General features: G+C 36.0%; 2 protein-coding genes across 3 annotated transcripts; both read left to right on the top strand.

The window, feature by feature from the left end:
• The first annotated feature begins 17,285 nt into the window (after nt 1-17,285).
• On the top strand, nt 17,286-62,343 carry LOC114263499 (mediator of RNA polymerase II transcription subunit 15a). Its single transcript, XM_028204035.2, has 12 exons — nt 17,286-17,432; nt 18,806-18,948; nt 25,850-25,961; nt 39,552-39,672; nt 39,970-41,106; nt 41,994-42,064; nt 52,225-52,299; nt 52,438-53,763; nt 53,870-54,199; nt 57,705-57,899; nt 57,988-58,076; nt 61,936-62,343. The coding sequence occupies exons 2-12, from the start codon at nt 18,842-18,844 to the stop codon at nt 62,141-62,143; spliced, it is 3,771 nt and encodes a 1,256-aa protein (XP_028059836.2). The 5' UTR covers nt 17,286-17,432; nt 18,806-18,841; the 3' UTR covers nt 62,144-62,343.
• Nucleotides 62,344-62,478: 135 nt separating this feature from the next.
• LOC145820300 (uncharacterized) lies at nt 62,479-66,953 on the top strand. Of its 2 annotated transcripts, XM_082915477.1 has the most exons (4): nt 62,479-62,797; nt 64,234-65,328; nt 65,832-65,927; nt 66,232-66,953. In XM_082915477.1, exons 2-3 carry the CDS (start codon nt 64,809-64,811, stop codon nt 65,921-65,923), a joined length of 612 nt encoding a protein of 203 aa, XP_082771603.1. In that variant the 5' UTR covers nt 62,479-62,797; nt 64,234-64,808; the 3' UTR covers nt 65,924-65,927; nt 66,232-66,953. The 2 variants fall into 2 exon arrangements, with proteins under 2 accessions (XP_082771603.1, XP_082771602.1); XM_082915476.1 differs by having other exon boundaries at nt 65,832-66,953.
• Nucleotides 66,954-72,089: the final 5,136 nt, after the last annotated feature.

Below are 72,089 nucleotides of genomic sequence, written 5' to 3'. Positions count from 1 at the left end.
CCACATTACATGGACTGAAATATGATCTCAAATGATGCCAAATTATGGGAATAAGCCAAGTAAAGCATGCTAGTGACCCACACACCCAAGGCTCTCAAGCCAAAATGCACGGTGGCTATATCAAACATGGAAAATATGACCAAATCAGTGCCAAACAGCCCTTAATCATGGAAAAACATGACCTAAAGCTTCATAAAGCTGAGCCAAAACATGCAAGCATGATGGTCCAAAGGCAATATGCATTTCTAAGCAAAATAGAGGAATACAAGGCAAGTGTATTATGCATGCAAGGGGTCAACAAACCAACATGGGACAGAGGTAAAACATGCTAAATAAACACCAAATAACCTCTGAAATAAAGCCAAACAAAGCTAGGCATGCATGCTACCTTCATAAGCCTTAAACACAAGCTAAAGAGACACAAAGGGAGAGGGGTGTCCCTCCCCTATGCAAGACCTCAAAACCTCTTCTTCACCACTGAAAATCCATTGGATTTCAGTGGTGAGAAGGCCAATACACAAAAGGTTCAAAGCTCAATCAAAGAAGGGACAAAAGGGGCCAAACAAGGCCTAAGAGGGAGAGGTCGACCCCCAACACCAAAATGACCTGAATGAAAGGTCTTAAGCATAAGAAAACAAGACTTTTTTCAGTTATACACAAAGTCTAAAACAGTAAGCAAGATAGGCTAAAGGCTAGTGCAAGATTGGGGAATATAAAGTAAGTAATGTTACCCTTGAAGAACCCTTGAAGAACAGCAAGCTCAGGCCCCTTCTTATGATCAAAATCAGCTCAAAGCTTCAAGAACAAACCCTCAAGGCCTCCCAAGTTGAAGTATGGTGTAATAGTGTGTGTTTTAGTGCAATACTATGAACTAAACACACTTTTAGGCTATAAAACACACACAAAATGAAGAGAGAGAGGGAGATATAGAAAGAGAAAGTGTATATCAGATATATATCTATATCTTGCTCTGGTTTTTTGCTCAACCAAGACAAAGGAAGGGGGAGGCTCCTTATATAGACAATGGAAAAGGTTAAGCTTCCAAGGGAAGCTAACAAAGGGATCAAGGCTTCCTAAAGAAGCCAAGCCAAAGGGGCCAAGGCTTCCTTAGGAAGCTGGGACACGTGTCCAAGCTTCTTGAGGAAGCTAAGGCAAAGGTCCAAGCTTCCTTAAGAAGCTAGACCAAAAAGGTGCAAAAGGGGCAAAACAGCCTCACTTGTGCATGGGGAGAAGGGTCCATGCATTCCAGCTGGCACAGCTGGCTTGCCCCATGCCTGAAAAAGGCAAAAATGTGGCACCGGCCAGAAAATGAGGCCATCGGCCAAACAGATGGTCGGCCGACCACACCAAGTGCCGACCAGCCAATAGTATATTTCACCAATGGCCGGTAGCAATAATACACGGCCGGTGGCCTCAAGCCATGGCCGGTGGGTATCGGGGGTAGCTAACAAGCTACTCTCTACCCTCAGGTACAAAACAAACAATTCCTTGGTGCAAAACTAAGCATAGAACAAGCAAGTTGAGAGATCCTGAGGCAAGGCGCGTAGCCGAGACCTCCGGGAACTCAAAACAAACACGAGCATGGATGATCACCGAGTGTTCCACGGTGACGTCCAAGTCTTGAGGACGGTCAAAAATGGGGTGTCTACACTAATCCAGCAATTGTTTGTAATCAATGGTAAATTGCAAAGGAGAGCTTAGAATTATGATGAGAGTTGAATATTGTCAAATTCATATATGAAGTAAATGGGAAAGTGATTCTCTGTAGATATTTCAATGTAAAAAAAAATCACATAATGCAAGTAATATGAATAAAACACTGGACAAAAACGAGCAGGCAAAGCTACAATATATACTATAAGTTACCTACAGATGCTATGATGAAACCTATCTTGTCAATCCATGAAATTGTTATATGTTGCTCCATAAAAAATTATACCTTTTAAAACAGCATGAACACCATGAAGGCCAATCAAAGATGTTTGCACAACAAGACTAATAATGATGATAATAACAACAAATAGCAGTAAGTATTAATTAATAAATAAATGGAGCAATAAGCAATGTTCATAAATCATCTTTTACCAAATAAAAACCTTAAAAAGAGGAAACATAAAGAGTGAGAGAAAATACATAAATTTTCTTAGCTAACTATTTGTAGAACAAACAATAAAACTATTTAAATAAAATACAGTTACAGATCAAAACCATTGAAGCTGACTACTTGAGAGAGCTAAAACAAATAAAAGAGCTATAGATTCGATACCTAAGAAAAACAAAAGCATAGATCGAAATCAAAATCATCCAAAACAAGCTTGAGTTAGACCAATAAAAGAGAAGAGCAACTAAATCAACAATGGAAATCGAAATCCTAAGCAACCGTTTTAGAATGTAAATCAAAACAGATCTAGATTGCTATTGTGCAGTCATAAAAATCTCTGAATCTCGAGTGAACACGGCGAGTACAAATTGAAAAGCCCTTTCAAAAAGATCCACTGCATTTTTTAAGCGCCGTGAAAAACGAAACCCTAGATAAATGAAAATCAAGGGAGATTGAACAATCTTGAAGAAAATTGGTCAAATCAAGGGAGAACAAACAATATCGAAGAGAGATCGAATAATCTCGAAAAAAAAATTAGTCAAATCGAGTGCACAAACAAGATTTCAAAATAAAAAAAAAAATAATGAAAAAACATTGAGATAAAAGATCTAAGGTTTTGATCTACGATAGACTTGAAATCTTCATCATCAGTTGCTTCATCAATGTCTACAAAAAGAGCTTCATTTGTGCCATTTTAGAGAGAGAATAATGTTGGAGAAGGAGAAAGTGAGGGAAGAGGGTGATGAGTCTGTGACTGTGATGTTTGAAAAAAAAGTGATATTCAATTAGGTTTGAATGGCAGAGTTTTTTTTTTTTTTAATACTTATTAATTAATTGGTCGGGTTAAGCATCAGTGAAGGCACACGCCTTGGAAAATGAGAAATGAAGACGTTTTCAAAAAACGTCTTTTTCTAAGCGTCGTGACAATCAATTTTTCTTGTAGTGAATTCATCATTCAAATTCATGAGTTCAGAAAGCTTACCACATAGGTAGTCTTTAAAAAATAACATACATGAAAATATATTTATTAAGATATTACTCGCAGTGTTTAGTTGGCTGATTCGTTCTTAGAGTTGACCCTACACAATTCATAACACGTACAGAAATTGGGTCATAATACAATTTTAATTCGTTTATCTTTCTTAGGCTTCTTTCTAAGTCTTTAGTTCATTTATAATGCTCAATGTATGCCTAAAAATGTTCAAAAATGAAACATAACGGAAATCGGAACATAATACAACTTTTCAAAGTTTCTTGAAACAGGGTACTTCGCTCAAGCGCAACCTTGGTCGCTCGAGCAAACCCCTCAGTCTGCAAAAGTACTGGATGCTCTCATTTTACACTCGAGCCAACTTCTTCGTCACTCGAGCCAAGACTGAAAGTAAAGGGTGGTCGCTCGAGTGGTTTTTTGATCGCTCAAGCTAACCCTCAATGTCTGCAAAAGTACTGGAATCTTGAAATGTACGCTCGAGCTACACTTCTATCGCTCAAGCGAACTGCACGAATTCTAAAATTTTTAGAATTTTGTTTGAAGTTCAAATTTACAATTCAAAGGCTCAAACCTTGCATGATTGGTATAAAATCATCGAAAAACATTGTATAACATGAAAACATTCTCACTTTGAAACTAATTACTCAAATCTTCGTGAATTTGACAAAATGAAACTCTCAATTTTCATGCATGTGTGAATCTAACTTGAATTCTAGTTCTATAATTTTCAAAACATGAAATTGAGTTTCATAACTGCATGATTCATGAATGCATGTGTCGAATAACTCCCAATTCAACATGATTATCATGGTTTATACTCAATGATAAAAAATTATAGCAAATTATACTTGCATGCATATATTGATTCTAATCTCAACATATTCAACTCAATTCTTACATTTGTTAACATGTACTTCTTGAATTCATAGAGGTATGAACTTAAACTCATGAATCAAGGTCCAATCTCTCACCTTTGAACTTTAATGAGCCTAGGTATAGCAGATTCTTGTGTTTAGCTTCGAAATTCTTCAACCACCAAGTCAATTCTTTAAGAATTTGATTGCTTTCTTCTCTAAATTGAACTCTCTCTCTCTCTCTCTCTCTCTATATATATATATATATATATATATGTGTGTGTGTGTGTGTGTATAGGCTTCTCTAAGATTTGTGCAAGGTTAAGAGCTCAAACTACTTGATCCAAAGCACTAACTCTACCATTGTATAGTGGATGATTAGTTTAAGCTAATTAATTAGGAATTAGTCTAACTAATCAAGGCCTATTTATTGAATTTAATCTAATTAATTTGATCTGAAACAAATTTTAATTAAATTTCAATGCAGGCTCTAAAAATTATGCTAATCATAATGATATAGTCAATTTTGATTTCCGTCGCCTCTACGACCCTCAACTTTTCAAAGTTTCCTAAAACAGGGTACTTCACTCGAGCGCAACCTTAGTTGCTCAAGTGAAACCTTCAGTCTACAAAAGTACTGGATGCTTTCATTTTACGCTTCAGCCAAATTCTTGGTTGGTCGAGCCAAGACTAAAAGTAAAGGGTGGTTGCTTAAGCAATTTTTGGATCGCTTGAGCCAACCCCTAATGTCTGCAAAAATACTGGGAGCTTGAAATGTACGCTCGAGCGACACTTTCATCGCTCGAGCGAAAAAGACGAATCTTGGAATTTTCTGAATTCTGTTTGAAGTTAAAATTTACAATTCAAAGGCTCAAACCTTGCATGATTGGTATAAAAATCATGGAAAAACATTGTATAACATGAAAACATTCTCACTTTGAAACCAATTACTCAAAACTTCATGAATTTGACAAAATGAAACTCTCAATTTTCATGCATGTGTGAATCTAACTTGAATTCTTGTTCTATAATTTTCAAAACATAAAATTGAGCTTCATAACCTCATGATTCATGAATGCATGTGTTGAACAACTCCCAATTCAACATGATTATCATGGTTTATACTCAATGCTGAAAAATCATAGCAAATTATACATGCATGCATATATTGATTCTAATCTCAACATATTCAACGCATTTCTTACATTTGTTAGCATGTACTTCTTGAATTCACATAGTTATGAACTTAAACTCATGAATCAAGGTTCAATCTCTCACCTCTGGACTTTAATGAACCTAGGTATAACAGATTCTTGTGTTTAGCTTTGAAGTTCTTCAGCCACCAAGTCAATTCTTTAAGAATTTGATCGATTTCTTCTCTAAATTGAACTATTTCTTTCTTTCTCTCTCTCTCTCTCTCTATATATATATATATATAGGCTTCTCTCAGATTTGTGCAAGGTTAAGAGCTCAAACTTCTTTATCCAAAGCACTAACTCTACCATTATATAGTGGATAATTAGTTTAAGCTAATTAATTAGGAATTAGTCTAATTAATCAAGGCCCATTTATTGAATTTAATCTAATTAATTTGATTCGAAACAAATTTTAATTAAATTTCAATGTAGGCTCTAAAAATTATGCTAATCATAATGATATTGTCAATTTCGATATCCGTCGCCTCTACGACCCTCAACGTTTCAAAGTTTCCTAAAACAGGGTACTTCACTCGAGCGCAACCTTAGTTGCTCAAGCGAAACCCTCAATCTGCAAAAGTACTGGATGCTTTCATTTTACGCTCCAGCCAAATTCTTGGTTGGTCGAGCCAAGACTAAAAGTAAAGGGTGGTTGCTTGAGCAGTTTTTCGATCGCTTGAGCCAACCCCTAATGTCTACAAAAATACTGGGAGCTTGAAATGTACACTCGAGCGACACTTTCATCGCTCGAGCGAAAAAGACGAATCTTGGAATTTTCTGAATTCTGTTTGAAGTTAAAATTTACAATTCAAAGGCTCAAACCTTGCATGATTGGTATAAAAATCATGGAAAAATATTGTATAACATGAAAACATTCTCACTTTGAAACCAATTACTCAAAACTTCATGAATTTGACAAAATGAAACTCTCAATTTTCATGCATGTGTGAATCTAACTTGAATTCTTGTTCTATAATTTTCAAAACATAAAATTGAGCTTCATAACCTCATGATTCATGAATACATGTGTTGAACAACTCCCAATTCAACATGATTATCATGGTTTACACTCAATGATGAAAAATCATAGCAAATTATATATGCATGCATATATTGATTCTAATCTCAACATATTCAACTCAATTCTTACATTTGTTAACATGTACTTCTTGAATTCACATAGTTATGAACTTAAACTCATGAATCAAGGTTCAATCTCTCACCTTTGAACTTTAATGAGCCTAGGTATAGCAGATTCTCGTTCTTCAACAACCAAGTCAATTCTTTAAGAATTTGATTCCTTTCTTCTCTAACTTGAACTCTCTCTCTCTCTCTCTCTCTATATATATATATATATGTATAGGCTTCTCTAAGATTTGTGCAAGGTTAAGAGCTCAAACTTCTTGAGCCAAAGCACTAACTCTACCATTATATAGTGGATGATTAGTTTAATCTAATTAATTTGATCCAAAACAAATTTTAATTAAATTTCACTGTATGCTCTAAAAATTATGCTAATCACAATGATACAGTCAATTTCGATTCATGTCGCCTCTACGACCCTCAATTGCAGATTATAACATAATATTGTACAGATATCTCTACAATGGATAAATATGAATTCAAAGACACACATAACCACATAATTAGCATCCAAATCCACATTAAGCACATAATCACAAGTGTATTTAAAGATTAACGACATCATACAGAATGGGGTTGTCATATTGAGACTCTTACCTTGGAAGGACTAGTGCTTATTTACTGCCCTTTATCAGTTGTGGTTTTTAAAATTTAAAATGCATTGTGCATCATCTCTTGGAAAGGAAGAAGCAAATGTTTTGGCATAGCATTACACATGCATACCCATGTTCATATCGAATAATTATTATCATGACCCTCTACCATGACCCGAACCTGCCCCTGTGGATTAAGGTTATAACCGACCAGTAATCAAGGGATTACCTACAGCCTCAAACCGAATAAAATATACTCCATCATAGTTAAGGGGCCAAACGGAAGAAACTTTGTCCATAGAGTTGTGCTTACATGGCACATCATAACATTTCACATATATTCGTTAATAACTCACACCAAAAGGAAATTAACCCAAAGTTCTATACATGCAGGATTATTCAATTCTAAGTCAGTCAAACCCAAAGTTCTATACATACAAAAGTGGTCTAACGTTTTCGCTAATGTAGCAAAATTATAACAAAAGAACAAAAGAGGCGAAGACAAGTCTCGTGTGTGAGACATTTGGGCTGACTCTTCAAAACCTTGACCGTTTCTCACATATTTCACCGAGGCTGGTTTTGGACATCTCTTGGCTCACCTACATACACATGAATGAGTGTGAGCGAAAGCCCAGTGAATAATATCAAATAAAGAAAATACATGAATGAAGTTCGAAATAGGTATACATATATCAAACGGCCTTGGGCCCATCTTTAGTTTTATCTAATACATTAGACGGCTTTAAGCCCGAGCATATCAGACGGCCTCTGGCCCATTTCATTCATGTCAAATGGCCTCTAGCTCAATCATTCGCGTCCGACGACCTTTGGCTCAATCAATCATATCTGACGGCCTTTGGCCCAATCAATCGTATCAAACGGCCTTTGGTCTAACCATTCATATCTGACGGCCTTTGGCCCAATCAATCACATCAAACGGCCTTTGGCCCGACCATATGGCGTAACAAATATTTGTCCACAATTCAAATTAACAAGCTTATAAGACTTATATAGAAATAAGCAATAGGACAAATAACATACTTCAAAATATCTTTACTAAATATTACTCACAGTGTTCTACTGGTGGATCCGTCCTTGTGCTCGACCCTAAACAATACACAACACATATGGGTCACAAACGATTCAATCCATTCTTAACTCATACATTCCGCTTAGGTCTCTTTATTATCTTCTTAGTCCGTTTACAATGCCCAATGTATGCCTAAGAGTGTTTAGGAGTGAAAGAGAATGGAAACAGAACATAAAATCATCTCTAAAAAATTTCTGAAACAGGGCTCCCCACTCGAGCGTGGCTTCTGCCGCTCGAGCAGACCCCTTTGGTCTGCAAAAGTACTGGTTGCCTCACTTTTACGCTTGAGCGTGACTTCAGGCGCTTGAGCTGAAAGTCAAACTACGTGGCTTGGCGCTCGAGCGTGAATCTCCTCGTTCGAGCGAACATCAAAGTCTGCAAAAGTTTTGAGAACTAACATTTCACGCTTGAGCGGCCCTTTCCCCGCTCGAGCAGACACGCCAAATTCTGGAATTTCCAGAATTGTTCTTAAAGCTCAAACTCAATGTCCAAGGGTTCAAAACTCAAGTTTTTGGACATAAAAACATATAAAACACATTACATACTATGAGAACATAACCAATATGAAGTCAATTGTTCAAAATCATGATCTCATTCCCAAATTAATCAACATTTCTCTTGTATGATCAAAACCCATGCATTCAAACCTCATACAAGTTTCATATCTCCATTAATCAAGCATGCATGTTAATTTTTTCTCTAATTCCATTTCAAATGGCTCAAGTGATGCTTACACACATGAAACTCATCAAAACCATGCTTGCATATATGATCCAACACTCAATTTTTCATAATTAACAAGCTACATGTTAGATTATACAATTCATGGTAATTCTATGCATGCATGTGCATTTTAACTTCGTATTCAACTCAACTCACACTTTTGATTATAATCTAACATCAAATTCTCAAAATTACAACCTCAACTTATGAGCCAATGCTCAAACACTCACCTTGGAGTTCCAAGCTCCCAATTTCTAGCTAATTCTTGGAGTTAAGCTTCAAAATTCACAAACTTTGGGCCAAGATACACAATTCTCCCTCTTTCTCTCTCTAGAATCGGCCCTCTCTCTCTCTAGAGTGTGATTTCAAACAAGGAAGAGAAATGAGCTAAAAAACAAGGCTCATAAATGTAAATAAGCCACTTATATATGTTGGCCTAATCAAATTGATTAAGGCTAAGTAATTAAGCCTAATTTAATCGTTCTGAATCTAATTATTTTAATCCGAATCAGTTTTCAATTAAATTTCACCATAGGCTCTAAAAATTATGCCAATCACAATGGCGTACTCAATTTCAGTTTCTGTGGCCGATAAGGCCTTCAATTTTCAGTTCATAATAGTAAGTTGAACCGATTTTCCTACGGTGAACAGATAGAAGTTCAAAATCACATATAATCATGTAAATGACATCCAAAATCATATTAAAACACATAATCACAATCATAATTAAGATTAATTAGCATAATATGGAACAGGGTTATCACAATTATATACTCTGTTAAATGTATTCCTACTAGGCAATTTTACTCATTCCTACCATAACAAAATTTCAAGACTTGATAGTGTGCCTATGCCCAATCAAGGAAATGGTGGATATTGTTTTGAATCGAGCATGAAAGCACATATAGTGTTGTTAAATGTGAAAGCTCCAAGCTAATATGTTTTGGGACTGAATGTCCATCTTTTGTGTAATCAAGGGACTTGCCTTGAAATTTGTACGCCATTATGGTACTTTACTTTCTTATCTCTCTAACTTCTTGAACTGTATTTGTAATTGAACGTATACTCTCATAACAATTATGTACAAAATTTTGAAATAGTTTAATGGGAAAGAGATATCTTTGATATCATAGATAGTTATTCTTGAAGAGTTTTATTGATTATTTTACATTGATTAAGAATTGTATATTGTATCATGGAATTAAATTATCAGGGTGTTGTAGAGAAGGGAGAGAAAAGATAAAAAGAGAGAGTCTAGATTTATATATATATTAATAAATAGTAAGGGAAATGAGGGAAGGGCCAACAAAAGAGCTGAAAAGCACGAAAATTGAGGCTATTCACGTCCCTAGCCGAACGTGCGGCGCCCCTTGCGGGAACCCCCATCACACGTGCGGTTTACTACAGGCCCCAAACCTCAATTGCTCTCCCTTACCGCACTGTGGCCCAACTCCCCGCACGTGCTGTCCTCATTCTATATGTGTGGTTGTAGCCCCCGTATGTGAGGAACCATGCCCAAAAATCCATTTCCTCTGCTACATTAATTTGAACGTGCATGCCTTCTTTGTTGCATGTGCAAGAACAACTACTAAGCAAAATTTTTCCTTAAGGTGTTTCCAAACTCCCTAGTTTCGTTCTTACATCCGAGACTCGAAATTTTTGTTGGCCAAAGATTAAAAGAGACGAGACAGAGTACAAATCGTAATTGTTATGACAAAACATTATATACAAAACTTCAAAACTAAAATAAATAGTCTGAAATAGTATAATGAAGTCAGGTGTAAGGTCCGAGACATCACAGTAACACCCTAATTTTTCATAAAACCTAATTGAATAAATCAAACCCATAATCATTATTTATTCTCAAATCGAATTGAATTAACATGTGGAAGCCAATAACATTATCAAGAATCAACAACAATCATAAGAAAAATAACTGTCTTTTCCTTTTTTGTTTCATTTCATTATAGTTTGAGATTTACAAAAGAGATTACGTAAGATTACAGATTCACAAATTTCAAGGAATGAATCTATATCATGTGATACAAATGTTACATAAATATCCAAATTTAAATTCCTTAAAGGCTTACAAGCTACTTGGTTTGGAACCCTAGTTATGATTTCTCGGGTCTTAAAACGAGTTGTAACCACTTGTACGAATACTTGTTACACCTTTGGGTCCTCATTTCGCTAAATTTGTTTGGGATTGGTTTAGTTGATGTTTAAAATACACTGGTTTCAATAAAATTCATTTTGAGTGATAGAATATAAATTTAAAACCTAGAATTTGCACCTAATAGGAGACCTTCCCAAGAGCCACAACACATGCAACCATAGTGGCGGCACGAGCGTCCACCCCTCGAGCAGCAGTGAGCTCCACTCAAGCGGCTAATGCATAGATGCCTTCTGCTTGAGCTTCGTACGAGCGGTGGATTACGGCCGTACAAGCGGCCAGATTCCTCAACCTCGAATTTTGGAATCTTTTCTCTATCAGCTAACTTACTCCTCTTTTTGAACCATATCTCATAGCTCTCTCTCTAGAACACTTTTTTTCCTCTCTTTTCTCCCAACTTTCTCTACAAAACTCTCATCATTTTCTCTTCTTTCTTAAATCTATCAAGATCTGCGAAATTTTACTACTAGTTCTGAAGGCCAAAGTGAAGAGCCCAGCAAGGAGAGATACTTGGAAATAATATTTTTATTATTATTTCTTCATTTGAAATAAAGATTGTTTTCCGGTGACGTTGGTTGTTGGGGTTTTTGCTCTGCTCGCCTTCTTTGCTTAAGGTAGCGATTTCTTAGTGATTTGCATATTATTTATCTTTGTTATGCGTTAATTTCGGTAGCTTGAGACTTTGAAAAAACTAGGGTATGATTTTATATGTATAATGCATAAAATTTGGGATAAACTCTCTAGCTTTGTATAAAAATTCAAACTTACACTTGTATGCCATAAAACCTAGAAAATGTTGAAATGAAATTGGTGGATGGAAATTGATGAGAATCTGGAGAGATTATTTAATAATGGATGCATTTGGAATTGTTAAGATGATTGGAAAATATGCCTATTTTGGATTTTGTTGAGATCATTGATATGCTCTATTATGCCTATTTTTTAATATCACAATAGAGATAATTGTTTTAGCTATCGAAGGAGGATATCATTACTATGTGATAGAAATTCATGTGATCTAGGCAAAATGAAAACAATTATAACTCATGCATCTCATTAAACATTACATGACATTAAAATCATACAATTATATTGTTAAGAACATTTTGGAAATGTGTTGAGAAAGGGGTAAATATCATGGTGAATCTAATTAGAGGGTGTAGATGATGTGAATTAAGTTGGCTATTGGTCCATGGTGAAAGTCCTAAGACTTGTGTGATGTAGGTTCCAAGTTCCTTCCGGTTAGAAGCTGTTAAAGTGGTTAGGTGGTTCTCAATGAGACTACTAGTAGACACATACCTAGGGACTACCAGAGTCGTATTTACCGCCCCGTGTTCTTTGATTTGAAAATGATTGAAATCATGGTTTTCAAACTATTGCATTGCATAAGTGTTTCAAACGTGAAAATTATACTTTGGCATGGTATTTATGCATTCATCACACAGTATCAATAAACATCATGCATGTTATTAAGTTACTCTTTACTAGGTGTTAATGCTCATCCCTATGTGGTTAAATTTTAGGTGTTGATAGCATGTCTTCGCCAACGTGATGGCCTAGAAGGATTTTTGGAGCTTAAAGAATCTTATTTTTTATGAATGAATGAATGTCCCTTTTGTTAAATATATTCGTAACATCCTTTAGTGAGACCCTACCTTAAAGAATATAATACTATGGCCCTTTGATTATTCGATTTATAGATATCTCTGATGTTTGATCCAAGTGGTCCCTTCGTTAGACCTGAATGGTCCCATTGTATTGATCTAGATGGTCCCTTTGAATAGACCCAAGTGGTACCTTCGATTTTTGCCTGAAAGGCTTCTTTATTTTGCTCAATTGGATGTTACCATGTATCACGCTTCAATAATGAATTTCGTTTATAAGCAAAAGTTTTGTTATGAATTCGATACATGATTCGTTTTGAGAATACAAGTTATGTTTTGTAATGTGATTGGACTTCATTCATTAACCACTTTATATTGATATTACTCATTGGGTTTTAACTCACCCCTTTCCCCTATATGTATATAGGTGATCATTTGAATGATCAACCTTAAAGTATACCTTGGGGGTCCACCATTTTGAGTAGCCAACCGTGGAGTGCCTCTGTGTCGAGGCTTTTTGTTTTGGAGTTTGTTTTGGACCAAGCTTTTCTCATATTTTGTTTTGTCAAGTCATTATGTTTGGACCTGTGTTCGTATAAGGTTTGAACTTATAGTAAATATTGTAAGATATGATGCTATGCTTTATGGGTGCTTGTGGTTTATCATAAAAGTACAACATAATGGACTTGTTTAATTTCTGATTTGCTTTCGCTTCAGGCCTTTAATTAATAAATATTTTGTATTTTACATTATTGGTCGATTATGTCCCTAATCTCTAGGGGCTAGTGGGGTCATGACAATTTCGTCAATTAAAGTTAACTTCATTGTGATTTTATGTCAAAGATCATATTTTTAGAAGTAATTTACATACACATGTAGTAGGGGAACGGTTTATCCGAACCGCTCAAACCGCCCAATCTGCATATAAATGGGCGGTTTCGCAAACATAATGCGGGCGGATGCGATTTGAAATATGACAAATTTGCGGGTTGTGGGCGGGTCGCAGTTTAAACCCACAACTTGCAAAAACCGCCCGCACTTTAATAATAATAATAATTATTATTTTTTATATACCAACTTTGTAACTTTTACAGAAGCACCGTTATATTCTCTATGACACTAGGATCCTTATTTTTAAGTATTTCTCAACTTTCTTAATGCCGTAGAATTATCAAGTCCTAAACTTGGTTTCTTATATGATTTTCATTGGTGATTTATCCACTTTTTCCTAATAAAATTTTCCTTCTGGTGGTCGATGAAACTTCTAGTTTGATTATTGATTACTGAACTGGCAATTCTAATTGAGTACAACCTTTAATGCATTGATATACATTTTTTTCATAGCAAAAATGTTAGTGTAGGGTCTCTTTGTTTTGGGTACTTTCATTTAATGCATTGATATTCAATTTTTATTTGTAAACTCATTAGAAAATTGTTATCACAAATATATAAAATGAATTTGATGCCTAAATTCGATGGGAAAAAAAATCAAAAATTAATTTTTAAAGAAAAAAATGTAAACGGCAAACCGCTCACAACCACCCGCACATTTGCAAACCCCATCTGCACAAACCGCAAACCGCACTGCGGGCGGTTGCAGGTTGACTTTTTCTAAACCGCATAAATGCGGGCGCGTTAAAACCGAACCGCAAACCGTACAAAACCGAACCGCAAACACCCCTAACATGTAGCATTCAATTTGATATTGATTGATTAAAATAATGGAACTCAGTAATTTTTTTTTAAAAAGTTTTTAGAAAAATAAATTGACAAATGTCAAATAATAAATAGTATAGAGCATTATATTAAAGAATAATGATTCATCGAAAATGATTGTATATATTTAAGGCACCTATTAATGATTCTTGAATAATTTTTAAATAAAATTTTTGAATTTATAGTATTACTGATAACGCACCTTCATGAGCTCTGCCAGAAAAAGTATGTAAAAATAATTTGGCTAAAATAAAAATTTTGCGGTTATTATGATGTGTCACATTATTAATCAAAACCCTTTTGAGAACATAAATTATTAAGGTTATAGATATTTTGTGCCTAATTCTCTTTGAGGACATTGTTTATGATTTGAATTTGAATTTGTAATTTTTTATATATCAATGTGAATAACTCTTACAATTTTACTGATATAAGCATAAATCCTACCTTTGAGCCACCTCGCCTTCAGCACTTTTTTGTATAATAAAATACTTAAATATTGTCATATAAAAATATTATAATAGATCATAATGAAACACAATTTGAAACTTAATTAAAGATCTAATGCACCACTTTAGAGATAACCAAAAACATATAGCAAAGACCTTTTTGATTAATAACCAAAATAATACACCATGAGTTATAATCAAATTATATTTTGTATATTATAGAATTTTTGGTTAATTTTTTTTTAGAAAAAAAATATTTTGATATAAGTGGAATTCATGATTTTTGATAAATTTGATTAACACAAATGAGGACTTAATTTCAGGTTAAGAGTACACTTTCTTTCTTTTTTTTGAACTTTGAAAGAAATTATTTTTATGAGTCTATTTTACATAGGATCACACATAGTGACAAAATTTTTTATCAGTCATTAGCAAATCTGTTTGTATTTAGCTTTCAATTGTTAAAATTTTCTACACATAAAGTATTAAGACTCAAAATCAATTTTCTATTTAAAAAATAAATTCCCATGCATCACACGGGTCACCTACTAGTATATATATATATATATATATAAAAGTAGTGTTTTTTCTTTTCTTATGTGGCACATTCTAAGAGCTTACTTTTTTTTCTAAAAAAGTTGCATTAGCTTATTTAAATATAAAGTTCTACACAAATCTAAACACAATTTAAATTATACTAATTTTACCTATTTTGTATGGACTCCATTTGATAAATAATTAATTTTCATATATTTCCATCATAAATTGAGATAATTCATAAACCTTCTTTTTTTTTTATTGTTTATTTTCCCGTGCATTATTCTATACCTAATACCAATTATATATTATGGATTTGTCGTTTAAATTTTATAGTGATTTTATATATGCAATTATACTTTATTCCTTACAATATTTTATATAATCACAACTCACAGGAGGAAAAACCTGCACAATAATGATGTTCTCGAAGAATCTCTAAAGTTTAGATTTACTGCTTGAGTTACTTTTTCAATTGTCGAACAGTAAGTTCTTTTATGTTTTGACATCATATTACAGGACGATTAATCACTTCACATATTGAGATGTATCTGTCATTTGAATATTTTCATTATTTTTTCTTTTTAGCTTCGTTTGTTTAGAAAGAAATGGATGATAGGAAGTAAAAATGGTAAAAAGTGAAGTGAAGTGAAATAAAGGGAAAAGAAATGAAAAAAAATTTTCTTGCATACATTTGAATAGATAGAAAATTTTGCGAAAAAATGATGGAAAAAATGTAATTACCGCATAACGGGGAGTTGTAGAGAGAAGTATGGACAAAGAGGGAAACAAAATAAGTATTATCAAGTTTTGTGAAAAAAAATAAATTTCCTTGTGTATTTTGCGAGAAATAGTAAGCCTAACTTATAAACTAATTTGAGTTGTATAAGAAATTTTAGTTTTCATTATTTTCTAAGATTCTCTATCAAAACAAACACATAACAAATTATTGTTTTTCTTTTTCTTTCACTTTTCAATATTCTCTGTCTAACCAGACTGAATAATTGGGTTTAGATATTATTATGTGATTCTTTCTTGGTTACTCATTGTTGAATTTCTTTTATATATAATGATAATCCAATTACAACATATTTATATTTAAATTTTTCAATAAATTTAATATAGTTTCTATTTGTGCATATTTTTATTTTTCCAAATGAATATATATAAAAAAAATTTAAATAGTTAGAATTACTTTTAATTTTATGTTACTAATTCTTCTTCTAATTTAATTATTATTTTTAAAATCAAAATTAGTATTTATTTTACTATTTTATAATTTAATATATATCATACAAAATTATTATACGATAATTACATTTTTATAATACGATATAATTAAAATTATCACAATACACAAATAATTTAACTAAAATTAATATATATAAGTAATTAAGTAACATTTTTATAGAACAATAACATCAATATTATCAAAATAAATAATTAAAATTATACTTTAATTTTAATTTTAAATTAAAATTAAAATTATTCTTTTATAACACACAATGTACCATCAACTTTTTTTCTTAAAAAAAATAACATGTGCATTGTACAGGTCAAGTACTAATTGGAATATAATAATATCTCATAGACTAATTGGGATACAAGTACTTGAAAAATAATTTTCTAATAAATTTTCCAAATAAATATAAGAATAAATTTGCCTAATAAAAAATGCAATTCATCATTGTTTCAAGAGTTTTGTGCTTGCAGTGATTGACAAATAAGTTTTAAAATTGAATTTATGGCGGCGTTTCTTTTTTTACTCTTATTTAAATTATTTAAATATATCATTTATAATATTTAATACGTCAATATATCATTTATAATAAATTAATTAAAGTTTAAACTTGACTTATTTAAAAGTCTAGTCTAAAAATTAATGTCACGTGTTAGATGTCAAGAAAATATAAATTTGTAATTTGAAAAACTAAATTTTAAAAGAATTTTAAATTGAAAATTATTAATTAAAAATTTAAAAGGAAACAAAAAATAATAAATAAGCAGTAAAGTGCGCACGTGTGGCAACAGGAGGTGCGAACGCCAACTTTCTAAGTTTTGAACATGACTCGTGCTGGCGCCTATGTATGTGTACCCGCGCGCACACACAGAGATACATACAGATTGCTTAAATCCCAGGTACCTCTCTCTCACTCTCACTCTCACTCTCACAACGGCAGAGCCCAGTAGAGTCGAACCGTTCGATTCTCTCTCGAATCCCCCTAGGGTTCCTCACACCTTCTCAGATACTCATCACCAATGGTATGTGAATTCTAGTTACTGATTCTCTTGCGTATCCATTTTATCTTTTATATATATATGTGTGTGTGTATGTATGTATGTGGTTTGGGTGAATATTTTTGGTTTAACTTGTTTGTGGAATAAGAAGCCTTGAGATATTATTTTAAAAATAATTTTATGCAGAGAGTTTAGAAAATTTATTAATTTGTTTGGTTTTATATTTTGAAAATAGTTTTGAATTATTTGATATTTTTTTTTGTAAATGAATAGATGCTTGTGAAAGAAAAAAGTGATTGAAATGGGAGATAAAAAGTGATTGAGACGTGTAGTATAGAGAAAAGTGTGTGCGAGAGAAAAAGCGATTGAGAAGGAGAGATGAGAGAGAAAAAGTGATTTATTGATGGGTAATATAGACAAAAGTGATTCAAATTTTTTTTTTTTTTAAAAACATTTTCAACCAAATATGTTTTTGTAATTTTTTTCTCAAAACATGTTTTGAGAGACAAACCAAATATGCCTATCGGAATGCATGGAATTAATTTATTGGGAACTATTAGAGTGAGATCATTCTGGTGTTAGATAATGTCTCAATGGGACCACATAATTAAATGTGGTGTTATCATTTATAAGAAGCCTACAATTTAAGTGATTCAATTTAGTTAATAGGCTTAAGGGTATATGTGTTATGGACCTAATGTGTAGATACTAGTTGTATAATTTCTATTTTTATGAGGGGCAGAAATAGAAGTTAAAACATATTGGTTAAAGTTGGTTTTCATTCCTTTTGAACTTCCACAACCTTTCAGTTTTGAAAACCAATAAATAGAAATTAAAACCAATAATGGTTAAAGTTGGTTTTCATTCCTTTTGAACTTCCACAACCTTTCAGTTTTGAAAACCAATTACAACTTTTAAAAGGTTATGGTCCCTATTCCTTCCCAAGTGGAAAAATAAGAACACTGCCATTTTTCTTTCTAAATCTTCTCAAGGAGAAACATAAGGCACCAAAAGGGAAAGGATTAGAAGGCAATAACATAATCAATAACAAAGAGTTCATTGATAATCACGCTTCCGTTTAACCGTTCATCAATGGATTCAGGTATGTCATTTTGTCTTGATTTCTTGATAATACACTTGGTAAATGATCCAAAGTGTAAGGTTTATGTTCTGAAATTTATGTTGATCCAAAGTGTAAGGTTTATGTTCTGAAATTTATGTTGACATCTGGAGCTTTTTCAAGGGTTTTCTTTTCAATTAGGTTGTTCCCCTCTCTATTGATGATACACTCATTCTTGGGCTGATATTATAAATTTATTTTATTTAATTGTTTGCTAAAAGGTTCTTTAGATTGTATATATGGATTTCAGGAAAAAATTGACTTGTTTTTCTTTTAGGTTGGGAACTAGGTGTAAGGGCTGGCTGAGGATTTGATGGTTAACACCAACTCAATGCTTCCTGAACGTGAACCTAGCGTGGAAGCCAGCAATTGGAGATCACAACTACCCCAAGCAGCTCGGCGGAGGGTTATTAGTAAGATGTAAGTAATTAGTAACATCTAAAGCTTGCGAAAATTGTCTAAAAATATGTTAGTTTATGTAAATGATGTAGGACAAGTGCGGTGAACAATCTCCTAGTAGTGAACCAAAACTAATATGATGTAAACAAATAGTAGGCTTATGGGCTGAGTTTAGTTGATTTTTGAGGCTGAACAGGTGGTAAAAATATAGCGTCTGTTACGGCTTATATGGATTAATTAAAGAGCAAGGGTTTGGGAATGCAAAAAAAGGATTCTGGGGCCTGTTTAGGGGCTGTTCTGGGCTGTGAACAGTACTCTTAAATTTTAGACTTGGTTTGTGATTTTTTGCAACCTAAAATTGATTGGTTGAGTTGAGAAATTATGATGCGTAATGGATGAATGCGGGTCTAGAGGCTACAAGTGCAGAAAAACTAAAAAGAAAGAGAAGAAAAAACGATCTAGGAATCATTCCTAAAACTAGGCATAACACTTAGATTCCCAGAGGCATCACACCTAACGTTGAAGTTGCATCACAAAACTTGCATGAAAGGTTCAAAATCTTTATCAAATTATCTACAACTCAACTCTCTTGAATTGGAAATGTCACATGATTTTATTTTATATAGAGTTCGGAAATCATTCACTTAATAGGATTTTAACTCCCTATTTGGAAACTAAGAGTTTTGACTTTTAAAACGTATCTAGATTTAAATAAGATTCATAAGTAAAACCCAATTATATATTATGGCCCCTATGATGATCCAAGGCTACCCCTCCAGTATATTCAGTAATCAAGCCAATTACCAAAATATCCGTTACTTACAAAACAAAGCACTGGAAAATATGTAAAAACATATCAGTTTGTTTATAAGCTAAATAACAATAAAATAAGACCTTGCTAAGACTAGAAACATGACTATGCATGGTTCATATAGCTCCTACCTTGAAAGCATGCCCACATCCGTTTTTTAGCTGCTTGCTTAAATTTACTTTCTGTTGTTCTTCTTGTGGACTATACATCATTATCTGAACCTTTGATTTAAAGTGTTAAAGTATAAGAATCCACAAGCTTTGCATTTGCATCCATGTCTGGGTATGAAAAACTTTAACTTGATACTCCTTTTCATTTGTCTAAGGTAGCATGAACAAAAAGGAATTTAGTTGGAATGACAAAATTAATTGGCGTAGAAAACACATTCTTGAGTTGAACCAAATCTTGCTGTTAGATCAGTGAGAATCAAGAGTTTGTCAAGGAAAAAACTAAAATGAGTAAACATTTGGGTCTTGGTGAAGTAAGCTACAAAGAAGAGACAAAAGGTTGCTCAATGGTACCTAACTGAAGATGGCACTGGTGAACCAAATGACAGTTAATCTCGATGTGCTTCATGCGCTCATCGTTCACAGAGTTATGACACTCTTATTATCACAATACATAGTAGGAGATGATTGGGAAACACCCAAATTATAATAGAGCTAATAAAGCCAAACAATTTCAACAATGGCATGAGCCATAGCACATACCCATCCTCAACAGTAGAATGAGCAATAACAGGTTGTTTCTTACTTTTCCAAGAGATAAGAAAATCACTAAGAAAATCACAAAAGCTGGTAGTGGACTTGTGATCAGTAGCCTTATCGACATCAACATGACGCCGTGGATAAGTCTTAAGATCAACCTTGTCCAAACGACCACCCATGTATGGCTCTCCATCAATGGTACTCTTAGGCTCCCTATCATGAGGAATCTCAAGCTCCCTTTCATCACAAATAATCTCTTTGAGTACAAAGGAAAAAAGATGACTCATGCCGATACGACATCTCTTCTTCGATACTCTTTCCCTAAAGAGACGACTGTGGGGAAGACTTAGATTCATGAAAGGTGACATCCATACTAACATATAACTTGTAGGTTTCAGGATCATAACATTTGTAGTCCTTTTGAGTAGCAGAGTAACCAATAAAGGCATATATCCTTAGGATCAAGCTTCCTATGAGTTGTGGATGCAAATGTACAAAACAAACACACCCAAAGACCTTTGGGAGAAGAGAAGAAGTGGGAGAAGTCACCAGAAGAAGTTAAGAGGAATTTGGAACTATAGGACACTAGAGGGCATACGATTGTTAAGATAAGCAATGGTAAGAATAGCATTACCCCGAATGGATTTAGGAACATTTATAGTAAACAAAAGAGAGCGAGCAACTTCAAGAAGATAGCCATTCTTGCGTACTGCAACTGTTTTCTAGTCACAGGAGTGCCAACACAACCAGTTTGATAAAGAATGTCATGTTTCTCAAGGTATGCCCAAAAAACTCTATTAATATATTCAATTCCATTATTACTGCGAAATTTTTTGATTTTAGCATCAAAGAGATTAGTCACCATCTTATAAAAGATTTGAAAGCAATAGAAAACCTCACTCTTAGGCCGAAGTAAATAAATCCAAGACACGGGAATAAGAATCAATAAATGTGATATCACCAATACCCAAAAAGAGAAACCATAGAGAAGGCCCCCACACATCAGTATGAATCGGGATAAAAGGAAAAAACACTTCTTTTGTTAATTGAAGGATATCAAGTACGTTTATGCTTAGAAAGTTCAAAAGCATCGCAAACAAAATTAATCCTAGGACAATTTCGAACAAATGAAGGAAAAAGATTTTCTAAAATGCCAAATGAAGAGTGACCCAAATGATGATGCCACTGATGGAGGAGGTTCAATGGGAAGCCAGTAGTAGTCTAAAGAGCCTAAGTAGAGGACAAAGGCAAGAAAGGAGAGACATCATCCAGAAAGTATAGTCCACTATGTGCTCTACCACTACCAATTGTTTTTCCGGTAGCCAGTTATTGAAAAACACAATGAATAGGAAAAAAAGTCACAGAGCAATTCAGAGAAGTAGTAAGGCTACAAACATAGAGCAAGTTAGTGGAAAAAACGGGAACATGAACAAGTGAAAGAGAAATCAATGAGGAGCAATGAACAAAACACTTTTTGGATATACAGGATAGAGATTCATCATCCACTCTAATGTTATCCCTCCTAGAACAAGGAGAAGAAGAATAGAAAAGACTAGAGGAACCTGTCATGTGGTTAGTGACATCACTGGAATCAATAATCTAAGAGGTCGACGAGGATGTACCAAGTGTGGTCAAGCCTAGACATCAAACACTTGAGTGTGTAGCTCTTGCTGATAAAGGGTACTGGTGTCACTAGAAGTATTGGCAGTGATCTCTGATACATGTGCTTGGGGATGAACCGCACCACCATGATCACGCCGCCGAGTAAGACAACCATTTAATTTCCAACAGTGCCTCCTATCGTTCTTTTCCACAATAATCACACTTTAGTAGATTCCGATCAACAAGGGTACCCTTACAGCCAAACCTAGACTGACTAGGTTTGTTGTCTCGTGAATTAGGAGTAACAACCAAAGCATACTAATCTTGACTAGATGTATTCACCATGGCACTATGCCGACTCTCCTCTTGTTGAACAAGAGCGTAAGCCTCTTGTAAAGTGGGAAAAGGAGAACTACCTAAGACTTTAACTCGAATATGATCAAACTCCAAATTAAGACCAACAGAAAGTCATAATCTCACTCCTCTACGAGTTTTTGAAACAAAGTGCATCCTTGGAACAGACATCCTGGAAAGCTCTGGTAATAATCAAGTTCCTGCTACAAGTCACTTAACTCAGCATAGTACTCTTCAAGAGATCGATCCTTCAGATCCAAGAACTAGATTTTCTTCCCTAACTCTTCAAGAGATCGATCCTTCTGTCCAAATCTTATAAGTAGTGTCCAATAATAGAATAGTCCGACTAATTGTAGGTTACATGGAGTTAATCAATTGTTAGTCAACCAAGTCATAACCAAAGCATTCTTAGAATGTCATTGAGTATGCAAGGGTTCATCTTCAGTAAGTTCCGTTAGTACATCGGTAATATAGCTAGTTTAATGATGCACAATGGTCGCCAGACTACAAGAGTGATGCCAAATCTAGTAGTTTTTACCATTAAGCTTAATTAATCGGGACTAATTTGAAGAGAGGGGCTACTATCTCCAAGAGTCACAACACAACTCAACTCACTCTCTTTGCTGCGCTTGGATGCCTGACTGCCTTCAACCATGTTATTAGAGAAATAGCACAAAAAACCACTAGAGAGATATCACATGCCAACAACTCCCGAACGCAGCAATACCAGGAGATATGAAACCAAAAACAAACTTGACAGTAGTAACTCACCTCTAGAAATTAGAGGCAGAGCAAGGCCACACATGAACTAACAATCAGGAAAGACAGAGAGGCAGATGAACCCAGCTAATCGGTACCCAATACAGGTAAAATCACTGGAAACCTTGAATTTTTTTTAAAAAAAAGACATCAAGGCCCTTTACTAATCCAGTCAGCACCCATGGCAGAGAGAACAAACAGAAAGTGTAGCCATAGCTGGCTTGATCAAGAATTTCTAGACCAATTTAGAAAAAAAGAAAAAAAGAAGGGAAAAGAGATCAGATAATGAGTAAAAGAATAACATAAATATATAGGTCAGATGCCCATCTCCAATCGATCATGGTAGAAATATTTATTGTTATTGTTATTTTTATTATTTTATACATATATATTTTTTACTACTGCAATAGAAAAAAACGAAAAAAGAGAAGAATGCGAATGAAAAAGAAAAAGCGAAGAAAGATCTTCAAGTAAGAAGATGAAGCTCCAACACCATGTTAAGTTTACAGAACAGAGGAGAGAGAGAGAAGGTTACACAATATATGGATAGCAAAAAGAGACTACCCAAAATCAGGGTTCTCCTCTTAGACTGATATATTTATATTAGTAGACACAAATTACATAAGTACTGTAAATACCCTTGGACTCAAATAACCATAATACGAAACACTAGGGTTATTCAAAGATCTGATTCACTTGAAAAAATTGACCAGCCCAAACTGACTTGACTAGAAATGGACTTTTTCATGAAATCTGACGCTCGAATGCGGTTCCAAAGCATTAGATTCTTTTGGGAAGCGGTCTGTAGAGGTTCTTTTAAAAAAAATTTGGTAGAAACCGAACAGACTGATGTATAAATAAATACACTAACAAATAAGATGTGCCTTTACATTATTAGTTGTACAAATTGCACAACAATTACTCCTGCCATTATTCAGTTGTAGTACCTAGATTATAATTATCAATACCACGCTTTCTCTCTACCTGGGGAAACGTTGCCTCTTCAATTCAGTCTTATCAAAGACCCTCTTTCTCTCTGTTATCACCATATTATCTCTCTTATTACTTACCCAAGAAATATTCTCTCGTATCACAACTCTCTCTTCTCATCTCAAACTTTGAATAGAGGGGTACAACTCAATGTTTGCCAGCTCTTGTCGGATTACACTACGTCTGCTGTTTTGTCTTCTTATGATGACTTGGTTCAACTTGCAGTTTGCTATATTTTTTGGGTTGGACTGTATTTTTTTTTAATTTTATTTTATTACAGTTCCCTCTGTTGCATCCTTTTACCTTCTTCAATCTTTACCCCCATGATCTTCCTTTTTCGGGTTGCAGTATATATATCTCTTTCTTAGTTGTGGAAAATTTTGAATTTTTCTTTTTCTGTTTGTTTCGGCCGACACCAACCGATGTCGACTGTGAAACTGAATGGTGTCTACGGGCAGTTTCGTTCCATTGATCGGTCAACATTGGTTGCAAAGATGTTGGATCTGATTCTGTTCGAATGGCGAATCAAGGTCAAAACGACCCCATCCGACCCATGCACAACTCTACCTAACACAGACCAATAACATGTGTGAGGAGATTGCTTCATACCATAAAGAGCATGGCACGTACGACAAACATAACCATTTGAATGAGAGCCCCGAAGGAGGACAAATATAAACTTCTTCGTTGAGATAGCCATTAAGAATGGCATTCTTGACATCTAACTAAATAAGTAGCATGGACTATAACAATAACAATCAAGTATGCATAATGGTCATCTCAATTACAAGAGCAAATGTCTCCTTGTAATCAAATCCCAAACTCCCAAGAGAAACCCTTTACAACTAATCTAGTCTTATAACACTTGACAGAACCATCAAAGTGGGTTTTAAATTTGTAAACCACTTACACCCAATAAGATTCTTACCTCTAGGCAATGAAACCGACTCCTAAGTATGACTTTTTTCAAGAGCAGTCAATTCATCTTGCATTTCATGAACTAAATTGGGATCAATACATGCTTCTTTGTAAGACTCCGGCTGGAAATAATCATATATAGAAGAAATAAAGGCACAATAAGAAGTAGAAAAGCTAGTGTTAAAGAAACTATGTTTTCTTGGGGAGGTGATTCTGTATAGGATACTGCTATTTAGTATGATCAGTGTGCATAGAATCATAAAGAGGAGCATTCAGTTGTGAGATACATATTGAGGTGGTGGAACCTTTCTGCAAGAATAGACCAGTGGAAAATAAGTGGTACTTGAAGAACTAGACTTGGGAGATGCCCCAAAGCCTCCTATTCTCTAGAGTTCAATTAAAAACAATTAAATCCACCACCAGTCAATCACTTAGCACATCATAATAAACTTAAAGATGACAACTAAATCAAAATCATATAATTTGAATGGTTACATTACTGGTGTTCATATAGGTAGTTGTGAGTTGTATTTTTAAAGGCTACATGTGATGATTTTTTTGTTTTTGTGTTTTAGGTAGGCTTCTTATCCTTCATTTGTAACTTTTTATCTTTTCGTGCTCAGCTAGAATCTTGCTTCTTTGACAAAAAATGGGAGTCTTATGTGGTATAATTTATTTTTTTGTTTTTTTTATGTCATACTAACCCATCCCCTTTAAATTCCACAAATTACTTTAAATATGTTTTTAATGCCACATAACCATTGATTTATTACATGTGTAGAACGGACATGGTAATCCAATATTTACCAGCTTTTGTGCCAAAAAAAGTACCTAATGTTGAGACTGTTGTTTTAAATTTTGAGGGGAAGATATTCACCGTTGCCTCAAGCCAGGTATATTCATATGATTATATGTGTTTTTTTATGTATTCAGTATCTACTTTTCCCTTGTTTCTTTGTTGATGTTATACTTTGATGATTGAAAATTTGAGGAAGAGAGGTAAAGTCATGATGGAATGATGTCGGTTGTGTAAGAATGCAGGGGAATGCATGAATCTGCTTTTCTTGTGTCTAATAGCCAAGGATTTGGTTAGCTTGGAAATAGAAATGTTTTGAAAACATTTTGAATGAGTTTCCAAAACATAAGAGAACTGATAAGAGAATTTGGGATTGTATGAAAATGTTTGTAAAAAACTAGAGTTATATAATTGTTAATGCATTCCCAATAATTGAATATGTTGAGCTTTATGAATATTAGGACCTTATTAACAAAAAGTTTGAAGATTCAGATAGGGAAGGGGCTCAGTATAGTAAGAAAAACATAATAAAATAAAATAAAATAAGAAGATAAATAATTTTCTTCTTTCATCTTTTTCTCTCTATTTGTCTTCTTCTTCTTTCTAATTTATCAAATTCTCTAATAAATTTAATATTTTGATTTGTTCTTAAGTATTTTCTTTTCACAAAAAGAGACAAATAAAAATAACCAATTCTTTCATCTTTTTATCTCTATTTGTCCTCTTCTCCTTTCTAATTTATCAAATTCTCTAATAAATTTAATATTGTCCTCAAATATTTTCTTTTGACGAAAAGAGAGAAATACAACTAACCATTGTTGGATATTCCTATTAGGTGCTGCTGATACAACTCATTGTTTCATTATCTTCACCAAAACACTGTTTTGGTGGAAACATTAGAATTTTAGTATTCCACTAATGCTTTGTTTCGGTTTCCTAGGAAATGGAAACATTTTGGCCATTTCTATGGAAAGGAAACAGAATTTTATTCCTTGCTAGTTACAAGAGAGGTTTGGGTTATGGTGTTGCCCTCTTTTCTCTTTGTTCTTTCTTTTCTCCTCAAGATTGGCTCTAATTAATCAAGGTTAGCCTCTAATCTTGATTAACTTACTTAATCTTGCTCAAGCCTAATTAATCCTACTTGATTACCATCAATTTTGATTGAGTTTTGGTACATACATTACATAGGAATACTCACCACATTAGACAAAATTTATTAAGCACCTTGATTAGGGATTTGAGCACCTCATGACATCCCAAATTCAGGTGTGTGTAGTTGAGTGAAAGGAATTAATTAACAGACTTTCCCTTGTTTGTTAGGGAGGACGAGAGAAAGGATGAGAAGTAGGGTGGGGAAGCTTTCTACTTGGGCCCACTATTTTTGTACATGCCCAAATATGAGCAGAAGCAGTGAAGGAAATAGTGTAGTGAATTTACAATTTTTTCCCCATCAAAACTTTACATCTATTTATAACACCCCCTCTTATTAGAACATCTTTATTTTATATCTGGTACCTTCTTCTCTACCTTTGTCTCCTTTTCATCCTTCCACTCTTCTTGTTATTATTGTTGTTATGTTTTTAGGGTTAATTACACCTTACCCCTGTGAAATTGACCCTGAAAACACATTATCCTCTCTTAGTTTAGAAATGTATACATAACCCCTTGTTGTCTGGGGTGAAGTGAAAAGTCTAACTCTATTAACAATTTTTCTGAAAATTCGATTGTTGCCCTTACTTTTTTCTCTAATTTTCTTCTCTATGCCATCATAATTTGAGAACTGAACTCTATCTGGTTTTTTTTTTTTTTTTTTTCCATTTTATTTCCTTGTTTTTCTTCTTTTCTTCTTCACGCCCACCCAACCATCCTCACATTCTCTCTCCCCTTTACTAGACCCAAACAGTAGCTTGGCATCTTACTTCCTCAAGCACTCCTCATCCCTCATCTATACATATTGTATATATATAAGCAACATATTAATTTTTATTAGAGGATCATTTCCAAAGCAGCACCTCTGGATTGGCTCCACCAAAACACTATTCCCAGCCAGGTTCTCTCTCTCTCTCTCTCTCTCTCTCTCTCGCTCTCTCTCTCCCTCCCCGTCCTTACATTCACACATGCTGGCTACAATCACCATAGCAAGGAGAAAAGTGTGAGATTATTTTTAATAATTATGTAGTAAATTGGGAGGAGTTAAATGAGCTGGTGAAGGTGAGAGTAGCAGGGTGGATAAAATGCTGAAGTTGATTGTCATTGCTTCTCTCTGAATGATTTTATTAACATTGAGGCAGTGAAGAGTTTAAAATTAACAAAAAGGTGTTTCATTAATTTATATTGTTACCTTGGTAATTTGATGTAAGTATGGCAACATTTGTGACATGAGGATGCTTCAGCTGGGGTGTGCTGAGGTGGAGTTCTTTTTATAATTTTAGTTAGTGTAGAAAGCTATGGAATTAGGGTTAGAGATAGAGAAGGTGAGACAGAGAGGAGAGAATTATACGAATAGGTATTTGGGTTTTTTTTCGTTACCTTGTACCTCATCTATATTTATATTAGAATAGAATATATGACAAGGACAATAGTACCCTCACTAATAACAATTAATAAAAATAAAATAAAATAGCATCTATTCTAACACTCCTCCCTCAAGTTGGAGCATATAGATCAAACATGCCCAGCTTGGTAGGTAGCCGCTGAAAAGATGGCCAAGGTAAAGGTTTGGTGAGAATGTCACCCAACTGATCATCAAATTGAACATATGGAGTCACAAGTTGCTTATGCAGTAACAAATCCCGAATAAAGTGGTAGTTAACTTCAATATGCTTTGTGTGCTCATGGAACACTGGATTATTCGCAAGCAAGATTGCCACTTGATTAACACAACACACGGCCATAGGAGAGGGAACAAAGATATCAAAATCGTGGAGGGAGCGAAACCATAAATCTCAGAGCAATATGAGCCATAGCTCGATATTCAGTATCAGCACTTGAACACACATGTTCTGTACTGCGCCAAGTAACAAATTTATGGCAAACAAACATACAATAGCCAAAAGTAGAACGGTGATTAATACAACTACCAGCCCAATCAGCATCGCTAAAGTTAGTAACAAACAAGGAAGAGGATGGCCAATAGAGAGGACCTTTGCCAAGAATACTCTTCAGATATTGCAGAATACGACACACAGCCTCAAAGTGAAGATGACAAGCATGCATAAATTGACTAACTAGATTGACCGCATAAGTAATGTCGGGGTGAGTAATTGTGAGATATATCAACTTGCTCACAAGGCGACAATAATGACCAACATCAAAAAATAAGTCACCATGCTCACCATCAAGCTTGACAGAGGAGTCCACGTGAGTATCAACGGGCTGAGCATCTAAAAGACCAGTCTCAGAAAGAAGATTACCCAAGTCCTTAGCATGAAATTTGGTGCTCAAATATTGTTCTGATTGTTTTCAGTTAGCATACCACCAGAGTCACTACCATAGATAATAATATCATCCACATAAACAATCAGAACAATGGTACTAGTGGAAGAGTGCCGAACAAAAACAGAGTGATTAGAGGTAGAGCTCTAAAAACCATAGGCAAGAACAATTGCACTAAAACGATCAAACCAAGCTCGAGGTGACTGCTTCAACCCACATAGAGCCTTTTGCAATCGATATACAAAATGTTCACTCCCAAAAACAAAACCAGGTGGCTAATCTATATAGATCTCCTCCTGTAAGTCGCCATGAAGAAAGGCATTCTTGATAACCAATTGATAAGGGCCATGACTAACTAACAGCAACATAAAGCAAGATCCAAACATAATTAAGACGAGCCATAGGAGAAAAGGTCTCGAGATAATCAACACCGTAGGTTTGGGTGTGGCCTCTAGCGACTAAACGAGCATTAAGTTGCTCAACAAAACCATTAAGGAGATACTTAATAGTATAGACCCATTGACAACCAACACTGGGTGTCCTAGGAGGAAGAGTAGTAAGCTCCTAAGTTTGATTTTGATGAAGTATGAATTGCATTCATTTCCTCATCCATAGCATGCTTCCACCCTAACATGGACGAGGCTTGTTGATAAGAAGAAGGAAGAGTAATACAGGACAACCTATAAGAAAATGAATAGAAATACAAAGAAACCTGAGCATATAAGAAAAAAGCGATCAATAGGATGTTGAGTGCAACCACGCGCAAAACAATAGTTAAGTCATCATAACCCGGGGGTGGAAGAGGTGGAGCAAGAACCTCTGACGAAGAAGAACTAGCTTGACCATAAGAAACAATGTGCTGAGAGAAGGACCGTTGATAAACCTGCAACGGAGAAATAGAAATTGGTTCCAGTGAGACTAAAGGAGGAGGTGAAGATGAAGAAGGCACAAGGGGAACCAGAAGAGTAATATTGTGTAAGGGACCATAACACTCCTGTTCATGAGAACAAACAAGATTATAAGATAATTAGGAACCAGAAGATGAAAAGAAGGGAGTGTACACAAAGAAAGTGACATCAACACTAACCAAATAATGACGTGACTCAGGATGATAGCAACGTTAACCTTTCTGAGTGTCAGAATGCCCTAAGAAAAACACACTTCTCGGCCCGAGGGGACAACTTATCAAGCCTTGGATCAAGGAAATGAGCAAAAGCCACAGTTGAAAACACATGGGTAAAGAGGAAAAGGTGACCAGCCATGATAGAGCAATAAAAAGGAGAATGATTTTGTAAAACTACAGAAGGCATACAATTAACCAGAAAACAAGCAGTGAGCACGAAATCACACCAGAAGTGTTTGAGAACCTATATGTTAAACAATAAAGTATGAGCAACATCCAACAATTGGCGATGTTTGTGTTCAACAACACTATTTTGCTAAGTGGTGCATGGACACTTAGTCTGATGAATGATACCACACTCATCATAACATGTTTGGACAATATGTTGCATGTATTCTTGAGCATTATCAGATCGAATAATTTTAATACTATTACCAAACTGAGAAAAAGTTTCATTAAAAATAACCAAGCCATCAGAGAATAATTGTCCACAAAAAATAACAAAATAGAAAAACCATTAACAGTAGAAGTACGAGAAGGACCCCATATGTTCGTGTGGATTACATCGAAGGATGTAGCGTCACGACTAACACTATGACTAGGAAAAGAACTACAGTGATGCTTTCCAAAATAACAAGCTTTATACTTAAGTTTATACACAAGACTCAAACTAGGAACTGCCAACCGAAGCTTGGCCAACGATGGATGACCTAAACGAAAATGCCATTGAAGAGGTGAAACAGTGGCAGTCAAAGCTAAGGAAGACCAAAGAGAAGCGATCAACGTCCAAATAGTATAACCCATCTTTTTTCATGCCTCGAACCAATCATCTTCTTGGTCTTGAGGTCTTGCAAGATACAACAAAAAAGACAAAAGGTTACTGAGCAATGCAAAGCTTTGGTCAATTGACTAATAGAGAGTAAATTGCAAGGAAAATGAGGAACATAAAGACTAGAGGGTAAAGAAAGAACTTGTGTGGGACTGAGTTCCCATCCCGCTGACGGGCTGAGAGGACCCATCAGTAAGAAAGTAAGAACAATGGTATGAGTGACCAGATGTCAATCAGTGAAAAGGGAAGCATTACTAGGCATATGAGAGCTAGTGCTAGAGTCAAGGATTGAGAAGATTGAGTCACACATGCAAGATTACTTGAATTGGCTAAGGTCACAGTGGAGGATGGAGGCAAAGCAACACGAAGAGACTGAACAAGACCAAAAAGTTCACTAAGCTGATTAGTGAGGGCACCATTAGAATTAGATGGAGGTGCAACATGGCTAGTGGAGATGGAAGCTGGCTGAGCCGGTTGAGAAAAGGCACCAGGATTAGTAACTTGATGGACATAATTATGCTTGCAATACTTTTGCCAACAATATTGTTCAGTATGGCCTGTGGCACCACAATAATCACACTTCTGATCACCCTAGGACATGGAGCCATTATGAGGAGCATAACCACCACGGGAGTTGCCTCCATGAGAGGCACTAGTAAAACCACCACGAAAACTAGGATGTTGACCAGTAGTACCAAAACCACCTCGAGAACCACCATGCCCACGACCTCCACTATGGGAAACAAGAGCATAGAAGGTCAAGGATGGAGGCTTAGAGCTAGACACAGGTGAGCTTTGTCCTAGCGAAGAATGTAAGAATTGAGATAGGCATTAGTGGCGGTAGACATAGTTTCACAAGCAAGAATCCGATCCTTAAAACCCTACAAGTTAGAATCCATGTTAGTGAGCAGTGGTGCAATCATAAATTCCTTCCACTGGCGCTTTTGTTGCACCAAGTCAAAAGTAAATGGGCGATGCTGCAATAATTGTTCCTACAAATTCTAAGTGTACTACTTAGACAAGGGATGTCTAGATTGTTTAGTAGCAAAGATGCACTCATGTAACTAATAGACATGAGAAACATTACTCTGATGAGAGAAGGATTCAGCAAGTGAATCCCTAATTTGCTTAGGGGTTTCACAAAACTCAACAGTAGTCGCAACATGAGGATCCAAACTATGCCACAGCCAACCCATCACAATGGAAACCGAAAGACTTATCATCCGTCAGAGGAGGAGATACAGTGAGAAACTTCAGCTTCTTCCCACGTAGAAAAACTTTCATAGCATGTGACCAAGCCAAATAATTTCGTCCATCTACTTTCTTTGTAGTGATCGATTTGGGCAAATCATCATCCTTGAGAATCGGAGATTTTGATTCAGCCATGAATAAAGAACCAACAGGAAATGCTAATCAAACAAGAAAGAAAAAAACACCAATGAACCAATTCCAACAGTCACTTTAGAAGCAGAAAGCACCAACTGAACCCTAGAACGAACCAAATCAACCAACAAAACCTAAGAAAGGATGCTAGGGACTGTAAGTTTTTTGAATGAAACTGTATATTAGATTGAATGAATTAAACAAAGAATACATCACTTATATAGAACTCCTCTTATATAGAACTCTAATTCCTAAACCTAAAAGAATACATACTGATATAGAATTCTAAGCCTAAAAGAATACATACTGATATAATTCCTAAGCCTAAAAGAATACATACTGATATAGAACTCGAAGCCTAAAAGGAAAAAGGAGAAACCTAATATAGACAATATTCTCACACCCCCGCTCAAACCCAAGGTGTTTTAGCAAAAAACATCGACAGTTTGTTAAGAAGAAACCGAAACCAAGCAGTGGTGTTAGTTTTGGTGAAGAAGTCAGCAAGTTGTAGAGTTGAAGAGACAAAAGGAAGCGATATAAAGCTAGATTCCAGATGCTGATGGACGAAGTGACAATCAATCTCAATGTGCTTTGTCCGTTCATGGAAGACAATGTTATGATCAATTGGAATAGCACTTCAGTTGTCACAATAGAGAGAGGTCGGGGAAGACTGAGGGACGCCCAAGTTAGATAAGAGACCACGAAGCCAGACAATTTCAGCAGTAACATGAGCCATAGCACAATACTCAGCTTCGGCAGTAGAACGGCCAACAACAGTTTGTTTCTTGCTTTTTTAAGAATCTGGGAATCGCTAAGAAACATGCAGAAACCAGAAGTGGATTTACAATCATTAACATCACCAGTCCAATCAGCATCAAAATAGGCCATCAAGTCTAAGGAAGAAGTAGAAGAGAATAGCAAGCCCTGAAAGATAGTACTGTGGAGATAGCAAAGGATCCGAATCAAAACAGCCTAATGTGTAGAGCAAGGAGCAGAAACAAACTGACTAACCACATGGACAACATAGGTAAGATGAGGGCGAGTAACTGTCAAATAGACTAAGCAACCTTCAAGCTCATGATATAACGTAGGATCGTCCAGAAAAACACCATCAGTAGTGTAATGGGCTATCAGAAAGCTTAGTGTCAGTAAGACCGGCACGATGGATAACTTCATTGGCATACTTGGCCTGGGACCGAAAGTAACCCTTGGGAGAAGAAGCTACCTCAATACCAAGAAAATATCGCAATGGTCCCAGATCCTTTATTTTGAAAGTGCGGAAGAGATGATACTTGACCTTATAGATAGCAGAAGAGTCAGAGCTAGTGATGATCATGTCATCCACATATAATGATAATGCAACAAAACCAGCAGAGGTGTGGAGGAGAAGCAATATAGAGTCGTGGGAACAAGGATGAAACCCAAGCGCAATAACAGTTGTTTGAAAGCGATCATACTAAGTACGAGGAGATTACTTCAAACCATACAGATCACGCCCAAGACGACAAACTTGACCAAAGGAATGGTGAAGGCCAGACGGAGGATGCATGTAAACCTCCTCAGTGAGATGGCCATTAAGAAAAGCATTCTTAACATCCATTGGATAAAGCGGCCAATGACGAACAGCAGCAACAGAGATCAAAGTACGAACAGTAGTCATCTTGGCAACAGGGGCAAAGGTCTCCTCTAGCAACTAAACAAGCTTTATAACGCTCGAGAGAACCATCAGAATGAGTCGACTTTATAGACCCATTTGCAATCAATCAGATTTTTGCCAGCAGGCAAAGGAACCAGCTCCTAAGTACTAGTCTTTTGTAATGCAGACAACTCATCCCCCATAGCTTGAATCCAATTAGGATCTTCACAGGCCTCCTTGTAAGACTGAGGTTCTGAAAAAGAGTGAATAGCAGACAAAACCGTACAATATGAAGGAGAAACATGTTTTAGCAAAACCAAGTTTGTCTACCTGTTTACGGATGCGAAGGGGATACTTACGGTTAGCCAGATAAGGGGTTGGCAGAAGCAGGAGGATCAGCAGCAAGGGCAAAGACAACTGGTGGAGGGAGAGCCTTGAGACGAGAATAGACTAATAACGGAGGAGGAGAATGACCAGGCGGGGGAGGAGGTGGAAAGGATGGAACAGACTCATGGGGTACAGTGGAGAGGGACTCAGTAGAAGGTGTAGTAGGAGGAGAAGAAGGAACAAGGTCATCATGGGAAACAGTAGAGATGTATTCATCAGCAGGGACTTCAGAAGGAAATGGATCAATATGAACCAAATCTTCTTTAGAAACTGGAGTAGTGAGAGGAGGAAGCTGAAAGTAAGCTAGATGCTCTAGAAAGGCAACATGGCGAGAGACATAAAGGCGGCTAGAAATAGGATTGTAACAGCGATAGCCTTTCTGAGTAAGATTGTATCCCAAAAAGACACACAGGACAGACCGGGCACTAAATTTTGTCCTATCTTTCCGAGAAAGAAGGACAAAACATGCAAACCCAAAAACACGAAGGAGAGATTAATGGGGGAGTTGGGAAAATAGAGTCTTATAAGGAGAACGACCAGAGAGTAAGGGGGTAGGCATACGATTGAGAAGAAAAGCAGTTGTAAGAACAACTTTCCCCTAAAAGGGAGCCGGAACAGAGGTAGAAAGGAGGAGAGATCTAGCTGTCTCAAGAAGATGATAGTGTTTACGCTCAGCACGACCATTTTGGGCGGGTGTGTCAGTATAGGAAGTTTGGTGAGTGGTACCTAATTTGGCCAAATACTCATAGAACTTAGTTTTAAAGTACTCCCCACCTAAGTCAGACTGTAACAATTTAATGGTAGATCCAAACTATGTAGTGATCATAGACTGAAAGTTATGGTATATTTGGTAGAAGTCATATTTATGAGTCGTAAGATAAACCTAAGTATAGTAGGTGCAATCATAAACAAAAGACATATAGCATGTAGAACCCCCTTTAGTAAGAACAGGCGATGGTCCCCAGACATTAGTATGCACAAGAGAAAAAAGAGAAACCGAAATAGACGTATATTAAATGGTAAAGTTGACATTTTGGCAAGTTTATACCCCTGACATTCATCAATTTGACTAGGAGAAACTTTACGCAATAACCCTAACTAAGATAAAGATCCCAAGTGGTCAACAGATAAATGATCGAGGCGAGAATGCCATAAGTAAAACTGATTCGACTGAGAATCTAATTGAAACGAGGATAGTGTAGCTAGAGAGGTGGTTAAGGGGAGATGCAAGCTTTTTACTACATAAAAATCTCCAACTCTACGGTCGGTCCCAATCTGCTTCTTGGACACCCGATCCTGCACACAACAGACAGCAGAGGAAAAGATAACATTAAAACCAGAAGCATCAAGTTAACTAATAGATAATAAATTGACAGATAGCTGGGGGGACATAAAGAACAGAGGGAATAGTAACAATAGATGGCAGAGGGTAAGATAGACCTAATAGACAGAATAGACATACCAGACCCATTAGCGGTATTAATAATAATAGGAACGGATGGGGGAATATAGTTATGAATTAAGGAAAGGTGAGGAGTCATATGATGAGAGGCACCAGAATCAAAAAGCTAGATAGAAGAAGGGATACTTGAGGAGGACCCAAGCAAACTAGAAACATATTTCCCATTTTTTTTGACTGAGAAGAATTTTTTTTTATAACACTAGACCAATAAGGATAGTTGTCACCAGTAAGTTGCATTTAAGAGCCTGAATTTTATCTTCCAACATTGTGATGAACCAGAAGGAAAAAAGAAGGAAACTGATTGGGCAAAGTGTGATAACCAACAAAAATAAATAATCTGAGGGGTCAAAGAATAATAAATAAAAATTGGAGAGCCAATTGACAACATATCATTAACCCAGTGTTTAGTAGAGAGAACCAAACTCAAACAAGTGAGAGAGTGAGAGATAGAGAGAGACAACGAACCAGAGCAGACAGAGTGACAGACAAGGCAGCTAGATGTCGCGATGACCCAACCTTGCGAGTCGAGAGATGGTGACGACCCAACTTCACGAGTCCAACGACAGCCTGATGTCGCAATTTTAAAACCAGAGTGAACCAGAGAGATTGCGACTCAGAGCACCAAGAGAGATCACAAACCAATAGCTAGGGTTTTCGTGAATGGGTCACGACGAGACAAAACAACCAGATGGTTCTCTCAAACCAACCGAAGCAGACGACCCAACCAGATGGATCGAATGAATCAGATGAATCAAACGACTCAATGGTTTACAATGAACAGAAGTGACGAACAGATGGGATGAACCAATAGGTTGAATCACAACGAATCAGTGTGGATAATCTTGAGCAAACCAAAGATCAGAACCGAAGAAGCTTTGATATCATGTAAGTTTTCTGAATGAAACTGTATATTAGATTGAATGAATTAAACAAAGAATACATTGCTTATATAGAACTCTAATTCCTAAGCCTAAAAGAATACATATTGATATAGAACTCTAAGCCTAAAAGGAGAAAGGAGAAACCTAATATAGACAATATTCTCATAGGGACAGGTCACTATCCAAAACACAACTAGGGGAGAAATCGTTGATTACAATCAATTTCAGATAGCTGTTAGCTAATTCGACATTGCCTCTCATGCAAAATCAATCAAAAACAACAAAGGAGCAGCGACAGGCTTCGAAGAGCACCATCCCTAGTCCAGTGGGCGCTCATAGAAGCTATTCTAATGAAAAACTCAATCGGGTAGGTGGTCAAACACCAAATAGAAAAAATAGGTCCAAAAAACTTTAAAATATTAAAAAAATCAAAAAATTCCCATCAAACTATTTCAAAATTTTTTAGAAAAATCAACATAGTCATCCGAAGTTGGAAACGAATCAACTGGTGTATTTGTCGCACGTTGACGTTTGTATGGTTGCTGATGTCATGATGATGTCATTGTACACATGATGACATCAGTGCACGTAGTTACCTTGTGATGATATCCAAAGTTGTCCCAGATCTTTTACACTAGAATCGGATTCTTTGATACCAAGTTAGATTGTAGAAAGCTATGGAATTAGGGTTAGAGATAGAGAAGGTGAGATAGAGAGAAGAGAGAATTATAGGAAGAGTATTAGGGTTGTACCTCTGTGGTAGATTTCCTTTTTTTGTTGATTTGGGGGAAACGAAAGAGAAAGAAATCAGATCATTCGAAGAATGTTGAGCTGCCGAAGGGCAACAGACAGCTTTCCTAAAGGAATCGTCCATCAAATAAAGGAAAGGTGCATATTGGTGGGTTCTACCCTAATGGGATAATACCACCGAGTAGGCCTTGACCCTATCGGGCAACTCGCTAGTGCACATTCAACCTTTCTTGCATAGACAAGGTAGCTTTGATAGTTTTATAATGGGAATTAAAGCTTCCAAAAATTGTAGCCGTTGATTTTCCTACATACATCTACAAATGTACTAGGCCCCAAGGGAACACCATGACCTCCCCTTGCTCAATCATCTTAGCGAAAGCTTGGTTTGTTGAATCCACAAAGCCCAAATAAACTCTTCCTTGTTGTTTTCGGGGAGCTGGGTAGAAGGAAGAAAAACCTGCGCCAACATCACTGGTGATGCAGAAAGCTGTTTTTCTTTTTATAGAGAGAGAGTAAAAGGGGCTTCTATGGGTGATTCCGTAATTGCAGGCAGTCCAGACTCGACTTAATGATGGCCGCGCATGAGATCACACTAGACCACTTCGATTATAAGACGGGGGATGCGAATATAGTGGCCCTAAAATACCTTTTGCTCTATCTGAAAAAAAAACTTCCATTTTGGAGCACTTTCTCACTGATTTATTGAGATAAGTGTTATCACAATAGAAAAAGTTGTTCTTGTTGGGAGAGTAGCGTCGGAGACATCTTTATCTAAGGAGGAGGCTTCGTCGTCCGGCTTCTCATAAATGATGTTAGGATCGCCTGGCTCATCCTCAGCATCTGAAAATGAAACAGAGACGGAATGGATTTATATTAGAATAGAATATATGACAAGGACAATAGTACCCTCACTTATAACAATTAATAACAATAAAATAAAATAGCATCTATTCTAACAGTTTTCAACTGTTATAAGGTTGTGTTTGTGAAAGCTGCTTCTTGGATGTTGTTTAATTGCATTATACAGTGGCTGGTTGTCTCATCTCACAAACAGTTGTTGCTTGTTGTTCTTGATATGTGGGGGCTTCAACAGGTGAAGGAGAGATAAGAAAAATAAAGAGTAAGAAAGAAGAGAAGACAAGTGAAGAATAAAAAATGGAGAGGAGAAAAGGTGATTGGTGAGTGAGATTGCTGCTGGTTGCAGCGTGAGGAAGAAGGGGGAGGAGGAAAGAGAAAAGTAAAGAAAAAAATAGAGGGGTAAAATTGTCATTGAACACTCTAAATTTGTCATGCACACTCAATCCTGCTTGTGTATTTCCCAATTTTGATGGAATTTGTTGATTTTGCACTCCAAGGTTTTGTGTACATTTTTAAATGTCATGGGGTAATATGTTTTCAGATTAAGCATACGGGTTAAAGTGTAACTAACCCTTGTTTTTATTGCTGAATAGCCACATCACATGTCACGCTCCAAACTTTTTTTGACTAGCTCTCTATACTTGATGGGAATTTACTGTCTACCTTCTCATGAATTCATGCATTGTTCATGCTTTCCTTTTTATTTGTTTTCCCACAATTTATCATATCACTCACATGTGAGCTATGTTTATTAATGACCTTGTTTTCTGCTTGCGAAGATTGTATGCCATAAAATACAGCATGTGCTCTGTCTTTCTGGTTGTAGATCATTTTCTCATTTGTGCTATGTTAGTACAAAAATCCTTGCTGAGGACCTGTGTGGTAATTTATTTTGAGCTTGAGTTTTCATCAAAAATAATATTTTTCACTTTTTTACTTTAAGGAGGAGTATGTGTCCATGATATGTTCAAAGTTGCTGTCACTAAAGGCAAAAGCCCAGCGGACCCTGGTTAGTTCTTCACCATCAGGACCTGCCTATATCGTTGAAAATTCTGCACATCAAGGTAGTTATTAAAATTGAGAAGGTGCTTTTATGTGTGGCAATAGGAAGTCCGTGCCTACTCCATCATCTCTTCTTATTTTATCACATACATGAATATTTCTTTCTCAATAAACATTTTCATTTTCTCAAATTCGTTCTTGCCTTTTCCTTTATTTAATCTCAATTCTTCTCAATTTCAGAATAATCTCAGTCTGAATTCTGAAAACATTAAAATGTTTAAGTGACCAAAGTTTTTAATTGCAACATGTTAACTAAATGCGTCTTAACTTAATTTTCTGTTGGTTGTTTATGTAAATAGCATCTGACAGGCCTCTGGCCCAGCTGTATGATCAAGGACAATCACTCTCTAATCCATCGGCCAGTCATCCTGAAGCATCTAAGCAGCTGTTATTCCAGGAATTTCAAAATTGTATTGCTTCTATTGTACAAAGTTCTGCCAATTCAACATTGACAGTGACTACTGCCACTAATTCTACTAGGATTCCCATGACCAATGTTAACAAGAATCCAAACTTGGAGACGGCTATTTCACAGAGGCAGGTGCAGGGAAGGCAATGTGTGCTTCCGGTTGTTCCTCAACCAGACCAGCAGCATGTTCAGAATGCTGGGAAATATCCTTACAAGCAGAAATTAGAAGATCAGCTTCTGAAGCAGAGCTGCAATCAGGAAAATATCATTCACTCAGGCACGCAAACTGAGATCCAGCAAGGGGAACAGAAGCACATTATCTCATCACCATCACAGCAATCTGTCATTGTAGCATCTTCTGTTATGCAGCCTTCTGTGATGCAATCAGCCCCATCATGTTGTCTTCAGCAGAATCCAGAGTCTTCTGTTCAACTGCCAATGCAATCTGGGCTACAGCAACATCCGCAGTCAATCTCCAAAAAGCAACAGCTGCAACAGAGTCCTGTTATGCATCAAGGAACGCACAAGCTGCAGCAACCGATATTGCCATTACAGGATCAACAGCAGCAGCAGTTGCCAAATGCTACTAACATGCACGATCAGTTGAATGGCCATCAAAATGCTGTCTCTGACATGCAGCACCAGCAGCAATTATTTGGCCAGAACAACCATTCAAGTGGAAATCTGCAACACTTGAGCAAACAAAGTAATGCTTCTAGTTTGAACGGACAATCTAGCAACTCTAGCATGCACAACGATCAGGAGAACAAACATATGTGGTTACAAGCTGAGATTGAATTGCAGCAGCAAACCCAGCAGACAAAGTCAGCTTTACTACCAACTGAAGGGCAGTCACAACCACCGAAGCAGCAATTGACGTCTCAGATACAGGGACAGCTGGCAACTTCATTACAGCAAGATACACAGCAAACTCTTCAAACATCAGGGTCCTTGCTTCAGCCACATCTGTTTGAGCAGCAAAAACTGTCATCTGAAATCCAAAGCAGCATTCCAGTTGTGTCATCAAGTATGTTTCTTCCAATTTGCTGTATGTTTACATTTACTAAATTATTGGTGCCCTTCTCATATGTCCATCACATAGAAGTGTAGATCTATTTATTTGTCTTAAGTCGTGACTACTAATAGCGTCTGTGCTAGACATTTGTTGTTGCCTTCAATAGTTTGTCAAAGGTAGATGACAAAGGATGGGTCAAACACTTGCCTTTTAGTGGCAAGGAAAACTGAACTAGCATTTTGACATTTTACTCTTATTTATGTCATGCTTGATGTATAGGTGTTCGGTTGTATGTTTTGTACATAGGCTGCACCCCCTTGGGTACTCCTTTGAATATAATACTTGCGCTCCCTTATTAATAAATAAATAAATAGATCATTATCATATTTTACTGTCAGCACCCCAATTCTGTCAAAGATATTGTTTTCTCTAATCTCCATAAGGTTACCCTACTCTTCTAAACCTAACTCTTCTATATCATTATCATATTTTCACAAAGTAAATTTTCCTCTCTTTAATTTCCTTGACCTTTAGCAAGACCCTCATATTCTCACGCTTGATATACTTTAACATATGAATATATTCTCATGCATGATATACTTTAACGTATGAATACTCTTTGTTTTTTTTCGTCATTTTGTTGATTGAGGATTGTGACGCTCCAAGTCTTAGTGTCTGCTAATACTTTTGGGTGTACATTTTATAAAAGGCATTCTTTCTTTTGAGCATGGTTTGGCTTAACACATGATAACCTTATATTTTAGTGGAATGACATGTATAATGCTTGGCTGTGATGTTACCATGCTTTAATAGGTATTGGTTTTTGTGATATTGCTTGTCTTTTTGTATAATTTTGTAGACACATTTATTGACTAATGCATATGTGTACTTGGTTTTAGTGGCTCTAGATTATACATCCCAGACAAGACACATGAGTGGAGATGATTGGAAAGAGGAACTCCACGGAAAGGTATTATCTAGTAATATTATCAACATTTGCTCTCTCTAAATCCTCTCTCTAAACCGTCACTTCCTCTTGGGCCTCACCGCTAGCTGGTTGCCGCCAGTGGCCCTGGTAGTCGGCTGACTCTATCTCAATGTGTTGTGTTATTACCCTTCAATAAGTTAGAATCCTTCTCAGTATTCGCCCTTTTTTCCTCTCTTCTTGGCTAGTTTCCCCAGATCTAGTTATGATAATTTTAGAGAATACCAAGATTAGGGAATGATTGTGATATCATCCTCTTTTTATATTAATGAAGATTAATAATTACAAGGGAGACCTAAGACATAGAATAATTACATTCGAATAACAAACCAACTAATAATATGCTATTTTAACACTCTCTCTCAAGCTGGTGCGAAGATGTCTCTCATGCCCAGCTTGCTGTGAATGTTATGCAATGGCTTACTCCCAACTCCCTTGGTGAGGATGTCAGCGAGTTGTTCACCAGACTGCACAAATGGAGTACATGTTGTGCCATTAGCGAGTTTTTCCTTAATGAAGTGGCGATCAATCTCAATATGCTTTGTCCTGTTATGTTGAAACGGATTGGGAGCAATGTTGATGGCGGCCTTATTATCACAGTATAACCGCACGGAGTCCGTCTGATCAATACGTAGATCACTCAACAATAACTTGATCCATAAGAGCTCACACCCTCCTTGTGCCATAGCTCTAAACTCAGCTTCTGCACTTGACCTGGCAACCACATTCTGTTTCTTACTCCTCTAAGTAACTAGGTTGCCTCCAACAACGGTGCAATACCCTAACGTCGATCTCCTATCAGTTACTAATCCAGCCCAGTCAGCATCTGTATAGGCTTCCACACGAGGATGATCATGCTTTGAAAAATAAAGACTCTTACCAGGAGCAGATTTCAAGTACCTCAAAATTCTTGTAACAGCCTTGAAGTGAATCTGATGAGGAGCATGCACAAACTAGCTAACCACACTGACATCAACAACAATATCAGGACGAGAGTGAGATGGGTAGATGAGCTTACCCACTAATCGCTGATAGCTCCCCCTATCAATAGCTACGCCTCCTTCATCATCCCCCAGTTTCTGATTGGGTTCTAGTGGAATGTCACAGGCTTTGAAACCAAGCATCCCAGTTTCCTTCAACAGGTCAAGCACATACTTCTTCTGTGAGATAAATATCGCATAGTTGGAGCAAGCAACTTAAATTCCCAGAAAATACTTCAAACTCCCAAAGTCTTTGATTTCAAACTCGCTAAATATTTCTTCAACAAAGGAATTTCCTCACTATCATCACCTGCAAGAACTATGTCATTCACATAAACAATGAGCGCTGTAGTCTTACCATGTGATGAACGTTTCACAACCAAGGTGTGATCTGCCTGATTCTGTTTGAAACCATATTTAAGTATAGCTTGACTGACTCTCTCAAACCAAGCCTTGGAGACTGTTTGAGATCATTTAATGACTTCCGAAGCCGGCATACGTTACCCTTTGTCTGATGATCCTCAAAACCAGGAAGAATATCCATATATACCTCTTCTTCTAGGTTACCATGGAGAAAGGCATTCTTTACATCAAACTAATGAAGTGGCCAATCTAGATTAGCTGCTAGAGAGAAGTACTTTGACTGAATTTATCTTAGCCACAAGTGCAAAGGTCTCCTGATAGTCAACGTCATATCTCTAAGTGAACCCTTTTGCCACAAGTCGAGCCTTGTAACGCTCAATAGAACCATCTGCTTTGTGTTTCACAGTATGCACCCATTTGCATCTCACAGGTTGTTTGCCCTTGGGTAACTCAGTCAATTCCCAAGTGCAATTCTTCCTAAGTGCTTTCATTTCCTCAATCATAGCAAGTTTCCACTCAAAGGTAGCAAGAGCATCCTGAAAATGGTTAGGAATGCTAACAGAAGAAATATTTGACACAAAAGCTCTATATGAGGCCAACAAATGAGAGTGGGACACAAAATTTGAGATAGGATGTTGAGTACAAGATCTCACTCTTTCTCTTGGCAATAGGAACATCAAGATCAATAGGAGTATCGAGATCAATGGACTCAAGAGATCCAAAGTTACCTGGACTCTCATCAGAAGCAGGAGATGGCAGTGGGGAGCAGAAATGGTCTCCTATATCCAGTTACCTTTCTGTCTGTCTTTATCCCTAACATAAACTTGCCCTTCCCTATCCTTGATGACATTGGGTTCTGTAGTCTCAGTAAGAGGTGGTGGTGTAAGAACAACTAGTTCCACCATTGGAATCACAGGCATCATTTCACACCAAGGCTCCTCCTGAAGGGAGGACTGTGACACCGGAGAGGACAAAAAATAGGACTAGGACTCAAAGAAGGAGACATCCATGGACACAAACCACTTACGAGGAGGGTGATAACACTTATAGCCCTTTTGAGTAGGAGACTACCAAAGGAAAACACATTTGATGGAGCGAGGGTCCAACTTGCCACGAGTAAGAGAGTGATTGTGGATAAAACAGACACAATCAAATATTTTGGGAGGAATAAAAAACAAGGACTCGGAACCTAGAAGGATTTTAAGGAGAGCTTGTTTTTGCAAGACCTGGGTAGGAAGACGATTAATAAGGTGGGTAACAGTGAGAACATCGTCGCTCTAATAGGACCGAGGCATACTCATAGAAAAACACATGCACCGAGCCATGTCAAGAAGATGACAATTCTTGCGTTCCGCCACGGTGCCACCCCATTTTGTTGAGGGGTATTGGTGCAAGAGGTCTGATGGATAATGCCATGAGCAGAAAAATATTGCTCTAACCCAAAATCTATGTATTCGCCCCCATTATTAGAACGGAAGATTTTGACAGTGGCCCCAAACTGAGTTCAAATCATCTTATGAAAGCGAGAAACACAGAGAAAACCTCACTCGTCTTTCAGGAGATACACCCAAGTAGTACGAGAAAAATCATCAATAAATGTAACAAACCATCGATGAGCTTTTACAGACATAACACGAGATGTACCCTAAACATCGGAATGTATTAATGAAAAATGAGCTAAACTTTTATTAAAATTGGGAGCAAAAGAGGCTCTGTGTTGTTTTTCAAGTTAACAAAACTCACAAAGAAATTCAGACACATTATTATTTGCAAAAACAGATGGAAATAAATGCTTCAGTAAATAAAAAGAAGGATGTTCAAGACGCCGATGCCATAACCATAAATCATCTTTGGTAATAGGACTCGTGGTGGAAGAATGAGTAAGCATGTCCGGTTGAGATCATTTTCTGCACTACCACTGCCAATCGTCCTTCTCGTGACAAGGTCCTGAAAAAGACAATGATCAGGAAAAAAAGTCACGCTACAATTCAAATCCTTTGTAATACGACTCAAGGATAATAGGTTAACAGAAAAATTGAGAACATGGAGAATAGAAAAGAGAGGTATGGTAGGAGGGACATGGACTAAACCTTTCCCAGAAATGGAAGAAACAATACTATTTGCAATCCTAACTTTGCCTTGACCTAAAGAGGGCTTATAGGTAGAGAAAAGGTTAGAGGATCCAGACATATGATCTAAGGCACTAGAATCAATAATCTAGGACAAAGACTTTTGAGAAAGGAAAACACGAGGAGAAGAGACTAAGTTACCTGAGCAGGAAAACGACGAGGAAGATGTATTGAGAGTAGTAGAAGACCGGCGGTCCAACAAGTGAGGCAAAATATCCTTAAGCTCATGAGTAGTCATGCCAGAGAGACCATCAGAAGCCTGGCAAACAGAAGCGGAAGTAGAATCAAGTGTATCAACGGCACTAGATTGATGAGCTCGTGGATGAGAGTCACGCCCTCTAGACTGGCCTGACCAAACTCCTCTAGAACCGGACTGATGACCTTGACCCCTGGATAGAGTCCTATGAAGCTTTCAACACGTCTCGCGAGTATGCTGAGGCTTGCAATAGTAATCACAGAATACAGACTTCTTGGCGGCAGATGGAGAAATGGGAGTTAGGCTGAGGCCATCTCAAGGGGTAGATAGTAAGGCTGAACGGTCAGTAGAGACCGGTGACATCATAGCAGACCGGCGACTCTCCTCATTCTGTACATAGGCGAATGCCTCCTGAAGTGAAGAAAGAGTGTCTATACCCAGAACCCGACTTCGAACATGGTCATACTCCACATTGAGACCGGCCAGAAACTTGAAGACCCTTTCCTGTGCAATGAACTTGTACCCGACTGAATTAGCAGTGCAAACAGGCTTATAGCCCTGCAGGTGATCAAGGCGTTTCCAGTTGTTGGTGAGGAAGGTGAAGTACTGAAGAACAGTTTGCTCCCCCTGAACAGAACTCTCAATAGAGCTGCACAACTCAAATGCCTGTGAGAAATTTCGTTTGCGGGAATAGATGGCAGCCACAGTATTCCAAATATTCCGGGCAGTCCCCATAGACAAGTAACCCTCACCAATTTCTGGTACCATAGAAGGAATAAGCCAACCCATAATCAAAGAGTTGGTAATCTCCCATTGGTCATAACCTAGGTTAGTGGTGCGGGGTGGTTGTATCCTGCCATCAACATGCCCTATCTTCCCTCTGCTCTTCAAAAAAATAGTCAAACTCTGCGACCACGCTAGATAGTTCTGACCATCAAATGGAGAGGTGGTGATTTAAGACTAGGGTTGGGGTTATCAGTCATAGTAGTAGGTAGAATGGAACTCTCACTCCTAGGTGTCTGAGAAGCAGTGGACACACGGGTGGAATCTGCCATGGATATTGTGTTACCAAACCATTAACAAAATTAGTGCCAATCACAAACCCGAAGATGGTGGTGGAAGGAAAGACACAACTACTACTATGAAAGCATAAAGAATTAAGAACTCATGGAGAGATTTTTTTTTTTTTTTTTTTTTAAACTAAAAAACAAGAAACGAAGAAACATAAGACAGAAACTAGTGTTTAAAGAAAAAGAAAGACCAGAGGTTGTCGCATGAAACAGATAGACCAAAGTGAGACGATCAGATAGACGATACTACAAGCTGTTACATGAAGCTAGAAAAGGCATAGGGTTGTTGGTTGGGGTAGAGAGACTGTCCGTGGCAATTGGCCAGGCGAGGCAAGCCTTCAGCAGTGGTCGACTAGGCTAGGAGGCCTATCAGCAAAGACCAACAAGAGACCAGAATGCCTACGGTGAGGATTTCGACCAACCCAGGTGAGTTTCGAACCCTAGACAAACATCAATCCACCGCGAAACAACCTGGGTCCTTCTCGGCTTGAGCCGAAACCCCTCTAGATGGAATCGGCTTGAGCTAGCTGCGTGGGTTGTCTCTGGTTGATGGCTAGTGGCTTAGGTGGGTAACAGGAATTGTATGGGTAGATGGGTTTAGGTTTTAGGATTGGGCTCTGATACCATGATAATTTTAGAGAATGCCAAGATTAGAGAATGATTGTGATATCATCCTCTTTTTATATTAATGAAGATCAATAATTACAAGGGAGGCCTAAGGCATAGAATAATTACAATCGAATATTAACCCAACTAATAATATGCTATTTTAACAGTTATCGGCCTCGGGTGTTTGTGGTGTTCGGCCATGGATAGTGTTCATGTTCAGCTATGGATGGGTGGTGTTTTTGCCTTCGGAGTCTACCAGCTTTAGGTGTTGCCTGGGTCTATGTTAAACGGACTTGGCACTTTGGGGTGAAGTACTCGTGTCAACACGACATGACATGACACGGGTGCGGGTGTGGGGTCTATGTCGGATTTGCCTCTTCTCTCTCGGACACAACTAATTAGAAAGGAAGAAGAAGGTTGAGATACTTACATTGATGTATGGGTTCAAGATCTTGATTTGTGGCTTTGAATCTTCTTCTCTGTCTCGATCTCCTTTTCTTTCTCTATTTTCTTTTCTCTCTCTATCACAATCTCCTTCTTTCCCTTGATATTTCTCTCGATCGTTCTGTGTGTGTGTGAGAGAGAAGAGAGGAGAAGAGAGAGACTGCATCTCATGTTGTTGTGCGTGTGAGAGAGAAGTGAAGAGAAGGTTTGATTGGCTGTTGCTTGTTTGTATCAAACCCTAATGGGCTGGACCAAATAAATAAATAAAAAGTTTGGGCCTATTGGCTAGTTAATATTACAAACCCTAATGGGCTAGACCCAAAAAAATAAATAAAAAGCTTGGGCCTATTGGCTGGTTTGTATCATAATAAACCATGATGGGTTGGATCCAAATAAATAAATAAAATATTTGGGCCTATTTATAAACTCTATTCAACAATAACATGGATCCTATTATAAAAAAAATTGTTGGGTCAACTTTTTTTTAACTCATCTTCATATAATAAATATATTTAAAAAATAACTATTTAATTCATCTTTATATAACAAACATATTTTAAAATATCTATTTAACGTATCTTGGTACTCGTATCCACATTTGGATCCATATCCACGTATCTTCAATTTTTAGTTTTGAAGTACTCAACCCCCAAATACGCACCCACACCCGCACCCGATACCTGCACCTGATACCCACGCCCGATACCCACACCCAAGTCCGTGTAACATAGGTCTGCTGTTAGATGGGTGGTCATTGTAAACATCCATGGCGGGGTCTTTTCGGGTGGTTTTCGGCTATGGATTGACGGGGTTTGGCCATGGGAGGTGTTCAGCCATGGTAGATTTTTGGCCATGGTTGGGTGGTGTTCGTGTTCGACCATGGATGGGTGGTGCTTGGCCATGGGTGTTTCTTGGGGTTTCACTGGGTGCTTCTTGGGTGTTTCGGCCGTGGGAGGTTTCGGCTAGGGTGTTTCTTAGATGTTTTGGCCATGGCCATATGAGGTGATTGGCCATGGGAGCGTTTCTTGGGGCCCTTTTCTGGTGGTGTTCAGCCATGGGAGGTGATCGACGTTCCTCTTCTGGACTTAGCGAAGGAGGAGCTATAGCGGAGGTGGAGCAGCAGGAATAGGAGGTGTGTGTGGAGGTGGGTGACAAGTAATGGTGTGGGGATCTGAAGTTTGTAGGGGATTCAAAGTATTATGGTGTAGTGTAGTTAAGATCTTAACATTTTTATTTTATTTTTTTTAAATTATAAAATTCGTGAGGCCAAGGGGTTGGTTGCATAGATGCGAGCAACAATAGTAGGCGTAGTTTGTACTTTCCAAATCTCTCTCAGTGCATTTCATTTCTTGTACCTTTAATTTCATATTTTTAATTTAATTTTCACTTTGTTGATAAAAAAATATATTATCTACCATTGTATTGAATTCACTTTCGACAGACATTGTGTCATCATTTTTGTATATTTTCATTATGTGAATGATATCCATATATATATAAATATATTGGTAGGTATGTATTTTATTACCAAGAAAGAGAATATTACAATAAAACTCAATGCTTCTCCCATAGGGTAGCACATCCCTTGTAAGAGGGATGACCAGGTGACATGCCTAGCCTAAAACTTCTCTTACACTAGAGGGACTAAGCAAAACAAGCATGCCAAAGCCATTTGATGCTGTAACTTGAATACGTTGTGGTTAGTTTTCATGATCATTTGAATGATTACTCCCCCTATCTCATATTTTTTGTCCTCCATAATAATCCAACTTTCAAGGGGACAAACATTTTAAGTATGAACATTATAAACTATTAATTTCCATAACTATCCCTCTATTTCACACTATTGGCTGCGTTCACACATATAAAAAAATGAAAAAAAAAAAGGAACCAAAAAAAAAAAAAGAATGAAAAAGAAGTATAATATTATAAATTACAGGATTTAAGTAAGATTTGGAGAGAATAAAGTAGAATATATTGAGAGAGATAGAGTGCTCGATGTGAGACAAAAGAGAGGAGTGTAGCTTAGAGTTCTCTACCTCCTACAATCATATTTATGTTAAAATGCTCAAAGTACAAAAGTAACACATAACATTACATTCCGTTTTGTCTCAAGTTGGTACATATATATCTCATGCCCAACTTACACACAATGTAGTGAAAAACCTTACTACTAAGCCCTTTAGTGAACATATCAGCTAACGGGTCTTTCAGTAAAGCTTGTTTTTTAAAACTAAATCAAATCCTAAATATAATAGGACTCAAACAAGGCAAGTGGACTATATTTTAGTGCAATTTGGAAAACATAGTGTCCTGATTTGATTCTACATACAATGTACTTAAACCTGAGAGTGTAATGAAGCAGTCAACTTCTTTGATTCCTGACGGAATATGAGAAATCTCTTGTTTAATATTCAACCAAAGAATGTACAGAAATATATAGGAAAAAACTAATGTATATAAGTAAACTCTCCTAAGACCTAATCCCTATAAATCAGGGATATTAACATTCGAATTATAGGACATATACACAGCTGTAAGACACATTTTTCCTGTCTACTTAGCTGTCAAATCTTCACAGCCTGTTCGTACCCTAATTACCGATTCTAACACTTCCCCTCAAGCTAGTGAGTGGATATTCTCCATTCCTCGCTTGCTAACAATAGATTGAAATGCAGAACCATTCAATCCTTTAGTTAACACATCTGCAAGTTGACCCTCGGTTGACACAAATGGGGTACAAATCAGTCCACTTTCCAACTTCTTTGTAAAATGCCTGACAACTTCCACATGCTTGGTGCGTTCATGTTGCATAGGATTATGTGCAATATTAATTGCTAACTTCTTGTCACAATATACCTTCATTGGTCCTTTCCACGCAATCTTGAAGTCTTCCGAAATTATTTTCAGACTTAGAAGCTCACAAACTCCCACTGCATAGCTTTGAACTCAGTTTCTGTGGTTAACCTTGGAACTGCATTTTTGTTTCTTGCTTTTCCACGTTACAAGGTTGCCTCCAAGGAGTGTGCAATAGCCTGAAGTCGATCTTCTATCATCAACTGATCCGGCAGAATCAGCATCTGTGTATGCTTCCAATATTAATTCAATGCCTCTTCTAAATAATACTCCCTCAGCTGGAGTACCTTTTAAGTACTGTCGAATTCGATGTGCTGCTTGAAGATGTACTTCTTTTGGGTTGTGCATAAATCGACTCACTACTCCTACAGCATAGGCTATGTCTAGTCTGGTATGAGAAAGATAGATTAGTTTGCCAACTAATCTCTGATAGGATTCTCTATGCACCACCGCATTTTCGGGAGCTTCACAGAGCTTGTGATTCTGTTCAATGGGTGTCTCCATTGGTTTACACCCTAGTTTCCCAGTCTCATTTAATAAATCCAGTACATACTTCTGTTGATATATAAAGATCCCATGTCGAGAGTGAGCCACTTCAATGTGGGGGAAGTATTTTAACCTGCCGAGTTCTTTAACCTTAAACTCTTGCAATAAACACTTTTTCAATGCCTCCATTCCTTGCAAGTCATCTCTTGTTTCTATTATATCATCCACATAGACAAATAGAGCTATAACTCTCCCTGAAGCAAAATGTTTGACAAACAATGTGTGATCATTCTGACTTTGTTTGTAACCCGAAGCTTTCATTACTCTAGCAAACCTGCCGAACCAAGTCCTGGGAGACTGTTTTAAGCCATAAAGTGCCTTTTTTAACTTACACACCTTATGTTTTTCTGACTCGTATCCTGGAGGAACCTCCATATAGATTTCTTCATCAAGATCACCATGTGAAAAGGCATTCTTTACGTCAAATTGCTCCAAACTCCAACCACGATAAGCTACTAAAGATAATAGAATTCTTACAGTATTCATTTTTGCAACAGAAGCAAATGTTTCAAGATAATCTATACCATAGTTTTGAGTATACCCCTTGGCTACTAACCTCGCCTTATACCATTCAAGTGATCCGTCTACACATTTTCCCATCTACTTAGCTGTCAAATCTTCACAGCCTATTCATACCATAATTACCGATTCTAACAATTCCAATTCTTTAGCTTCAACACCCAAACACTCAGCCTAGTCTACCAAACCCATTACAACCCATCTCAATTATACAATCTCTGTTTTGTCATACAGAATTGGCTACCTAATCTAAATCTTATAACAATAACAATAACCAGTAATGCGCTGTTCATCAGTTTTGATTAACCTGAAGTCACTTTATGGATTTTTGTGCATTGAGTTTCCATTTCTATGCATGATTAAAAGTCAAAAGTGTTCACCAAGTGAAGAGTTGATGCTTATAATATTAACTGTGTTCACGTTTTCTTTACAGATTAAAACTATGAAGGATTTATATTTACCTGAACTGAAAGAACTGTACGAAAAGATTTCCATAAAATTACACCAGGTACTTTAACATTATTGCCTCTGTAGTTCACTGTCTTCCCAACCAAGTACAGATATGTCATACTTCTTTCTCATTTCTGACAACTCTGATTGTTGATCATATTTAACTTTGAAAAACATTTCTCTCTATGTTATTCAGATTGATACTATTCCACAACACCCAAAGAGGGCTGATTATGAGAAGCTTAAATTAACTAAGAGTTTCTGGAATAAAGCCTTTGTTTTCCTACACATACCCAAAGCTGAGATCTCACCAGATGTGAAAAGAAAGTTGGGTGGGTATGAGAAATTGATAAATAATCTTCTCCAACTACATAGATCCCCAAGGTCCATTTCCTCATTGCGGCAAGAACAATTTCCCACCCATGATGTGCAATCCTTGCAGCAGCCTTTGCAGCCACAATTTCAAAATGCTAAACTGCAGTCAAATGGAAACCTAACTAATCCCCATTTGCAATCAATGAACTCACATCACAATGAAACAGCTATGGAAAAGAACAATGTGACAAGCTTGACAAATGCTTCAACAATTTCATCTGAGGTACCAACTTCACAGCAGAACATGATCAATTTACAACAGCTTCGTACCAATTCTAATTCAGAACAAGCAAATTTGGTTAGTTTATTGTTAAAAAATCCTGCTGAAAGCTCACAAAGTTGCAGCTCATTGTCACAAAGTGGAGGTAATATGCCAGGGAAGAAAATTAATCACCTTGAAATGAATTCTAGTATGCTTCAGAACAAGTGTCTCAAACAACTTAATGAGCCACAAATGATAAAGGCTCAGCAGGCAAAGCAACAGTTTCAACAACGACAAATGACAAAGCAATTAATGCAAAAGAAAGAGCACATAGAGCTTCAGCACCACCAGCAGCCTGCAATGTTACTGGCACAACAGAGTCCACAGCTTTATCAGATGAATGAAGTAAACAGCATGAAAGTGAGACGAGGAATGGGTGTTAAAGCAGGGAATTGTCTGCAACACCATTCTGTAGGCAAGCTCTCAGTGAATAACCCTTGTTTCGTGAAGCCTGAAGCTCTCTCCCCTATGTCGTTACCTCAACTCCTTCAGACAGCATCCCCTCAAATTCCACAACATTGTTCCCCACTAAGTGACCAGAAAATTTTGCAAACATCTTTTAGAAATTCTGGGAATCGTTTGCAGTCTTCAAATTCAATGTCCGTTGCTCCTCCTTCAACTTCGTTGGGTCCATTACCCATTAAAGGAGATTCCAATAGACTTACTTTTGTTGTTTCCCCAATCACAAATTCTGCAAATAATGAACCAAAAGAAACATCTGATGCACTAGCTCTGGACACAACCTTTGTGATTTCCACTCCTGGGCTTTCACCCTCACTCTTGCTTGCAGAGAGTGATCTGGATCAAAATCATAATCATGTTTCAACAACAGAATTTTGTGAGCCAAGTGTTACTGGGGAGCCTATTCAGCAATTAATCAAAGTGGTTAGTCTAAACTGTTGTGAGTTTTCCATTGATGCATTTGATTTTTTCTTGCATGATATGCAGTATCTTCATATGAATGATACTTTTATTTCATTGTTAATTATAGGTGAGATCTATGTCTTACGAAGCATTAAGTTCTTCTGTTAGTGACATGGAGTCAATTGTGAGAATGGTTGAGAGGACAGCAGGATCAATACCAGGTAATTCTATAACAATTTTTGGTGAGGATTTGGTGCCAGTAACCAATTTTTGTTCACAAGGAGCAAAGCTAGATGGGAATTCTATAACAATGAAAATGAGACGCTATGCAAGAGCAATGCCATCAAACACTGTTGCATCAGGCTGCATAACTGATAGTTTCATACAGTTCACGGATCCTGAGAGATGTGATGAGTCGTCAACTGCAACATCGCATAACAAGAGGCCTAGGGTTGAGGTATAGTACATTCTATGAGAATTTTTTTGACATAATGAGAAGCTATTGATGATTCGTTCTCTTCTTTTTCTTTTTTTTCACAATCATTGTACATCAGGTGTACTATTCGAACAATTCTGACATATGTACTGAAGCTATCATATTTGTTATCATTGGTACATCCTGAATGTTGTCATTTTTCCTACCTCAGTTTTGTTTTTCATCATGAATGTTATCCATCTACTATCAGAGTGGAGATCCATAGCCTCAGTTGTAGCCTTTTAATTTTCTCTATTAGATTTACAACCTTCTCATGTACTGCTTTCTTCTAGTCATCTCATTTCAACAATTGCTTTGTCATGATCTTTAATATACCGATTTTATGGATATACTTTTTGATAGCCTGATATTCAATGATGAAGTTGTTGGAATGTACCCCACATCGCCTGGAGTTGTCCCATCTGTGCTAGTTATAAGGCTCTAATTTCCCTCTCATTAATGCCTAGGTTTTAAGGAGAAGTGTGGGTTGGGCTTTTCAATTTGGTATCAAAGCCAGAGCACAAAAACCCTTGTTCTCTACCCAGCCACTGTCTCATCTTCTTCCTTCTTCCTTGAGTGCCGACAATCCCCTCTTCTCCTTAAAACCCAAGTATTAAGAAGAGGAAAACTGGAGCTTTATAACCAGCACAGATGGGGCAACTTCAGGCAATGTGGTGTGGGACATGGCACACCAATTACAGGCCCAACCACGCTTTGATACCAAATTGAAAAGTCCAGCCCGCACTTCTTCTTAAAACCCAGGTATTAAGGAGAGGGAAACTAGAGCTTTATAACTAGCATAGATGAGGCAACTCCAAGCGATGTGAAACACATTCCAACACACCCTCTTGAACCACAACATATAGTAGCCGGACAAACGGCACACCAATTACAGGCCCAACCAAGTTCTGATACCAAATTGAAAAGTCCAGCCCACACTTCTCCTTAAAACCCAGTTATTAAGGAGGGGGAAATTAGAGCCTTATAACTAGCACAGATGGGGCAACTCCAGGCGATGTGGAACACATTTCAACACACCCTTTTGGATCACAACATATAGTAGCCGGACAAATGGCACACCAATTATAGGCCCAACCAAGCTCTGATACCAAATTGAAAAGCCCAACTCACACTTTTCCTTAAAACCCAGGTGTTGAGGAGAGGGTAATTGAAGCCTTATAACTAGCATAGATAGGGCAACTCCAGGCGATGTGGGACACATTCCAACTGAAGTTTATACATTTTTTTCTTTCAAATTGTTCCTCCATTTGAAACCATTTGTTTTTAGAAGCTGAAATCTATGTTAGAATAAGCCTCAATTTTGTCTGTTAAAACTAAAACTAGATAGCACAAATAGTTGGCTTAGTCATGCCCCAACTCATTGAGCTTGGCAATCACATATAACCATTTGATTTTATAGTTTCTCGTTTAAATTTTTCCAACATGTTGCACTTAATCTACGAGTAGAGTACATATACACCTAGACACATAGGAAACCTAATCTAGATTATGAACATTTGCAATCAATTTATTCCTCTTAGATTGAAACATCCATAGCTTCATCTCAAACCACTGTCACAATACATCATGAACATAGTTTTCAAATTGGGATTCGAATCATGAATCGTAAAGATTGGGTCACTTTTTCTAAATTACTTGAAAAAATATATCTACACACTTGGATGTTAAATACATCTTATGAATATGAAATATTTAGACTTAAGTCAATGAAAATATTGTTTTGAATGATGATCATGCAGTTTAATAGGTAAGAAGTTAACAACTCCTCTGATCTCAAGCCCGGGTAAAGGAGGAGGGTTGTGTGTTAGGTAGCCGACAGCCAACATATAAAAAAAGCCGCTTGAATCCCTTATGGCAATAAATTCTACTTTGAATCAATTAAATGTTAGGTCGTTCCCCTCAAGTGACGCAATGCTCCTGCCTCTGGGTGTTTCGAAAAGTGAGCAAAGGGTGCTGCATCGACACTTGGGTGCGGTGAAAAATGGGCAAAGGCTTTCACATTTTTCTGGCAGGCGCAGGTAAAGAAGCTAGTCCAAGACTACAGGTTTAGGGTAGCCACATGGAATATAGGAACTTTAACTATGAAATTGATAGATGCTATGATTAGGAGGAGTTAGTATAGCATGCATACAAGAAACTAAGTGGACGGATAAGAAAGCTAGGGAAATTGAGGATATTGGGTTCAAACTGGATTATAGTGGCAAGGATAGACACAAAAATAGGGTAGGACTAATAGTTGTCAAGGGTCTCGTGGAAAATGTAGTGGCAGTCATTAGTAAAGGTTAGGATTATGTTAGTTAAACTAGTTATTGGAGAGAATATAGTAAATGTTATTAGTGCATACGCCCCCAAGTAGGATTTGTTAGAATAAGGAAATTATATTTACACAATTTATTCTGTGTTGTTTTATTCCTTGATTGATGTAATAGGTTGTAATGAGCTGGCCCGTAATTCATGCCTTATGGCACTCCTGTAATTATGCTTTATTCTTAATATAAAAGGGGATGAGGTCTCACTCATTCCCTATCTCTTTTTTTTCTCTAAACTTACATGGTATTAAAGCCGTAATAGGAGGAACCTAACACCAATCATAGCCACCTTGTTCCGCTGAAGGCCACCCAAATCCAAACCCAAACCCTAGACTGCCCAAGCCACCCAAACCCTTGTCTGGGTCAGTCAAACCCCACCCAGCGCAGTTGAAGGCCAGTTGGCTCTCTACCAGGGTAGCCGAAGCCTTCTCTGCTCTCCTCTAGGCCTGTCAACTGCCCTAGCCTGTCCTTATAGGTTTGTCGGCACTCCTGAAGGCTCTCTAGACTGCTTCCAATCAACCTAGTTGGTCAACTGGTGTCTCCTGGTTGGTCGACTTGTGTCTAACGAATGGACTGAACTCTTGTTGTGGTATATACATCTATAAAACCTTCTTCTCTGTTTTCTTTCTCTAAAATATATATATATACATATATCTAGAACACCCATAAGACCAACAAAATTGGAGATGATGTGATTCATAGAATCAAAGTTAGTTGACTTAAATGGAGAAGTGCATCTGGCATATTATGTGATCAACAAATACCAACAAAATTGAAAGGCAAATTTTTATAGAACAACTATAAGACCATAATGGGGAAAAAATATATGAATTATAGAAACAATTAAAAGATATAAATATATTTAATTTGACTGAGTATATAGCTTTTGATAGAGTAGAACGGGAAAAAAAATATTAATGTAGCCAACCCTACTTGATTGGGACACAAAATGTTAGTTTTGTTTGGTTATATATATGTGTATTGTATATTATAAGTGTAGATAGCAGAGTTTTGGTTACATAGATTTCTCGGGCAAAAAGAGACCCCATGTTGATATGTCTGTTGATCAACTTCCATCTTAATAATGCATGAAAATTTCATCAGAATTTCATTTTTTTTTATTTTTTCAATACAAGAACAAATACATCATATTGCAGGTAAATTGGACACTATTGAAAGAAATAAGGGAGATAAACCAGCAATTGATAGACACTGTCGTTGATATAAGTGAAGTTAATTCAACAGCAGCAACATCTGTAACTGAAGGTGGTAAAGGAACCATTGTCAAGTGCTCTTTTAATGCTATGACCATCAATCCTAACATGAAGACAGAACCTGCTTCAGCTCCAGTGGTACATTTTCAAGCATTTGTCTACCTATAAATTGTCATCAATTGTATGTTTCATCATCTGAATTACTTTGTGCTTTGTGGATATTCAGTCACCTATACTGCCCTTACGATTGCTTGTTCCAAGAAATTATCCAGCTTGTTCCCCTGTCCTCCTAGACAAGTTGCCAGCAGAAGTCAGGTAAGAGAATGGGCTATTATGATTTCACTTCATATTCAAGTCATTCTTGTCATTTCTTTATAAGACTTTATGCAGCACCTAATGTAGTTCTCCAATTACCACACGACTTTTTATTAGATTTGAGTGAAATTTTTTTGGTGAAAGTGTTGAAAATGATGAAAAATAAAGGAGGGGGGGGGGGGGGGGGGGGGACAAGAAAAGAGAGAGTAGACACATTTGAGATGAAAAGGAAAGAACGAATAATTAGGGTCCTACCTTCATCATTTATATGTATACTAGCTTAGTCTATACTCAACCTGAATAATTAGGGTCCTGCCTTTATCCTTTATGGGTGTGTTTGATCGGACAAATTGGATAAGGGGGGATTAGAATCCATCACGCTTGAGTTCTGGGACTGTGAATTCCCCAAACTATTTGATTGGATTGGATATATATCCTATGTTTGTTTTTTCATAGGATTAGATGTTTGTAAAGGACTATTTTTAGTGAATCCAATGTTTGGTTGGACGGACTGGATAGGATAAATGAACAAAAGACTAGTTTATCATTTTTCAATTGTTTACTAAGTAATAGCAATATTCAACATATCTTTAATATTTTAATTATTTTTAGCTAGATTAAATAAAATTTTATTTTATTTTATTTTTTACAATATTAAATAAATTTATTTTTTTTAAATAAAATAAATAAAATAAATAAAATATCAATAAAATTATATGTTATTTTTTTAATTAAAGTTTTAAATAAATTTGTTTTTAAAAATTATAATAATTAAACAATGAAATTAAATAAAACATCTAATAACATTAAAATAATGAAATTAAATAAAGTATAAACAAAATTTTAAAATAAAACATCAATAAAATATCTATAAAAAATTATTTAAAAAAAAAAAATAAAACATCAATAAAAAGTTAAATAAAATTATTTTATTTTTAAATTGAGACATTTAAATTTTATTGAATTTTACTAAATATAATACATAATTAAATAGTAGAGAGTCAAAATGGTCATTTTACTACCTAATCCCAACAGTAAATAGTCCCTCCAAAATTGTCTCACACCCCCTTAGGATGGTATAATCCCCCATATGGGGGATAAGGAGTCCGGCGAACTAAAAAAAAACAAACGATGGACTCCTTCAGATAAGCAATCTGAACAGTAATAATCCCCCCCCCCAATCTCCCCAATCAAACACACCCATATGTATACTAGCTTAGTCTATACTCAACATGAATAGTAAAATAATTAAGGCGTAAATAAGCCATCCTAAATACTTTAAAATCGAAGGATGCACTTATAATTACCTTTTCACAATAATTAAAAGAGCATTGGCCACTAGTAAGTGGTTAAAACCTGGTCTACAAACATTGATGTTTTGGGTTCAATCCTGAGGGAAACCACTTTGTTTTTGCAAATTATGCTAAATGTTAGGTCTGTGCCGAATCAGTCCCTTCTAAACCCCCACCCAATACTATTTTTTTTTTTAATAATTAAAAGAATGGTTTTTGATGAATTTTTTTTAATTAGTCATACAATAGGCAAAACACATTTTTAGGTGTCCTAACAGCATGAGTATTCCAAAAATAGTGTCATACGAGTATTGGGTATTTATCGGGTGCAGGTACCATGTACCAGGTAAGCCGAATACACGCTGGGCACGGCAAATACATTTGGGTACATCGTGGAGAGACAAACAAAGAACTGAATAGAAGGAGAAGTAAACAACCAAACAAAGAGGAAGAAACCAAACGGAGACATAATATCAAATGTTAACAGCGAGACTTGAACCCAAGACCTCTCTCAACTAGAGCTCTAATACCATGATAATTAAGAAAAGAGAAAACAACGATAGTATTATTAAGCATAGAAAATAAGGTTACAAAGTGAGATATATATATATATCTCAGCTAAACAAACGCTAAGAATACCAAAGACTAAACTACCCTTAATAATAAATAATAATAATAAAATACATATATGCTTACTCCTTATACACAGCTTGAAGTTGTTGGCCATCAAACCTCACCGTCAATACCTACATACATAGGGAAAAGGGGTGAGCCAAAGCCCAATGAATAGTGGTACATTGAAACTATTTGAAGGCAAACAAGGGTTTCTCCTAACAAATTGTCATAGGTTATAAAAAGCTTATAGAAGCTTAACTTGCATTTAAATCATAACATGTCATGCATTTCTAATTCCAATCATTGTATTAATGTCCTGCAGAGGGTATTAAACATAACTGGGTCAACTCCAGCTATGTCAAAACCACAGTAACTCTCTTTTTTTTCTAACCAACTAATCATATAATTAGCTTTATTAATCAAGGTAAATACTAATGACGTTAGGTTAAGTCTCTAATCTTGTTTAACCTAATTAATTATGACTATTCTTAATCATGATTAGGCTCACAAAGCATACTTAATCATCACTAATCTCAATTAGGTTTCCACTTAACATGTGAAAATGTCATGCCCATTAGACCAAAGTAATCAAACACCTTGATTAACAGTTGCCAATTGTTTAAAAAAAAAAAAAGAAAAAAAAAAAGAGCACTATTCCAGTCGACTAGCCGGACGTCAGGGGATGACCGATTAGCCCAAATTTTTCCACCTTGAAAAGAGTTTTCAAAAGTGGGTGTGGAATTAATTTTGAAAACTCTAAACAAACAAGACACTCAAAATAAGGAGTGGAAATATGTTTGGAGAACAGAACCAAACACAGCCCTAAGTTTCTCGAATTTTCATTTCAAATCCATTTCCAAAGCAAAATCAGCCAATTAAAAGGTTATAATTAGATGACGAAAATGAATCTTACCTCAAATTTAAGTCAAAAGAAAGTAGGAATCAAAAACCAGATTTTCCATTTTGTTCTTTCTTTCCTCTTGGTCTAGTTTATCTCTAGACCAAAATTTTCTCACTTCTCTTTATGTGCTCGTGTTTCTAACCCTTTGGGAGACACTGGTCTCTCTTTTATATATATAGATATATGCCAGTTGGCATTCCTAGATGAAGTGTTTGCCTACCTCTAACCAACTAATCATATAATTAGCTTAATTAATCAAGATAAATACTAATGACTCTAATCTTGTTTAACCTAATTAATTATGAGTAGTCTTAATTATGATTAGGCTCACAAAGCATACTTAATTATCACTAATCTCAATTAGGTTTCCACATAACATGTGAAAATGTCATGCCCATTAGACCTAAGTAATCTAACACCTTGATTAAAGAATTAACATGTGAAAATGTCATGCCCATTAGACCAAAGTAATCAAACACCTTGATTAAAGAATTGAGAAATATATGAACATATTTGCTCAAAAGAGAATCTCCCGATCTTGCATGGTGCAAGATCGAGAGATTCAAAACATATAAGAAACATAGAATAGCAAATCATATATCTTAAGTAAATTGATATGACCCCTTTTAGCATTTCATATGACAAAGAAAACAAATTTAACTCTAGGCTTTTTATTATTAAAAGAAAAGATTTGATTATGCCATGCAATAGCACCTAGGGTGTTACATAACATGTTGAAAACACTTGAAGCATTGCATGTATAGCTAGCTAGTCTTTATTCTCAATATTTGGAAGTTCTTATACCATTCTTATTTTTCTAGGTTTTGAAAGATGTATTCTCTTTTATACAATCAAAGTCACAACTTAGCATATCTGTAGGATTTTCTAAAACCATTCCAAAATATCAAATCTGTTACTCAGGTTTCTCCCAACCTTATTTTGACGCTGCTGCTCAGCAAAAGATGTATCATTTTCTTGTAACTCTCTTTTTCTTCCTTTTAGTATTGTTTCATGTTGTACTTCACTCTGATATAGATTTGGTAATTGACAGTATGGGGAGTGAAGATTTATCGGTAAAAGCAAAGTCAAGGCTGAGTATAATTCTTCGAAATGTTGTGCAACCTATGTCGCTTGGAGAGATAGCAAAGAATTGGGATGTTTGTGCCCGTGCAGTTATATCTGAATATGCTGAGCAGAATGGCGGAGGGACCTTCAGTTCAAAATATGGGACTTGGGAAAACTACTTCAGTGCTGCTTGATCAGTCATCGCTTTAATTGGCAAGAAATGTTATTGATCAAAATTTCATGAAAGGAAACATGTATATAGGTTATGTTATCTTTGGTGAGAAATTATGTTTCTTTTTTTTTTTTTTCTTTTTTCAACTTCTTCAAGCAAGCAGAATCTGACATGCTCATGACTCAAATTATAATCCAAATCTGAAGAATTTATGTAAAAGCTAAGTCTATGGTGGTTATCATGTTTCTAAATTATGTGGTCATAATAAGTTGCCATGGGTATCTAAATAAAGCCAGTTAACTTTATATGCATATATATATCAAATTTGAATGAATCTTTTACGTAGGAAATAGGAAAAATTGGCCTAAGGTCTCTCCCCAACTTTTAATAGGAGGAGAGGTACACAATAATATGTTATGATGGCTAAGGTCCCTCAACTTTATTTTATGTTATAAAATACCGAATTTACCCTTGTTATAACATAAGATCGTTTGGATTTTGGCAAACTGCTGACTTCACGGTGAGATTTTGGAAACTGATTTCACGGTAGAGATTTTGTCGGAGATTTTGCAGGGATTTCGCAAGTGTTGCAGTGGACTTCACGATAGAGATTACGACGATCGTATAGGTGTTATAGTGTGTTGATCGCGTAGGTTTTTTAGTGAAGTTGAATCAGGTATGGTTTCGATAGAGATTCCACATGAATTTTTTATTTTTGTTTTGAATTTTATGTAAGGACTCTGATTTCATATTAGTTTTTCGAGTGTATTTTTGCATTAGGTTTTTGTTTTTAGTTTTGATCAATTTAAAAGAGAGGCTAGCTCAGTGAAGTTGTTTATGATTTTTGGAGTTGATTTTTCATTTGCTGTTATTGATCAATTTTAGACAGAGGCCAGCTTGATAGAGTTGATTTTTATTTTTGGAATTAATTTTTCATTTTCTGTTTTTTTATCAATTTCAAAGAGTGCTGACAGTGTGGTTGATTTTGATGTTTAGAGTTCATTTTTCGTGCTCTGTTTTTCATCAACATGCTGATCAATGATAAGTTTTGTTCTCTATTTTTTCAAACCAGAGAAATTAGTTTAAACCAGAGAAATTTCTTTCTCTGCACTTTTGTTGGTATAGTCCAAAGAAAAATGTAAGTTTGTTATTATAATCCAACAAAAATGACAGAGAAAATTAGAAGTTTATATGGACATATTTTGCCTGTTTGGCAGAAATTATAATCAGCTTATTTCAGCTTTCAGCTTAATTTAAGTTATTTTGATGTGTTTGGTTTAGTTTATAACTTATAGCGTATAGCTTTTTGGAAGTCAGAAATCAGCTTATTCTTTGAGTGGGGCAGGAGGTGCTTTAAGAATAAGTCAGAAATCAGCTTATGTTCATAGTTATAAGCTATAAGCTGTTTAGGCATAAGCTATAAGCACTTTCTCACAGCTCTACCAAACAGGGCTATTATTAGTTTCTAGTGCAGATAGAACTTGAGAAAGTGAATGTAAGTTCTTAAATTTTTCTGGACTTTTATTTGTAATTGAGAGAAAATTATAAGTTTGTTATTCACTTTCAGTTTGTAGTTCAGAAAAAATTATAAGTTTGTAAAAAATGAATATAAGTTTTTGTTTCTTTGAGCAAAAGTTATTTTTTGTGTTTTTTCTTTCAGTTTAGATGGGCAGTGCACTGTTTTTAGGGAATCTTGAAGGTGTATATGAGTTTGTAAATTTCTCTAGATTTTGATATGAGTGTAATATTGCATAATGACGCAAAGAAAATTGTAAGCTTGTACTTCAGTGAAAATCACAGAGAAGCTTATAATTTTATAACAGATTTTTTGTGTGTTTTTTGTCTATGATTGCGTTTAATAGTTAGCAGTAAATTTCTCTGTGATTCTATCTGGATTTATTAATTTTTCTGTGATTTTGTTTTTGTTATCTTGAAAGTGAATATAAGTTTGTAAATGTCACTGGGCTTTTATTTGAATCCAGAGAAAATTATAAGCTTGTTATTATAATTTAGAGAAAATTATAATTATTAGAAATTTCTCTGGACTTTTATATTGTTCTTGTGAAGTGTTTTTATGTTGAACAAATTATTTTTCTTGTTTTTTTCTTTCAGTTTTGATGGACAGTGCAGTGTTGTTGTTGTGCAAATATGGGAATGATATTATTGTCATTAATGTTTCATGCGAATTGAATTTTGAGGAATTGGTTGGTATTTTGTGTAAAACATGGGAGAATTTGCAACCTGAGACGATGTGTATTTCATATTCTATTGTGGGCCATCCGAATTGTATGGTTCAAAATGATATTGATTTTCTGAATATATTGAGAGTTGTTTGTGCACGTGGTGTTGATATAGTTGATGTTTCAGTTACTAGATGTAGTACTTCTGATCAAGAGGATGAAGTGGAGTCTAATTAGATAGATGTTATGGATGGTGAATGTGATAGGCTGGTGGATATTGAAAGGAATTCACTCTCTAAGTTTTGTTCTCACCAAGAAAATGTGTTATTGTAAGCTGGTTGGCGAAATAATATTACGAGTGTTGGACAAAAGTTTGAGGGTGGTGTGGTTGAGTTCCGTACTGTTTTATGCAAGTATGCTATTGAGGTTGGCTTTTAGTTTACGTATGTTAAAAATGACAAGTTAAGGGTTACGGCAGAATGTGCATATAAGGAATCAAGGGGATGTATGTGGCGTGTACATGCTTCAGTTGAAAAAACAAATGGGTTCTTTTACATAAGAAATTTGAACAATGAACATACGTGTGGTGTGGTGGTTCGTACTAGTAAACATGCTAAGATGACATCCAGCTTGGTTTCTGGACTGATACTTGAAGAGGTAAGTGCAAAACCTTTAACTCGTCCAATGGATGTTGTCAAAGAAATGAAAGACAAGTATGAGGTCTCAATCAGTTATAATTGTGGTTGGTTAGGGGTTGAAAAAGCAAAACGTAGTACATATGGGGATTCTTGTTTGTCATTCGATCAATTACGGTGGTATTTTGATGAGGCATTGAAGAATAATTCAGGTAGTCGTTTTGAGTTAGATTTTGAAGATAACAAGCATTTCAAAAGAGTGTTTGTGGCTTTTCATGCATACATTGCTGGTTTCAAATATTGTCAGTCATTGCTTTTTCTTGATGGAACATTTTTTAAAGGACGATACAAAGGAGTTATGCTTGCTGCAATGGGGAAAGATGGGAATGAAGGTAATTGTAAATATATCTAATTTTATCTAAGTATATGAATTTTCTATACATGTAGGAATTGAGTGAATGTGATTTTTCTCTAATACTTTGAATTTTTTCTTGTTTTGGCCACTGTGTGGATTTTCTATGATTGTGACCACTGTGAGAATTTTCACTGGATTTTGGTCAGTGTCTGAATTTTCTCTGAATGTCGTCATTGTGTGAATTGTATCTGTAGTTGATCACTAAGTGAATTTTGTGTGGATGTTGCCAATGTTTGAATTTTATCTGTAGTTGGTCACTAAGTGAATTTTCTCTGGATATTCTGATTGTATGAATTTTCTCTGTAGTTGGTCACTAAGTCAATTTTCTCTAGATGTTGCCAATGTGTGAATTTTCTCTGGAGTTGGGCACTAAGTGAATTTTCTCTGGATGTTGGCAGTGTCAAATTTCTCTGGTTGTTTATTATTCTAATTTTCTCTGCATGTGTATATCTAATATACTTGTTCCTATTTGTTTTGTAGGCTTTTTTCCTATGGCTTTTGCTGTTGTTGATGCTAAGAATAAAGACAATTGGTGTTGGTTCTTGAACATTTATGTGGAGTATTGGGATTAGAAAGGTGATAAGTTACATATCAGATCGACATTGTGGTATTGTAGAAGGAATTGCTAGGTTTTTCCCTAATTGCTTTCATGGATTTTGTCTTGAACATCTAAAGAGAAATTTGAGGGATAAGCTGTCATGTGAAAACAAAAATTTGGTTAGGGAGACGATTGTGTCCAAGTTTTCAGAATGTGCATATGCGCCAACAAAGGCATCATTTCATTTCAAGTTAAATGAATTAAAAAATGAATGAGGAGACATTGTGAGTACTTTCTTGAGAAGTTTATCATATGAAAATTGGAGTGATGCATATTTTGCAGGGAAACGTTATGGTGAGATGTATTCAAATGTTACTGAGTCATTCAATTCATGGATACGAGAAGCTCGGCACTTGCCAATAACAAATTTGGTGGACATGATACGGTTGCAAATCATGAATATCAGGTCTGATAGGAGGTTGCTCTTTAGTAAATGAAATAAAGTTCTGTGTCCTCGTATGGATAGTGTATTGGAGAAGTCTTTTTTGAATGGGAGGACATGGAATGTGAGTTTATTATCTGATAATGTCTTTGAAGTGCATTGTTTTCCTTTGGTTATGGTTGATGTTAGGTTGAGAACTTGTTTATGTCGAAAATGGGAAATAAATGGGTAGCCATGTCAACATGCTGTTGCTACAATTTTTAGGAGTGGAAAGAATTTGAATTCATTTGTTGAACTATTTTTTCATGCTAATATGTATCGTCAAGCATACTCGTTTTTTATTGGCCTAGTTCCAACTATTGAAAAACATGTGTGTAGCATTGAAGATGCTATGATTTTATCTCCATTGAGCAAGAGACCAACTGGGAGGTCGAAGAAGAACAGAATTGCTTCTATTGGAGAGTTTAAAAGGGTGATTAAGTGCAGTCGTTGTGAGAGTATTGGTCGCCATAATAAGAGGACATGCAAGGAACCTTTGTTAAATAGTTGAGGATAATACATTTTATTGATTGAATAATACATTTGATGATTATTTTGTGTATTTTGTTTTGTGAAATGTATTTTTTAGACAGTGTATATAATAATATCAATTAAATTCATTCAAAGAAATTTTCCAATATCAGTTAAAGTGTGCATTGTGTTTGTTGATATATACTATAGGCTGTGGGTTTGTAATACCTGTCAAATTCATCCAGAGAAATTTTCCTATGGCAGAGAAAATTCTCTGTGTATTGTGTTTTGAAGCTTCAAATTCATCCACATAAATTTGACAATGGCAGAGAAAAATACTGTGTGGATTGTGTTTTTTGAATTTGATAGTTGTTTTTTACTAACACAGTGCATTACAGATTGCATGATTATATAGGCACCTTCTTTGGCACGATACGAGTTAAATTTTTCTGTGAATTTCTGGTAACTTCATATCAGTCAAATTTATCCATAGAAGTTTGCCAGTAGAAGAGAAATTTACTATGGGCATTGTGTTTGTTGAAATGTGCATTGTGTTTTGTGAGGTCTAATTCATCCAGAGAAATTTTCCAATAGCATTGAAAATTATAGTGTGCATTGTGTTTGTTGAAATTTCTCTAAGTTTAAACTAGAGAAATCCAGAGAATTTCTCTGGACTTCACAGAGAAATTCCTATCAAGGAAAATTTTTTCTAGACTCACTTCAAGAAATATACACACCAGACAGAGCATACACAAAATTATTGCACTAAGTACAACCAAGAAACAAAATTAAGCTCTTTTGAAATTTCTCTGAGTTGAGAATTTCTCTGGATCAGGAAAGAATTTATCTAGAATCACTTCAACTCAAAAACATTTCTCAAAGCCAGAGAAATTTCCTCACCAACCCAAAGAAATTCCCCCTCTCCAAATCACTCAACCCAGAGAAATTCACAACTCAGAAATTTCATTTTCTGTCACCATTCAAATCCATCAATTTCATCCAGAGAAATTTTCCACTAGCAGAGAAAATTATCTGGGCATTGTGTTTTGAAACTTCAAATTCATCTAGTGAAATTTTCCAGTAGCAGAGAAAATTACTGTGCGCTTTGTGTTTTGTTGAGTTTGATGATTGTTTTGTACCAACACAAAGCATTACAGATTACATGATTATATAGGCATCCCCTTGGGACGATACAAGTTAAATTTCTCTATGAATTTCTGGTAATATCACACCAGAGAAATTTTTACAGACAATTTTCTGTGTGGATTGTGTTGACAATCACAATAAAATATATATATATATATATATATTTAATCATTGATAGGTATGAAATTTACATTAGTCAAAATATAAAAAAAAAATGAAATTTACATTAATCAAAAAAGGATATATACATATATGTCAAGCATCATCATTCCTTCAATGTATGAACAAAAAATTGAATGGTTAATACTGTGTGGATATATACATATATGTGAGACAATTTTCTCTGTGTGGATATGTACATTGTCTTCCTTCACTAGTTTCACTATTACATTTTTAGTTCTTCTTCTGGAGGTATTTCAATTGGTTCAGTCCATGACCGACCAACTTCGGTTAGAAATCTCTCTACAACTTCTACCCTTATCAGCCTTATGTCTTGTGTGGACAATTTGGAGTCGATAGGTTCATGCTTGCTATATTGTTTCATAATATAGCAGACAAAGAGGCCACAATCCAGACTGCAAACAAATTATAGGTATTGTTAGTTTTAAGAAACATGCAAATCAGATTATCTTATTTATAAATGTTATATGAAACTTACGAATCACTGTCTTGTTGTGGAGCATTGTTGACATACTCAAAGTCGTAACTTGTGTTTTGTGAGTTTATCAATTTGAAAGATGGTTATGATTGAGCCTCCCTTTCAAGGCAAGCTTTCAAAAAATTCTCCACATAATCTTGTTGCAAAAAAATAATTTTTAAATAACAGACAAATTTACAGACAAATCAATGGGATTCTATGAAAATTATCATCACATAAACATTATGATGGATTAGAGAAATTTGCACTCATTACCAATTATTTTGCATCTTTGACATATTTGTCTTTTGCATCATCCCTTATTGGCCTTAGGGAGTTGTAGAACCTCTACAAATTGTCTTGTCTGTCCAGGACAAGCAATGTCTAGTGATTTCCATCTATTGACTTCTGATTACCCCCAGTATTTATTGAAAAATGGAAGAACCTGTAGTTTCTCCATGCTGATTCAATATGCTTGTCAAATAATGAGACTCGAAAAGTTTGATTTTTCGTCATCTTGATGAAATTCTGTGGTCAGGGAAAATCAAAAAAATAGTTATGTTATTATGAGAAAGTTGAAATGACAGGAATATAAAAAATATACACACAGAAATTTTAGATGCACACAACTAGCCAGAGAAAATTAGACTAGTGACACAACTGGCTTCAAGAAGTATCTTAAGAAGAGAAAGTAGCAAGTAAATTCCAGAGAAAATCAAATAAAATAGTAGTAACATACTAAGCTTATGGATGTGAAAAAAAATAAAGTTGGTTGTTGTCTTTCTCTCATTTGGTCAGAAAAAAGAATCTCTCCATAGCCATCAATGACTTGAAAAATATGATTTATAATTGTAATATTGGCTTATAAAGGCTGATGAAATATTGCAGAGAAATTTTGATGAAAGACTTACATTGTTGGAAATTTCTTTTTGCTTTATTAGGTTTCCAATGTCTTCGAAAGTCATGAGATTCAACTCACTTGTCCAAATTAAAGTCCTACAAGATGACAAAGAAGGGATTTAATTGTTGTTAATGCAATATAAGTTTGTAATTTATTGTTTGTTATCTTCTATTTTATTTGTTGTACTTACTCAAGTCCAGACACATTTGATATGTGCTGCAAGATGTCTTTTACATGATCTTTTATCAATCTTGAAATCGGTAGAGTTTGTGGAAAGACCCAAGATTTTTTGATGCTTATAGGTTTAGGCCAGACGTACGCATCAGCATCAAGTACTTCTTTGTCCTTCGTGGTTTGCTCAATTTGCTTTGCAGCTTGTTTTGAACCTCTAGTCACTTTCGCAACTTTGGGATATTGAAATTCTAAATCGTGCTGCTTTTCCTTTTTTTCTTTTGCCTTTAAATTTTTTATCATTGATGTCGGATCTTTTTTGACTGTAGAAAGTGAAAATATCAGTAAAAGTGAAATATCTCTAAAGTAACAGATGATATTTCAATATGTAAATTTATTTGATTCAATATTTTCTAGTTACCATAGACTTTTGTCTTTTGTTTCGGTTGTTCTTTGTGTGCCATTTGTTCTTGTTGGGTTGTTGGTTGTGGTTCCACTCGCATTCCAACTATACATAGTGAAAATCAAACAAGCTCCAAAAATCGAATAAAAAAATAGACAAAGAAAATCAAATAAGCAGTAGAAATCAATAGAAATAAGTGGCAGAAACTAATGTGTTCAGAGAAATATAACTTCCAGAGAAAATTACCAATGACATAGAAAATTATAATAAATAGAATTTCTCTGAGTTATGTTGGCACAAGGACATAACTTTTTGTGGCTCAAGATTTTCACTGACCATGTGGTTGAAGTTGTGTTGGTGTTCGGTATGGTTGTGTTGCTAGTTGGATGGATAATTCTTGAACTTGTTCATGCAATTTAGCATTTTCAGTTTCAAGCTCTGAAATTGAATACCTCAACTGTTGAATTGTTTTGGCATCGTCTTCTTTTTGAACCTCCAACATCCTTAGTTTCATTTGGATTGCGTTCTTTTTTTCTTGAAGTTCTGAGTTAAGTGATGTCAAGGTTCTTATTGCAATATCCTTTTCAGCAAGTAATTCAATCTAATTTCTCTCTTCTTCTTTTTTAGATTGAGAAAGTGCCTTTAGTCTTTAACGTAGATCAGCAATTTGGGCATCCTTTGATTCCTCAGATTCTTAAGGCTGATGCATTGTTGAGCCACAAATGCTATCACGTTGTTGGTCCATCGGCTCATTACGTTCTTCTTCATCACTTTCCTCTTTGTTTTCTTCTTGCTGTTCATCATCTTCTTCACTGTCTTCTTCTTTCTGTTCATTTTGTTCTTTGTCTTCTGCTTCTATTTCTTCAATTTCTTCTCTGGTTTCTGCTTCTCCACTGCTTGTTTGATTTTCTTGTCCATTGCTGGCTTCGTATTCTTCTATGTTGCCTTCTGCTTCTTCAATCTCTCCTTCTTCAGATGAATCTTGTAATGTTTCCTTGAATCTGACAATTGCCTTTTTTTATTCTTTCTTCGTCTTTTTACCAAGACAGAACTCCTTTGATGGGTTTTTGACTAGCTCCTTGTTATCTATCTGTAACAGGTGGCTCTTTTATTAGAGAAATGTTACAAAATTCACTGAGAGAAAAAATTCAAATAAGGAAAATAAAATTCATCTAAATGATACTAATAGGAAACAAACTTCAGAGAAAATTGTATGGGCCAGAGAAAACTATAGACAAGGAGTTAATTTTACGAGGCAGAGAAAATTATGAAACAAGCAACATAATTTAGATATCAAAGAAAATTAATCAAGGTATATAAGTTAATGTTTGACTATAATTGCGACAGAGAAATTTGGATTCCAGAGAAGATTCATTAGAAGGGTAGAAATAAACAGCGTTTATGTAATAACCCCGACCTGTAATTAGCTACTAATCAGTAATTAAGGATGTTAATTAAGTGAATAAAATAAATTACGGGATCATTATGTAAATTGCATGAGGTTTGGCTTTCTATCTGTCACTTGTAGAAATATCTGTTTAGAATTCCGCTTTGATATGAAAATTGAAAGCCTTATCGGCATCCGAAACCGAAATTGACTACACCAATGTGTTATTTGGAATTTTTAGAATCATTTGGAAAATTTTATTAAAAATTGATTCAGTCTAATTCGTTAAGTTGCGTTTGGCTAGCTTAATAATCCAATTAATGCATTTTTGACATCATAGCTTTATATATGGGCCTTAAACTCATTTTGAGCTCATTTCTTTTACCCCTTAGTGCAAAAATTTGAGAATGCATTCTAGAGTGAGAGTGAGACTCCATTTTAGAGAGAGAGAGTGTGGATTCAAGGAAGAAGTGAAGAATTTTGCTAGAGTAGCTCAAGTTTGGCAAGGATCTTGTGTAATTGAGGGCTTTTGGTGAGCATCTAACCCATAATTCATGAAGAAGTTGTGTTACAAAGATGTATTCATGGAGTTGTTAGGATCAT

Source organism: Camellia sinensis, chromosome 2 (assembly GCF_055761805.1).
Source record: "Camellia sinensis isolate YWXY chromosome 2, ASM5576180v1, whole genome shotgun sequence".
Lineage (NCBI taxonomy): Eukaryota > Viridiplantae > Streptophyta > Magnoliopsida > Ericales > Theaceae > Camellia > Camellia sinensis.
This window is presented reverse-complemented; position numbering and strand designations above follow the sequence as displayed.

Excerpts from the sequence above, each read along its gene's own strand:
- LOC145820300 (XM_082915477.1), top strand. The coding sequence starts at position 64,809 with ATGTGGCGTGTACATGCTTCAGTTGAAAAAACAAATGGGTTCTTTTAC. Across the intron at positions 65,329-65,831 it reads GGGGAAAGATGGGAATGAAG|GCTTTTTTCCTATGGCTTTT; the intron begins GTAATTGTAAAT and ends TTTGTTTTGTAG.
- LOC114263499 (XM_028204035.2), top strand. The coding sequence starts at position 18,842 with ATGGTTAACACCAACTCAATGCTTCCTGAACGTGAACCTAGCGTGGAA. Across the intron at positions 42,065-52,224 it reads AAGAGGAACTCCACGGAAAG|ATTAAAACTATGAAGGATTT; the intron begins GTATTATCTAGT and ends TTTTCTTTACAG. Across the intron at positions 54,200-57,704 it reads ACAAGAGGCCTAGGGTTGAG|GTAAATTGGACACTATTGAA; the intron begins GTATAGTACATT and ends ATCATATTGCAG.